Source organism: Pollicipes pollicipes, unplaced genomic scaffold, assembly GCF_011947565.3.
Source record: "Pollicipes pollicipes isolate AB1234 unplaced genomic scaffold, Ppol_2.1 Scaffold_6138;HRSCAF=7277_pilon_pilon_pilon, whole genome shotgun sequence".
Taxonomy (NCBI): domain Eukaryota; kingdom Metazoa; phylum Arthropoda; class Thecostraca; order Pollicipedomorpha; family Pollicipedidae; genus Pollicipes; species Pollicipes pollicipes.
The window spans coordinates 12,620,000-12,690,004 of record NW_023596818.1 but is presented as its reverse complement, the minus strand read 5'-3'; the positions used below and the strand labels follow the sequence as shown (position 1 = coordinate 12,690,004).

The window sequence follows — 70,005 nt, the reverse complement described above, 5'->3', positions numbered from 1 at the left end:
TTGTTCCCTTCACGACGCCCCCGGTACGACGCTGATAACCCCCTATCGTGCAAATGACAGCGATCATCCCGGAAGCCACGGACGGGCGAGTAAACCACCACCCTCCGTGCCGCAGCCCGGCACGCTACATCAACAACACACGCATGTTGTTCGGCCGCGTTCTACCAGTGCGGGCCGAGCGGCTGTACGTGCTCGCCCAGCGGCAGCCGCCGCCGACCATTACGGGCGATTCTGATTCGACAGGCACAGTGCCGTGCATCCGGCGCCAGGGTCGACCGGTAACGTTATCAGGTAAACTGGCCGCGGCAAGGCCGGTGAAACTGGAACAGACCCGATAGCAAACGGGCGGCTGTTGTGCTGTCCGGACCACACCGTGCCTGTATGCAGCTTTCATTACCGCAACTATCCAGCGAACTCCCATCGAGACCTTATGTTTCTATGGCGGTGAATACCAAGTGTTGCTGCTCGCGTGATTCTTGCTTATAGGAACAGTGGCATTTTTAAATTAAATTCGCGTGAAGATCATGCATCTTCGAATGGGTGAAGTGGGAAAAGGGTGTGCGCGTTGTGCATGATTGAAGCGGCGCCGACGTCCGCCACAGCCCGCTTGCTACTCACTCTTGAGCTGCTTCTTGATGCTCTTGTCGAGCTGGAGCCAGTTTCTGGGGTCGTGCGGGTCGGTGTAGAGCAGGCCGAAGTAGTCCCTCTCCAGCAGCTCCAGGTGGCCCGTCACCTTGTCGAACAGTTCCTGGCCGTTGCCCTTCTTCTGCAACACAAACGGAACCCCCGGTCAGCGTCAGACGCCGTCCGGCACGCCAGCATCCGCTCACCGCCCGCGTCGCTGGCTGTGGGCGGCTCGCGACTGGTCCCTGCCGGTAAGGGAACGCTGGGACCACAGGCGCAGGACACACCCCATAGTCGGCGCCCCAGTCAGCCGACCGAGTCCAGGTCATCACAGCCGAGCTCGTGATGACCTCGGCTCCCGAGCGGGCCCACCGCCCAGGTCATATGGCGCCAGAGCCAAGGTCAGCATCCCCAGCATCGCTGACCGGGCGCGAGCTCGACGTCCTCGGCATCCCGCACAGGACGGGGTCAGAGATCGGCATCCCCGGCATCGGCGGCGCGGCCGGTGACCGGGCATGGCGCGACACCTGGCGGCGGCCCGCGGACGGCGCCCGGCCGGCGGTACATCCTGCGGCGGGCCGGCCGCCAATTAGCGCCGGGCCACGCGTCGCTGGCATTGTCCGCCGCTCGGCGGGCCGGCACGGCCGCGACACCCGACGACTCCCGTCCTGCCCGGCTCGGCCCACACTCAGGCCCCGGCCCCGGCCCCGGCGCCAGCTCAGCACCAGTAGTAGCTCCAGGACTAGCTCCAGCCGTCACCCGATCTCCGGGCCGACCACGGCCACCGCCCAGCCGACAAAGGAGCTGAACGGTCAGACGCGCGGCCGCGGCCGACCGGAACCCCTTCCGGCGCCCTGAAACCGGCGCCGGCTCTGACGCCGCGGGTGTGACCGGGGTGTGAAGTTACATGCCCAGGTACCTGGTGACGGCACGGCCTAGAGAAGCACCTCACGTCAGGTTCGTGGAGACGGGTCTGGTGAGCTGGAGGGGGTAGAAGCGTTGTGGGTCAGTGACGTGGAGCTGACGCATAACCAATCCCCCATACGGCGATCCCAGCCCGGCCGTAAACACCAGACCGGTGTTTACGAGCGGGCCTCCAGGTGTGCGGGACGTCCGTCACGCCCGCTGCGGTCATATTTGCATGAGCCGTGTTAACCGTCGGCGCCAGACTGGGCGTCACGCCGCCATGTTGGCGTTAAGACCCGCAGCGCCAGCCTGACACGGCACGCGACGAGCGGCGGGGTCAGCACCGGTGGGCTGTGTAGCCCGTTCAGGACCGACGTCGTTCGCGGCCATTAACTCCCATCAGCGCTGCCGATCATTAGCAGGGGGCTGTGACTATGCCAAGTGACAAGGACTACCGGCTTACGGCTTATGACAACAAACAACAGTTTGTAGTCATTTATATAGGTTTAGTAGCAGTTGCGTGGCCAGCGGAAGCCTGCAACTGATACTAAACCCTTTAGAGACACGCTAACGGAACCTCACGAAATGACGCATGTGCTAAAACAGTCCGGACCATGGGCATTGCCCAGTTTCACGCATGATTCGCCAGCATCCATCCACGACGAGGAAACTTACACTGGCTCACAATTTGGTCGCATACTTGAGACATCAGATCAAAACTACGGGATTCGGGAAACTGGCGCAATCCCCTTTCCTCTCAGATTTCCCTCTCCGGCAAATACTCTGGGCCAGATTAACCTCCGCCAACATGCACGGGAAGGAAACTCGGGCAAATCCGTCCTGCATGAAAGGGCGGTCTGGCGGCGCACCACCGCAAACCACCAGACGTGAGTGCCGCTCCACGGGCCCGGACCGGCGTACCTCCGTACAGCGCCCGGTCCGCCCCCTCCCCCCCCCCCCCCCGGGAGTTCAGATAGCACGGCGGCCGGCCGACGCCCGCGGCAGCGTCGCGAAGAGCTCGGCTGGCTGGCAGCGATGGTGAGGTGCCAATACGGGACACAGGGACGGCTCTGCGGCCGACAAGAGGCTGCGGCGGTGCTCACCGGTTGGCCAACAAAAATATGTAAAAAAAATCAGCACGAAAACGCGGAATCCGCCCCGTTTGGGCTCCACGCGAGGGCCATCATAAATACCAAACGGGTGTCGCAAGAGCAAACCGTGCGCAACGCAACTGTCGCTTCAGTTTGGGGAGGACATCTCGCGCCAGTGAGAGATGGTTCATCCCCGCAGCGCCAGCACCCAATAGCGCCGGTTCGTGAACCACCCTCTGAGAAGCATTAGACAGCCCCCAGCACTGGGAGGGGGGGGGGGGGCTGAAGGGATCCGAGAGCAGCGACAGTGCGACACGACCGCGCATGGACACCGGGTCGGTGCGGCATCACCACCGCTGCTGCCGTCACGTTTGGCGCGCCCGTCCGTCCCGGCGCCAACGGCGACCGGACCGGGGTCTGCTCGGCGCCGCGCCGACAGCGGCGGCGTCGGCAGCACCTGAGCGCACGGCTGCGGCCGCCGGAGCACACGGGTAGCAGGCTGACGCGCTGACAACACGCGACGAAATCTCGGACGTCCGCCCAATGCAAACACCAGTTTTACTATCGTCGTCAGTGCGTTTAACTAGAACTTAGAGAGACCAGCATTTGATCCTAGATTCTGCATGATCACCAGAGCGTCGGACGGCAGGAGAGGTCATGAGAGGTCAGGACACTGATAAACGGAACGGCGCGCGTCCACACATCACCCGCATACACATGGTAGCATAAAGCCGTGCGCTGCCTGCAGCGTAGCTGCGCAGTTAACCCGCCCGGGCCGCACCCCCGCGCCGTCGACCCGCGCCGCAGCGCCACCGCCGCCCTGCCCGCCCGAGCCCCACCAGCCCCGACACATCCTCCCGCCCCGAGCGTGGCGAGCATGACACGGCGCGCGGCACCATTGATAATGGGCAGTCGACACCTGCCCGACGGCCTTGGCGGCAGTGTCGTGGCGGGCCTTGGCCACGCGCCGCCGGGTCGGCGCTCCTGCACGCCGCTTGGGCGACCAGCGTCTGACCCGCACGGCTGCACCCCTGTGTGTGCCGTGACTGCACCACCGCACAGCCAGCGTGTGCTTGGTGTAACGCGGCTACGGGGCAGTGGGCGGCGCGGGCCGACCCGCTGGGTCTGGCGGGGCGCCGTTCGGCAAACAGTGACCAGAGTGGCTTCCACCGCACAGGCAGCGCATGAAACAAGTCCGGCATCGAGCTGTCACTAAACCCCGACGGTCGGAAGGGTATCAGCCCCGCCTCGCCGACGCGCTGTGTGCGGATGCACCGGCGCAGCGTCGCCGACGCACGTCCCCGCCACCGCCGGTCCGCGTCAAAAGACGCACCTGTCACGGCCCGGCGGACGTTGGGCGGCGCGCTCTCGCCGCCGGGCGTCCACCGGCCGCACCCAACAGATGTCAGTGTGGGCGCTCTCGGCCGGGTGCCGCGGCACGCGAGCGTGGGCCGGCCGCGGCGCGACGGCGCGCAAAAACTCCCGCAGCGCGCCGCCGCCGTCCGTCTCCATCGGCGGTGGCCCTAGGCGACGCTGGGATGAGCCCACACAGCAGCGGCCGCCTTCGTGCTTCGGCGGGGGCGAGGGACACCGACCCGGAACACGGCCGGGGCGGCGCGGAGCGGGCTGAGCGCCAGACGCTGGTGCTGTGGCGTGCGACGCCCGGCGATGGAGGGGGCTTGGTAACGCCGGGGAGGGGCGATCATGCGCTGCGTTCGCGGGACAAAAGAGCCCGGGGAGGTCACAATGAACAATGCCAGCAACAAAGGCTGCCACGGGCTGGTGGACCACCAAGAATCGCGACAGATTATCACCGTGGGCTGGCGCTGCTGTGGGCGCGTGACAGTCGTGACTACCGAGGACGTCCAAAACGCGACTAGCACGACTCGAAGGCACGGAAACTCGACGGCAACCAGAACGGCAACCGCCACACAATGGCGACCAGAATCACGCGGAAAGCCCAGTTAAAGAGACAGAAGACGAGAGAAGTACAGCCACGGGGCCTCTGAGAGTTGACAGATCCTCGCCGGCAGGACCTCGGAGCGGCAGCCGAGCGGTGGCCGAGCGGTGGCCGAGCGGTGGCCGAGCGGTGGCCGAGCGGTGGCCGAGCGGTGGCCGAGCGGGCCGAGCGGTGGCCGAGCGGTGGCCGAGCGGTGGCCGAGCGGCGGCCGAGCGGTGGCCGAGCGGCCGCCGAGCGGTGGCCGAGCGGCGGCCGAGCGGCGGCCGGCCCGCGGCCGATGCCGGCACGCCTCATCGGTCCGTCGGCGGCCGACAGCGGCGTACTAATCTGCCTGGAGCGGACCGCCGCCAGACACTGCCGGCACAAAAGGCCCGCAGAGAGGCAGCGTGATGGATGGCGGTTGCTCCTCCCAGCGACGCCAGCCCGTCCTTCTCTCGACGATGACGTGTCCAATGGCCGGCGTCCGACGCGACGGATTTTTATGGAAGCTTGTCACAATGTAACAAACGTAAGCAATGATAACGTCCCAGTAAAGTTGCGTCTGGCTTGCCGAGAATGCAGAAAAACGTCGCAGGAACTGCCCCGTCGCCGGAGCCGGAACGGCCGCCTCCTCTGCCTGTAACGAATACAAAGGATCGGCTCCAAGCCCGCAAACAGCTGTTGAAAACAACACCCGCGTGCCTTGCGGAGGCAGTCGCCGGCCATCCGTCCCCGCCGCCCCCGCTCCGGGCCGGCCGCCCCCCCCCCCCCCCTCCCCCCGCCCCCCGCTCCTGACCGGCCGGCGGCGCCGGCGAGCGGCCTGAATGGACCGACGGTGACTCGGAACTGGCCGCTGAATGGCCGGCGCGCCGCGAGTAATCGGCCCATAATGCGGGCCAATGGGCGAATCACGACCGGCCGCGGACGTCGCCGGCGACGCCGGGCCGCGGCGGCGTCACGGGCGGGAGCGGCGACGTGGAATGATGGGGGCGATAATGAGGCGATCGCGATCAGACGGGGCGCGGAATGAGCTGTTAACCGCCGTTTCTTTGTGCTGGGGGGTAGAAAATGGGAGGGAATCAGTCAAATGATGCAGGTTTCGGAGCTGCGTTTGTCGGGTGGTTGCTCCCTGAACACGGCGCGTCTGCGGTTCGGCCGCAGACAGGCGGCAGTCGATGACGATGATGGTTGATGTCTATCAAGAGACGGCCACTCACGCCCCGTAATTCACATCGCCGTAGGCTGCCGCAGAGTTCCACTGAACGACTGCATTGTAGCAAAAACATCATAATTCACAACTTTGGAAGGACGTAACTTTCTCCTGCGCCGTGCCAACGTAGGCCTGATTTACACGCATAAAAGAAGACAGACGAAACGAAATTGCTTTAACAATTCCCTTGGTGGGGAAGCGCGGCTTTCATCCAGTGAGTCAAATGGTCCCACATTGACGGTCGATTTTCGTTTTGTGCTCCACTGCATGCTCGCACGCCACCATCGCTTACGGCGGCGCTCATTTCCAACTAACATTGGCTGCAATTTCCAGATCCAGCACATAGCTTTCTTCCTCCCCGGCTACACCAAGCATTACATCACAGTGGGTTCACCATTTCAAGTTTAACACCCCACGCAGGTAATTTCAGCCACCGGAGGAGAGCATCTCCTAATGGCCACCAGCCACCCGATAAGTGCGACAACACCCCGCCAGCGACAGCGCCGCTCCCAGTCGCCAACGACGGATCGGCTTTGATCGCCGACGGCGCCGTCTTCGCTCGTCGGACGCGCCTGTCACCCGGCTGTCAGCCGACGGCGTGCCGACGCGTCGATGGCGACGGGCCGCCAGCCGCCAGCCGGCCAGCGGCGGGCGGCTGGCGGCCCGTGCCCGGCCCGGGGCCGACCGGCAGACGATGCCACGGCGCTCGCAGCGGCAGAGGCCAGATTTGAAATACCGGTGGTGATAGCCGTAGAGGGGAAGGGAAGACATGCATTATGCTGATGAGTTTTGACAGAATCTACGCAGCACATAACTTATAATACAATGTCGCCAGCCGGCTGCACCAAAACAGCCGTTTCTCTCTCTCTGCCGGCCCTGCCTTGCCGACCGCACGGTACAGGCCGGAGAGAGCGACGGCCCGGCCCGCCGGACGTGGAGAGAGCGTGGGAAGGCCCGGTCGACCATCCCGCCGCGCCACGTGTCCGCGCCCACCCACGGGCGTCGCGTTACCGACACGCGGCGACAAACTTGGACGACGCAGCTGGACAGAAGACGACCGGAACGGCCGTGGGCGCTGACCGACCGCGCGGGTACGCATGACGGTCCGCCGCCGGCTGAGGGAGACGACCGAAGATGCAGAGGCGCAGCTAGCTACTGCTGTGGTAACACCCAATTACCGGCGGAGATTGTAGACCGTTGCGATTGCATCTCATCCCCATCCCCGCCATGACGAAGAGCGCGTGCAAAAAGACGCGTAAAAACGCCACCTAACCCCACACCGGGCTCCGGAGAGGGAGGAGCGCATAGTACTAGACACACCGTTACGGCGTGGTCACGCGACCCACCCGTGAGAGCGCTCCCACGGGAGCACGATCGCGCCAATTACGGCTTCCACACGCCGGTGGCCGTTATCGACCGCCTCCGGGGCCGTGGACTTCACCACCGTGTCCCAAGTGAACGGAGTGAAGCGGGGCGCTGTGTCCGAGGTCTCAACGGACCACCGTGTGCATGGTGACGTAACACGCGGTCCGCTGTGTCGCGCACGGGGTGAAGCGGGGCGCTGTGTCCGAGGCCTCAACGGACCGCCGTGTGCATGGTGACGGAGCACGCGGCCCGCTGTGTCACGCACGGAGTGAAGCTGTGTCCGAGGTTTCAATTGGCCGCCGTGTGCACGGTGACGGAGCGCGCCACAGCGCTGTGTCCGTGATGACGGAGTGGAGCCGGCCGCCGGGTGGGGAGTGACGCGGCGCGCACGTGGACCGTGTTCGAGGCGGCGGGGCGGATCCCACCGCTACGCCAGGCGTGCCGGAGTGGGCCTGAATGTTGTGTCAGCGCTCCCAGACTGCACGCCACCGCCGTATGTGCCACAGCGTTCCAAAATTCATCCCGTAGGTGTGCAGGATGTAAATATGAGTTCATGCTACAAGAATCCTGGCTATCCAGCGGCCCCCGCACGAGACTCGTCGGCACTAATCTGTTGCCCTATGACCTGGAGCCCAGATATTTGACCTACCCAGTCAGATTGTCCAGCCTGAGGAGCTTAGATACTGGGTTGAAAGCCGCCCGGTTCGATGCTGATTGGCCGATTTTGAGCAAGGTGAGAGGCAACAGGCAGTGAGCCACAAGCCGGGGTGTATGGCATGAAAAAATATCGACATCCCCGCCACCCAAGTGGCCAAATATTTGAACGCCGCTGCGCCAGGATTGGCGTGGCGTACTGGATCCCCGGGCCTGGACAGGACTCGCCAAGTGTGTCCGATCGTCGCGCCGGCACAGTCGCAGTGTCGGCCGCTGTGTCCCGCACCACAGCGGACCCGGCCTCTCAAACCGAAGCGACAGAAGAGCGGGACCAGGCCACTGTGCTCGGGGCTGAGTCGTGAATTCGGTCACGCTATACCGGGCCGCGCGCGAGCCCGATCACCGCGTCCGGGGCGCGCTAGTGAGGACGGTTCGACCGTGTTTAGCACATCCGGACGGTTGGACCAGCTGTTCCGAAAGCCAACGGGCGATCTCGCGGCCGTCGGCGGGCGCGTTTGACGAATGTCGCCGGTCAGAGCCCCACGTGCTGGCAGTGAATCGCATCGCGTCCGCGAATCCCGTGCCACACTGGACCACGCACAGGATTTCTTGTCTTTGGCAATCTCAGCCCACTATCGCATGTTCACCTGCAGGCTGATCGGGGGCGTGCTGACGTTGGTGTTGGCCTGAGTACATGATCTGGATCACTTGATCGGATTTATGAGGTCTCAGTGGAAGCGTGTTTCGAAGCCCGCCTTCCGCAGTAACCCCGCATATATCGGGATGAACAGCAGCCCGAGCAGCCATGGGACAGCCCGAGCGGCCATGGGACAGCCCGAGCAGCCGCGGGTCAGCCCGAGCACCCATGGGACAGCCCGAGCAGCCGCGGGTCAGCCCGAGCAGCCATGAAACAGCCCGAGCAGCCGCGGGTCAGCCCAAGCAGCCGCGGGTCAGCCCGAGCAGTCACGGGTCAGCTCGAGTAGGCACAGGTCGGCCAGCCACGGGTCAGCCCGACCAGCCACGGGTCAGCACGAGAAGCCACGGGTCAGTCCAAGCAGCCACGGGTCAGCCCAAGCAGACACGCGTGAACCTGGGCAGCCACGGGACCGTCCGAGTAGCCACGGGACAGCCAGAGCAGCCACGGGTCAGCCCAAGAAGCCAGGGGACAGTCACAGCAGCCACGGGTCAGCTGGCAGCGGCCGTGCTCTCGCCAGCCGCTCGGCCGCCAGCGGCGCCCAACGGGTGTACAGCAGGCGTGACCCCCCACCCCCTTTCCCCGCACACAGGGTAGCGGCCAGCGGCCGGCGGCGGTGGCGGGAGGTGTGTCATACAGCGGGCGATCACAGGGGGACTGGGAGCAGCCGGCCGTGGCGGGCGGGGCACGGACCGGTGCAGCGCCACTGTGCGGACACGCCAATTAAACAGCGGACGGCGGGTTGGAGGCAGTGCACCGCGGTGTGGCGGGAGGGCAGGACAAGAGACCGACAGGGCCGCTGACTCTGGCTCACGAAACGGCCGGCTATCACATCACCAGCGCGTGACGAGAGACAAAGAAACTCTGGAACATGGAAGTGTTAAGGCCAGAATGTGAAACAACGCCCGGGACGAAACGCCTCTAGCAGCGATCATCGAGATGCGTACCAAGCCACGGAATACAGACATCCTCCGCGTTCTTCTTTTTTCTCCGCTAGCCAACCGTAATGCATCCACCAGGCTGCCGAGATTGATGTGAATAGGAATCAAACGCCAACTCAGCGGCCATTGCGAGAGCTCGATCTCCACAGAACAGACAGCCCCAGCCTCAGCCAGCCAGCGGCCTCGCTTCCGTTCCCGGCGGACATCCTGGCCCACCCACACGACGGCAGCCGCGGCTCGTGGCTCACGCACGCAGCAGCAGCAGTCCCCAACCCGCCAGCAACAGCGGCCGCCTCCTCAGCTCCGCCACCCGGAGCGCGCCGGCAGCCGGCTGCGACGGACCGCCACCGAGAGTGGCGGGGGCGCGCCCGGCCCGCCGACGGGAAACAATTACCCCGCTCCAGGAGACGCGCTTCCTCCGCGGATTTAACGGGGCGCTCTCGGCGCGCCATTGTCGCGGCGGGACGCGCGGCGGGACGCGCGGCGGGCGGCGGCGGGAGACGGCGCGGCGCGCCACTGTGCGACGCCAGACGGCGGAACCGCGGCCGCGCGGTTAAATGCCCACGCGCCGCGGACTCCCTCGGCTGAGGATGGCTGCCTCCACCCGTCTGAGCGGCGCCACGGAGAGTAAGACGGCCGCGCAGTTAGAGGGCCGCGGCAAAGCTGCGTGCTGCGGCTGACGGCCACGGTAGCATTACGACTTGATGGGCAGCTGTATTTTTGCGGCTCGTTTAGTCCATCCTCACATGGAGCGCACAAACAAACAAGGCGGGAACAAGACACACAAGTGGCTTTGGCTTTGTGGCTTTGTGGAGCGGCCTTTAATGCGCCCAACTGGACAGAATGCAAGCCTCTGAGATTTGAGCAGCCATCAAGCGTGCCCAGTTTGACTTGTCAAGCACGGTCAGGCGCACAAATGACGACGCGAAAGGGGAGCACACTCCCCGTGGTCTCCGCCCGCGCTGGCTGAATACGGAGCGAGGGTGGGGACGCCACCTCATATTAGCATATACGTTAGATTGTAATAAAAAGGAAACGCATGCGCAACTGTATCATAAATAGCATAATGATGCAGCTACTGCCACCGAAATCCGACACAATCACCGAGTAGGCAATCCTACTATCTTGGCGCACAGACGCAACCGAGCGCGTCTGCCAACTCCGCACGTCGCCACCCCCGAGCACGCTCGACGAGCCTTCCCCGGCTGGCAGACGGCCACCGGCGTCCCGGACAACAGCCCCGGCCGCCAGACAACAGCTCGGGCCGCCCGTGCCGGAGCGGGCCGCGCTAAGTCAAGGCCGCGCCGACCGATCCCGGCGCAGTGCGGCGCCGTGCGGCGCCGTGCGGCCGCATACCATCATGGCGCGGCGCGGCGCCGCGCGGGCCGGCGTGCTGGGCCGCGGCGCGGCGCGAGCGGCGGCCGAGAGACCCTGCCCACGGCGCCCGTCTGGGGCCGGCCGGGCGTCGACGGAGTACGGGCTCAGTCCGACAGACGGTGCTGGAGTATCCGCTGAGCCTACCGTACCATGCACTTAGTTCACATCAGCAGACGCAGCTGAGAACAAATTCCGGTCCCCAGACCCCGCCAGAGTACCAGTTTACTCCTCCAAACGTTGCCGGCGCATCATCTCATCCCACCAGACTCCACCGGAGCACGAGCCCATCCCTGCACATCCCGTCGGGGCACCGACCAAGTCATCCAGACCCGGTGTACTCCATGCGCTGTCGGGCTCGCAGCACCCCCTGACCCTGTCACAGCCCGCTGGGGCGTCAGCTGGGCCTATCAGCTGGCGGCATCGCGCCAGTCCACCGCCGCCCGGCCCTGGCGTCACCGGACAGAGGAGGAGCCCTTCACGATCAACTGCGGGCGCCGGCATCGCTCGGCGCAGATGAACTGAGTGGCAAACATCAAAGCTGGGACTAAACCTGTCACTGAAATGCATACCCGTTGCACGTAGGTAATGTACGTGTCGGCCCATGGAGCAGACACTGATGCAATATGAGACCTCAGGCTACGTTACGGCAAACAATGGACAGCGGCCGATGTATCGCATTTATTCGCGGAGCAGTGAGCCCCGGCAGTATCCGCAACACACTCACGCTGCATAACTTAGCATCAACCTTGTAGCTTACGTGGATAGAGACTTAGCCCGTAATGTCGCTTCAATCTTAGAACCGGCCGAGGATCCACTGGCCAAATCGTGATCACACGATCCGTTTTCACGAACTGCATTCCACCGTGAATAGCGCACCAGACCATCGTGCACAGCCACATCCGCCGCAGCTGTTTGACGAGTCGTGGCGTTTTTCGTAACGGCTCGAGTCGCCCACCGGCGGCGGTTGGCTTTTGAAACGCGACCTTGAAGGCGGTCCGACCCACGGGCGGCTAGTCGCCGGTCGTCGCCCGCTCCCGGGACGGCGTTCGCCCGGTCGCGTGGCAGGCTCCCGACGGTGCCGACGGGGGTCTGCCCTCGGCACGGGCCGGCCGCCGCTGGCCGGCGCGGTCCAGGCCCGGCCGGCCGCTGGGGCTGCCCCGTTCACAGGCTGTTCACAGGCTGGCGGCACACACCGGCGGCGTGGAGTGCAGCAGCGCTGGGCTGGACATGTGCTAGCCTTCCTTTGGCTTGGCATCCCTTTGGCTTTTGGCTTTGGCTTTGGCATCCCTGTTCACAGCCATCAGTCTGCTACAGGAGCTTCAAGGACCAGCAGGGCACAAAGCAATTAAGTTGTCTGCAATGATCATACCTCACCTCATTTAGATAAGCCTGTCTCACAGATTCTGAGCCCACTGAGCCAAACAGACTTATACTTACATAACAACTGGGCTACACTTTGTGGTGCACCAGACAGCTGTGAGTGTCACATGCAATAACAAAAGCCTGGTGGTGACTGAATATGGGAGAGGATGGCCGGACCAGAATACTTTGACGCAGATGTAAGCATAATGGGGTGGGGGTAACACACTCAAGCTAGTGTGCTTCAGCACCTGAATTGGTTCTACATTAGTTGCAGACTTTGTTTTCAGGTGTCTATATCAAGCCAAAATGGCTATGCCATGCATCAAACATACTACAATATGTGTTTTGCATAGAAAGCATGTGCAACATATTTTTCAACAATGCTTTATTCAAAAAGCTGTTCTTTACTTACAGAAGACAAGTTCTCTCCTGCACACCAAAACATGCAAAGCATTGTTGGATAATACAAAATTGAAAATTGCTAGGGTTTAGGTTAATTGGCATAAATCAATGTTACAAATATATTTTAACACAGCTGCAACCTACAAAAATATCAAAGTAGGTGATGATACATAGCCAGCCCTAAACTACTGTTGGCAGAATTACAAACAATGTTGCTCACATGCAATTAACAAAAACAGAATATTTTTATGAAAAAAGGCTGGCAATCCCCTTGACCCAGTTTGGGAGCCTGACAAACAATGCCAGACAACATGAAGCATGACACCACATGATTACTGCTCTGTATATCCTGCAACAATGTTTTATCCATCAAAATGATGCCATGTAATTTGGTGCTATTGCTCATTGCCTCCTGGCCAAGGATGTGGTTTCCTATCCAGTTGGAGGGATCAAGTTCCCTAAACTTGGGCTTTAGTCCCCAAACTCAGAGAGGATGGTCAAGCCCAGGGAGAAACCTGTTTGTAAACACATTTGGGGGGCAGGTGGCATCATTTTTACAACTTGATACTGTCCTCTCATCTATGTACCCATATCTCTGCTCCTGTCACAGTAAGGCTACAACACCAACATGAATCTGGTTGTTTATCATGCTGTGTATATAGTTGTCAAATACAAACAGCCTTCTGTGACACTTCCTGCAACCTGCCATACAACAAAGAAAGCTGAAGTGCCTGTTAGCTAAGAAAACAAGACAGAAGACCCAGAAGTAAACTGAAAAGACAATGCATATTTTATTTTTCGATTTAAACAGGATTACCTAATCAGAAAATGGTTTGTATCTTAGGGAACAAGAGATGGTATCACACTAAGCAGGTACTTGCCTCCACTTGGCACTCAAGAAGAGTGCCATCCAATAGTGTCACCCTTGCCAGGCAATTCTTTCCTCTGAATGATGACTTGCTTTTCTCTGGTGTTCCTTTCTCATTTTCTTTGTTTGCTTGGGACGTGCCCATGGTTGTTTCCTATGCACCAGTCACGCTCCACAAAAGAAAAGGATGGCAAACGTAAACTCGCACGGAGTCCGCCCACAAACCGTCGCCAGCACTGTTCTACATTCAAAATGTCAGAGAACCGGTTCCCAGCCGAAGCCCACACGACGCACTGGCATACGAACTAGTGGCAACAACCGGTGAACGAGTCGTGCTCTTATGCGCACAGTTATGAATAGCAAAAAGAATCGAGTAAAGCACTACGACAGCACGGACTGCTGCGCCATTGTTGCACACTTCGCGACACTGACATATCCAAACAATCCGACCTCCTCAGCCAATCACGAATCAGCATGGGAAACGCCCGTCACCACTGCGCTGCTATTTCTGCCATCTAGTAGTAGCCTGCTAAAGTATAAATGCATGATTCGCTCTCTGCAATCAGGGACGACTGGCTGCTGTTGTACCTGGGTCTGGCAGCACTGCTCTGCTCGTTTCTTGAACCTGACGTGGTTTCGGCGGTCAGTGAATGAAAAAAATGGCAGGTTGTAAGGCCTTAAACTTGACTACTGGTATGCACTACCATAGACTATTTCCGTTGAACAACCTGCATGGAAAAAACGACCAGTTGTGGTCGGTGGGATATATGAACCCTAAAGCCTTTGAGCTTAGGACTTGTCTTTTTACGCTGTATAAAGTGTAACCAGAGCAAATAAATTGGTCACGTGAATATTTTAGGTGCGTTTAGGTGCATGCTCACCGGCTCCCTCGCCCGTGATCATCCCCACCTCTTGGCATTGCACTAATCTACTCGTAGGTCAGAGTAACTCGCTTCGCTTCCCCCCGTCACGCCCTTACAGATTTTGGTGATTCCACAGCACGCATGTCATTATGCGCCCGGCTCGCCAGCTTACCGGAGCGGGTGGGCGCCTAAGGATGGGAGAACGTGTGGAAACACCCCACCACGGCCGTTATCGCACGACTTATAACCCAACCGTCTTCGAGAAGAACACCTACGCCCATGGTTTAAATTTGGGCATCTAGCGCCGCCTATCACTCAATGCATGGATGTCTGGATGCTTTTATAAACTGAGCAAGGCAAGACAGATAAAAATGAATGTATTTAAAGAACCACGTCGCAACTTAACTATTCCGAATGAATGGCATTAAAATTAACACGCGCTCGGGTGGGGGGAGGGGTCAAGTTGACCCCGCCCCCAAAAAAAAATTCCCACGGTGGTTTCCAAACGGCGTGGCGTGGCCGCGCTAAATTTTGCATTTCTGTAGACAATTGAATAGCAGATCGTTTGGCATCAAAAATTTAGCTTTAGCTGTACCTTGTAAGATCGCTGATCTATATGTCGGTCAGGTCATGGTTTCAGCGAAAGCAATGTCCAGGGAATAGTTCAATCCGATCAAACAACGGAGGGCTAGACGAAGCCATACGTCTCTAAAATACTGTCTTAGGCAACACAGCAAGTGAAGAAACAAATAGCATTGACCTAGAGTCAGGTATGAAAGACCAAGGTCAAGGCTAACCTGTTTTATTACTGTCGGGTTTGCTATATAGGCCGGTTTCTGGTATTCATTACGAATATATTGATAGCAGAAACCGCATTCTACACCTTCCATTGACTTCTTATCGGTCAGAATGGGTCATTGACCTAGAACGACCCAGGTCAACATTTTGTTTTTAGGAGCATACTGCCTAGCGTAATTTTTATCGCTTTTCCAAACGCAAAACTTAAAGCAGTCTTACATCATTTTGGTCACCGTGGCCTCTAAAGGTCAAATAAGGCCACTGACCTTAACCGAGTGTGACATTTTGCTTAGAGCAGTTGCCTAGGTTCTAGGGGCCCTTTGGAGACTAATCTGGAATTTAACCTTAGTTGACCTTATTTGACCCGAAGATGACCTGGGAACCTCAAAATTTGACCTAAGTGAGTTTTTGTACAAGTCAACACACCCCGTAAATTTGGTGTCCCTAGCTCTTTTAGTTCTCGAGGTTCTTGGGGGGAGGGGGGTCGAATTGACTCCCTTCACACGAGCGAAAGGTGTCCAACCGGCCACCCTGGCGCCCGTTAAAAAGACAAACAAGGTCATTGACCTCAATTGAGCGCGTGAAATTTTGCTTAGAACAGTTGCCTGGGTTCTAGGGGCCCTTTGGAGACCAATCTGGAATTTGACCTCGTTTGACCTTATTCGTCCCGAAGGTCATGACCTAGGAACCTGAAAGTTTGACCTAAGAGGGTTCACGTACAGGTCAACACACCCTGTGAATTTGGTGTCTCTAGCTCTCTTAGTTCACGAGATCTCAGGGGGTAAATTGACCTCCACCCGAGCGAAGGGTATCCAACCGGCCACCCGTGCGCGTGCTAACGTCCCAATTCAGCCTTTATAGCCGATTCGTCGTGCCACCCGGTGTGTATTGAATGCAAGCAAACCTACTCTCCGCATCAACAACCGCAACACACTTCGCGAACAAAATCATCGAGCGAACGCGATCGGCTCGCCGCAAGGACGCCGCGTGAGCGTCCAGGCGGTGGATGGAATGGGCGATGAGTGGCGAGAGACTGGTGAATCTCGATCATTTCAATTGGGCCAAATGTGCAGCAGGAAGAAGCAGGAGTCGAAACAATAACTCACAGCACACGTAACGAATTCTAAGCGTGATGTCTACTTCAAATGGACAACCATGATCTCAACGCATACGCTTCGTTGCACCGCAGGTGCCGAAATAGAGCAGACGTGCGCGCTGATGCAGTTTCAGTTCTCCGTAGCCGGCAACTCAATCTGAGGTTGCATAGAGCAACAAGGAGTCTCACGGGCACATTTCATATGCAGGCCACGACTGTACTATACTATTTCTGTTCGAATTCGGGTGTTTGAAAAGTGCGGTGTCTGCACGACAGCAACAACCATGTCAATACTGGACATTGGATCGCGGGGCATGGACTGAGGCGACATACTGCCCACCCAACACAGCACGTTCAGCTCTGCCCTATGTTGCTCAGTGCTGCTTCCGTGTTCGTCTGCAGCAGCGTCAAACCTTTGATTTCATCCTTTAAAAGAACTGAGCCAAAACTGCAATTTCGGACACTCGACACCTGTGACGAAACTGGCCACGGAGGATAAACATGAGGCCTCTGACACCAGCAAGACAGCGTGTCGCGGCAGTCGCAACGAGCAAGTGCATCACAGCAGAAACAACTCATCAATGTACGCGATGCATAGAATGCTGAGTGCAAAACCAATGAACAGCGGGCCCACACCACCTGTTCACAACCGTTCCACGCGAGTCACATTGTCATCTTCCCCAATCCGTCAACTGATTCCCAGCATACACGGGGTCGGACCGGGCGCGGAGGCACCGCGGTATCTGGCGGGAGGCGAGTCTCCCGCGCGGAGCGCATTGCGCACACAAGGCACCACGGCGACGGACAGCGTCCCGCGCTTTCCCGGAGGAGACGCAAAGACGCCCTCCGTCCGCCGCCGGCACCGCTGCGCGGCCTCCTCAGCGGACTCCGCGGACTGCGAGCTCGCTCGGCGCTGCGCCGGCACCGGGCGGCTTCCGGTATGGGGCGGGGGACAGCGCGTGGCCGCCGGGCGACGCGTCCCAGCGTGAGTCCCGGCCGCCCCGTCCATCACAGACGGTCGTATCACACTCGGCAGCCCAGCGCCGCCAGCCATCGTCGCCACCACGTCCCTTCCCCGCAGCAGGCCGCCGGTCGCGGCATCCGAACGGCTGATCGGTCCCCCTTGTCGGCGTCGGGTCAGGTGCGCGCGCGGCGACAGGCCAGCTGGTCGCCCTCCCCCACCACCGACGCCACGTTCCCAGCGATGCGGCCGAGCAGCGCGTTGAAAATGTCCTCGCCGAGCACGTCGCCCCAGGCCAGCCAGAGCCGTCGCTCAAGCGCCTCCTCCAGCTGCGCCTCGGCTGCCGGCGGCGGCTGGGCCGTCGTTACCGACAGCAGGAACACGGCGTTCTTACGCGGCGCGTTATCGTTGTCGCAGAAGCCGTGCAGTAGCATGGCGACACGCGGCTGCAGCAGCTGCAGCTCCTCGAGCAGCACGACGGCCACGCCGTCGCCGGCGCGCAGCGCGTCCAGCCGCGCGCCCAGCCGGCCCTTGGCCTCGCGCTCGTCCAGCGGCGCCAGCGCGGCGCCGTCCACATGCAGCGGCTGGTCGTGAGGAGCGCCGGTGGCGTTGAGCGCGGCGGCGGCGACGGCGCGCAGCAGGCAGGCGGCCTCGGCACGGTGCCGCTCCCCCGACACCAGCAGGAACACGGCCGGCTGGCTCGTCAGCAGCAGCATGCGGTTGACGGCGGCACGCAGCACCTTCCACAGCTGCACCCGCTGGAACGGGAACTGGGTACTCAGCTCGGTCACCTTGTCTACCCAGCGGTGCACGTCGGCTGTCTGGCGCGGCACGTCGACGAAGCCTACGCGCGGCGGCGGCGGCACGCCCGTCGTCCAGCTCCAGTAGGCGACGACCAGCAGCAGGACCAGCAGAGCCGCGACGGTGTACAGCAGCGGCAACGGCGCACTGCGGGCCGACGCCGCCGCCCTGCGCGGGAGAGCAGCGCAGGGGGACTGCCCCTCGGCCCGCCCCCGCTTGGGAGGAGGTGCCGGCGAGGGAGTGGCAGGGTTCTCGCGTGCCTGCCTCTGGCGGAGGGTGGGCCCCGTCGGCGTGTCCCGCTCCGCTGACAACTTCCAGTACTGCACGCAGCGGTGCCCGTCGTGGCACCAGACCGTGTGCGTCCACGGGGTGTCCAGCTCCTCCGCGCACGTCGGCTCCGGGTGCGTGGGCTTCTTGGCGAAGCGCCAGCCGGGCGGGCACGGCGGTGTGCGTCGGCCGGGCCGCGCCGACTTTGGCCGTGGCGCGCACTGCCGAGCCCCTGCCCCAGGAAAGGAGCGCACACTCCGGGCCGGCAGCTCTAGCTCGGCATGGTCAGCTGTGTTGAGGGCGGCCAGCCCCTCTGTGGAACGGGTCCACCGGGGGCTGGGCACGCCTAGACTCTCCTGCTCATGTGAGCTGTGGATGCTACGTCTCCCCCTGGATAGCAGAAGGTGTTTGCTCAGATTTGTATGAACATGGTATCATTGTATGTTGCATGTTGATCACAGAAGAGTTCATTTGCAATGAATGGAAGACCAATGCACATGCTTTCAGGCAAGTAGGCTTTGCACGTAAGATGCAGATATCGGACTTGGATATGGAGATTATGTAAATGTAGCTTAAACCATAAAGAAAATTAATGCCAAGATATGTGACACAAAAGCACAAATACATTGAAGCTCTAGTTGGCCAAAGTGAAAAGTACCATACACATTCTGACTGTAAATTGTTGCCATATATGCACAGATGCCTGCTCCAGTCATCAGGCACAAAAAAAACACACTTCTCCAATGTGTAAAAGTGCAGCTCAATAAATCTGCTCCATGTGCACTTTCAAGCATGTTCAGATGTTCATCATCGGTTCTTTTATCATATCTGTACAGATCAACATTATGGTAACTAGCAATAGATGCACCATACAGCATGCAAATACCTTAGATTGTAGGCACCAGTGGTGTCCTCTTCATCCTGTGCATCTTGAGCATTCATGCTTTCTGTAAAACATTTTGTATGAAGAAGTGACACTAGCCATATCAATTGAAATACAGTGTTGATAACAGCTAAGCTCTTGTAAAAGGCTAAGAGGGCTATTCTCATATACAATCAATGTGTGGTAATGAGCAAGTCAACCATAAGGTTACTAATAGGTGATAACAATTCAGTATGACAGTTACCAGCATTAATGGGGTAATGCCACATTAAGATTGACATCCAATTACATACTTAGATATCAACATCATCAGACCACCAATATCCAGGAAGTGACTAGTTCCTGTACCATAGCAATGGTCCAAACATTTCACCACAACATTGAGCACACACTGATCACTTCTGTCAGTTTTCACATGTTTGTTTGTGTCTGTATTGTGTCTGTGTCTGTATGTTTTCACAAATTATGATGTTGCTAGGGTATTTGCAGTGAAGCATAATTTGGTCTGGCATAATATGACCTGGCATCATTTGACCTAGAATTACTTGCAAGCATGTTCCATGTGCAGCACACTTACATCATTTGATCATATAGCAGTGGCTAGATTTTTCAGACTGTTACTGGCCTGCCATAGCAAGCAGAAGGTAAACCCTTGAATATTTATAGTGCATGCCTGACAATTTTCAAAACATGGCATCACCCAAACATCATGCAAAATGAACTTAATGTGTCACAACCGCAGTGAATGCGAGGCCCTGTATAGAGTGAATGGTCCGTCCAAGTCAGTTTCCAATACTGCACATGGTCCTCAGACTGAAGCCCCACACATTTGGTGAGATGCAAAAACTGCAAAAAAAACACATGTTGTGCTGAATATTTCAAGCTAAGCAGCAACACCAGAAAACAAAAATTTCAGCACATGCACGCAGCACATCTGAGAGCTGACTCTGGCACGGTCGCCACTAATTTCTGCACATACAGTATTTGAGGATTCTTGAAGCACTTCACCTTTTTTAGAAGAAGAAAAACCCCCACCGCGAGCGTTTTATGCACGGCTGTGCGTAAAATCATACAATCCAAACGACATCTTTAGCACCAAAAATAATGAGCAGGCAATTAACATTATTCACTACGTCGTTTCGACCGCTGCTACTCACAATGCTCGCATGCTTGCCTATCATCTTCAAGAAATCACCATCTGATAATATAATAATTTCGGCCACAAACAGGTCATATGATTTTTAACACGCAGACAGCCGACGATTTATAGCATGTACTAAAAGGGCAGCATAAGCACCAAATTACGTACATTCGAGCAATCAAGAAAAGTATCCCAGTTCTTCACATTCGTGTCTCGAATTGATATTTCCAAACAGACAGCACAGAGAAAAACCCAACAATGTCAACGGAACTGAAGCATTTCCAGCAGTCTTAAAAAACGGACCAAGCCACGGGAACCAAACACCGAAGCCAAGCCAACGTTTTCGGTACGGTACATTGACGTCTATTAACGCAGTGCATCTCATACATGAGTTCGGATAATGTGATTCACACTTATTAGGACCAAACACGTCGTGACGGCATTGTCGCTTAAACTACAACACTTGGGTTCAATTAATATGACTACTCCGTTGCCGTGACATGCTGCCATCATGTCGTGCAGAGGGACTGTCGTAGTACCCTCTTAAAGTAGTGCACCTCTTGTACAATTCCAACGAGCAAGGCTTGAAATCGCTCTGACATCCAGAGACATACTCTGCCGAGATATTATGCCAACAGCCACCCTAAGGAAACGGATCAACCTCGGGAAACGAAGACTGAAGCAAGGCCAGCGTTTTCGGTACGGTACATATACGTCTGTCAGCGTAGTGCACCTCACACACGAGTCCGGATAATGCGATTCACACCCTTAGAACTGAACACGTCGTGCTGACAATGTCGATGGAACTGCAAGACTTCGGTCCGATGAATAAGACTCATGCATTGCCGTGAGATGCTGCAATCATGTCGTGCAGAGGGACTGTCGTAGCACCCTCTTAAAGTAGTGCACCTATTGTACAATTCCAACGAGCAAGGCTTGAAATTGCTCTGACATCAAGAGACATACTCTGCCGAGATATTATGCCAACAGCCACCCTAAGCAAACGGATCAAGCCCCGGGAAACGAAGACTGAAGCAAGGCCAGCGTTTTCGGTACGGTACATATACGTCTATTAGCGTAGTGCACCTTACACACGAGTCCGGATCATGCGATTCACACTTATTAGGACCAAACACATCTTGCTGATGATGTCGGTGGATATGCCAGACCACGGTCCGATGAATAAGACTCATGCATTGCCGTCAGATGTTGCCATCATTGGCGGACGGACTGCAGTAGCACCCTCTTCAAGTAGTACACCTCTGGTATAATTCCAATTGGCGGGACCTAAAAACCGCTCTGACATCCAAAGACATACTCTACCGAGATAATATGCCAATAAAAATCCTAAGGATACGGACCAAGCCTTGGAACCGAAGACTGAAGCTAGGCCAGCGTTTTCGGTACGGCACATATGCGTCTATTAGCGCAGTGCACCTCATGCACGAGTTCGGATCAGGCGATTCACACTTATGGAAAATAAAACACATCGTGCTGACAATGACGGCGGAACTGCGAGACTTCGGTTCGATGAATAAGACTGATACATTGCCGTGAGATGCTGCCATCATGTGCGGACAGGCTGTAGTAGCACCCTCTTAAAGTAGTACACCTCTTGTATAATTCCGATTGGCGAGACCTAAAAACCACTCTGATAGGCAAAGACACCCCCCGCCGAGATAACATCCCGACACGAACCCTGAGGAACGAAGCCAAGCCCCGGGAACCGAGGACCGAAGCAAAGGCAGCGGTTTAGGTACGGTACATATACGTTTAGTCGTGCGGAGCACCTGAAACAAGAGCCCTTATAACGCGATTCACACTAAGTAGAAATAAACACATTGTGCCGACAATGTCGGTTGAGCTGCAATACTTTGATTCAATGAATAAGACTTATGCACTGTCGTGGGATGTCACCATCATGTGCGGACAGACTGTAGTAGCACCTTCTGAAAGTAGTGCGCCTCTTGCATAATTCGTTGGCGAGACCTAAAAACCGCTTTGTCATCCAAAGACACACTGTACCGAAATAATGTGTCAACAGCAATTCTAAGGGAACGGACCAAGCCCCGGAAACCGAAGACCGAAGCGAGGCCAACGTTTTCGGTACGGTACATATATATTTATAGGCGCAGCGTACCTTATACACGAGAGTACTTCCTCGGTAGAAAATGTTATTGGATGCCGCAGCCGTACTGAGGTCTCGACAGCTGGAATAATGCAAGAGGTACACAACTTTAAGGGCTGCTTCTACGGCCAGTCCGCGCAACGTGATGGTGATATCTCACGGCAATGCATGGGTGTTGTTCATTGAACCGAAGTGTTGTAACTCAACCGACATTGTCCGCACGACGGCTGGCTGGCTGGCTGTTGGCATATCATCTCGGCAGAGTACGTCTTTGGATTCAGAGCGGTTTCTAAGTCTCGTCAATTGGAATTATACAAGAGGTGTACTACTTGAAGTGGGTGCTACTGCAGTCCGTCCGCCAATGATGGCAACATCTGACGGCAATACATGAGTCTTATTCATCGGACCGAAGTCTTGCATATCTACCGACATCGTCAGCAAGATGTGTTTGGTCCTAATAAGTGTGATTCGCATGATCCGGACTCGTGTGTGAGGTGCACTACGCTAATAGACGTATATGTACCGTACCGAAAACGCTGGCCTTGCTTCAGTCTTCGTTTCCCGGTGCTTGGTCCGTTGTCTTAGGGTGGCTGTCGGCATAATATCTCGGCAGAGTATGTCTCTGGATGTCAGAGCGATTTCAGGCCTTGCTCATTGGAATTGTACAAGAGGTGCACTTCTTTAAGAGGGTGCTACGACAGTCCCTCTGCACGACATGATGGCGGCATCTCACGGCAATGTATGAGTCTAATTCATCGGACCGACGTCTTGCATTTCCATCGACATTGTCAGCACGACGTGTTTAGCTCTAATAAGTGTGAATCGCATTATCCGGACTCGTGTGTAAGGTGCACTACGCTAATAGACGTATATGTACCGTACCGAAAACGCTGGCCTTGCTTCAGTCTTCGTTTCCCGGGGCTTGATCCGTTCCCTTAGGGTGGCTGTTGGCATAATATCTCGGCAAAGTATGTCTCTTGATGTCAGAGCGATTTCAAGCCTTGCTCGTTAGAATTGTGCAAGAGGTGCACTACTTTAAGAGGGTGCTATGACAGTCCCTCTGCACATGATGGCGGCATGTCACGGCAACGGAGTAGTCATGTTAATTGAACCCAAGTGTTGTAGTTTAAGCGACAGTGTCGTCACGATTGTTTGGTCCTAATAAGTGTGAATCACATTATCCGGACTCGTGTATGAGATGCACTGCGCTAATCGACGTCAATGTACCGTACCGAAAACGTTGGCTTGGCTTCGGTGTTTGGTTCCCGTGGCTTGGTCCGTTTTTTAAGACTGCTGGAAATGCTTCAGTTCCGTTGACATTGTTGGGTTTTTCTCTGTGCTGTCTGTTTGGAAATATCAATTCGAGACACGAATGTGAAGAACTGGGATACTTTTCTTGATTGCTCGAATGTACGTAATTTGGTGCTTATGCTGCCCTTTTAGTACATGCTATAAATCGTCGGCTGTCTGCGTGTTAAAAATCATATGACCTGTTTGTGGCCGAAATTATTATATTATCAGATGGTTATTTCTTGAAGATGATAGGCAAGCATGCGAGCATTGTGAGTAGCAGCGGTCGAAACGACGTAGTGAATAATGTTAATTGCCTGCTCATTATTTTTGGTGCTAAAGATGTCGTTTGGATTGTATGATTTCAAAGTTGGGCAATCCTGCTAACGCGAGCTGGTTGAGCCCGTGCCGCACTGCGCGTAAAACGCTCGCGGTGGAGATTTTTCTTCTTCTAAAAAAGGTGAAGTACTTGAAGGATACTGATCCTGCCTGGAAAAACGCTACTTGCTCCATTTTGCTGGCCCTGCAGTGTTTGATCAACAAGAAACACTGCCACAGCCCCCACCTGTTGCGGGAGAGGCTGCAGATGTCCACAAAAAGATGTGCAGGCAGGTTGGGTCTTATTTTGTTCCACAGAAAAATATGGATGACGAGTGTGATGTGTTCCACCAAACGATGCAGATGGAGAGTGAGTCCACTGACGCATTGGCTGGCGTCGGGCACCTTGCCAGTACTTGTGATTTCACTGATTCTGCCTGGGAAATCTGCCAGCAGGTGATCACGGGAGTCAGAGATTCCAGGGTGACAGAAAAGGCGCTGCAACAGAAAATGAGACTCAAGGAATTGCACTCATTTGCAAGAGGCTTGGAGAAAGCCGGAGCCCATGCATGTGCCATTGAAGCATGCCATTCAGACAGATTTGCTGTGCCACAGGCAAATGTCCAGGCACAAAACATAGTGCAAAAACAAGAGCCCACCCCAAACCTGATGCAAAACAAAATGCACCAAAGCAACCAGCCTAGTCACAGTGTTTCAAATGCAGAAGACGTGCAAGATGCTACGGCCCAAAACATGGCCAGTGGGAGTGCTCCTTTAAAAAGCAGGACTGCTTTCATTGTGGAAAACATAATGTGGTCACACTCAAACAGCATGTTGCAACAAAGGTCAGCATGGTTTTACCATAGTAGAACAGATGGACCAACCACACCATCTGCAAGCCCAGCATGAAGGCCCACCTGAGCAGTACCTCCTGAGGATCAACAAGTCTATACAGGAGACAACAGCAAGTGAAAACCATCTGGTCAAGATAACAGTGCAAGTGGATGGAAAGCCAGTGCAGTGGGAAGTCAATACTGTTGCAGCAGTGTCATTGATGTGGGAACAGCTGTTTTGCAAGCTGTGGCCAAAAAGTGCTACCCCTGATCATAGTGTGTGGATCCAGCAAGTCCCTACTGGGTATAAATTGGCTCTCCAAGGTGAAACTCAATTGGCATGCAATCTTCCATGTGAAGGCCTCACTGGAGGAAACAGCACAAGAGATACTGAAAAAGTTCCCAAATCTGACAAAGCCTGAGTTGGGGAAAGTCAACACTGAGGCCCACCTGGAGACAAATTTGAATGTCAAACCAGTGTTCTGCAAACTGTGATCAGTGCCCCTGGCTCTGCAACCATTGGTGAAAGAGGAGCTAGATCATCAAATCAAAGCCAGAATCCTGAAGCCCTGCAAGTCAGCACAGTGGGCTGCACCCCTGGTGACAGTGTTGAAGCCAGATGGCAAAGTAAGACTGCGGTAGCTACAACCTAACTGTAAGCAGAGCCAGTCACTTGGAGCAATATCCACTGCCCAATGTGGAGGAGCTTCTCACCCAACTTGCTGGAGGTCAAAAGTTCACAATAATCGACCTGGAATAGGCCTACTTGCAGATTCCATTGTCAGAGTCAAGCCAAGTCTGCACAGTGGTCAACACGCACAAAGGTCTTTTTTAAAGCGACCAGACCGGTGTATGGAGTTAGCGTTGGTCCTGCTATTTTCCAGCGTCACATCGAAACCCTGCTAGCTGCCATCCCAAACACCATGATGTTTCTTGATGACATTTGTGTCGCAGGTCCGAACGACGCTGCACATCTCGCTAACCTGGAGGAAGTACTGAGACGACCGGATTAGGAGAACCTGAGAATTGACCCAAGAAAGTGCCGGTGGTTCCTGCCAGAGGTCTCCTACCTCGGGGTGCAGATCGACAAGGTCTGCACGCAACAGAACAGAAGGTAGCAGCTGTGCGAGACGCCCCACGTCCTGAAAACGTCGGACAACTGATGACGTATTTCGGCATGCTGAACGACTACAGCCGCTTCTGCCCGAAGCTGAGTGCGGTTGCTGCACCATTGTATGCACTCCTGAGGAAAGACGTGGAGTGTCGATGGGGCGCAGAGCAGCGGGACGCCTTCAGGGCAACGAAGGTTCTTCTCTCAGAGGCTCCCTGTCTCGCACACTTCGACAGTAATGCACCAGTCATCGTGTCAGCAGATGCCAGCTCCTATGGCCTAGGAGCTGTGTCGTCTCAGATGACACCAGAAGGAGAACGCCCAATCGCCTTCGCCTTCCGCACTCTGAACCAAGCTGAAACGGACTAAAGTCAGATCGACCGTGAAGGTCTGCCTCTGGTCTTCGCCGTCAAGCGGTTCCACAGTTTCATGTATGGAAGACCCTTCATGCTCAGAACCGACCACAAGCCGCTCCTGGGGCTCCTCGGGAAAATCAAGAACCTGCCAGAAGCCGTCTTACCACATATGGTGAGATGGAAGGTCACGCTGGACGTCTACCAGTACCAGCTGGTACATGTCCCCGGCAATGCAGAACAGCATGCAGCAGCAGACGCCCTCAGCCACCTGCCAACCTCTGAAACGGTGGCAGAGGCTGCAGTAGCTCCGCTCATGGAAGTCATCCAGATGCTTGAAGCTGTTGATGGACTGGTAACTGTGGACGTTGTTCGAGAATGGACCAGAAGGGATGCCGTTTTCTTTGAAGTTCTGCACTTCACCCGGTACGGATGAAGTCGTCAGAGGTGTCGCCAGCTCTCCTGCCGTACCAGTGCCGAAATGCCGAACTGAGTATCCAGGGCGGTTGCTTGCTCCGGGGATGCCGAGTGGTGATGCCACCACGGTGCCGCCAAAAGGCACTCAAGCTCCTTCGTGAAGGACATCCCAGCATTTGCTCTATGAAATGTCGTGCCCGCAGTCAGGTCTGGTGGCCTGGGATGGACTCAGACATGGCCGAGCTCACCAAAGTATGTGATGCATGCCAGCTACACCAAAAAGCAGCGCCTAAAGTTCCCTCTCAACCATGGAGGTACCCAGACGCTCCGTGGGACAGAGTACATGTTGACTACGCTGGCCCTGTAGAAGGCAAGATGCTCCTGATCGTGGTGGATGCGTATAGCAAATGGTCAGACGTCTAGATTACCAACGACGTCAGCACAAGAACGACCGTAGACCACCTACCGATTACCTTCGCCACACATGGGATCCCCGTAGTAATCGTGAGCGACAACGGTGGTTGCTTCACCAGTAAAGAGTTTAGAGACTTCACAAGCGCCAACGGCATCCGCCATGTCTTCGCCCCTCCGCTTCACCCTGAATCTAATGGTCAAGCGGAAAACATTGTGAAGCTCGTGAAAACCGGAATCAGGAAGCAGCGCCTCGCTCCTCTGCTCACGAAGCTCCAGAGGTGGATGTTCCAGTACAGGAATACGCCACGCACAGCAACAGGGAAAGGCCGAGCAGAGATGCTGTTCAAGCGCGCTCCAAGAACGCGCCTGACGCAGCTTCACCCGTCGGAGGAAAGGCAGTACCGCAGCAGCACAGCGAGTGGTTCTGTCAACAGATCGTTCCGTACGGGAGACCCAGCCTTCATCACAGAAGTGACTGGTTCGGCCTATAAGTGGCTTCCAGGAACCGTGCTGGATGTCTGCGGGCCGTCTCGCCAGGTTCTGTTGCAAGATGACCATCAGTACCGTCGTCACTTCGATCACATCCGTCCCCGTTATACGTCTGGGGAGGATGGACTGTTCGAAACAGAGAAGCACTTTGCACCCGGTAGCCTAACCTCACAGCCGTTCGTGGCTGCGGCCAGGAATGTGACGGCACCACAGCCGACTGACAGCAAGCCAGCGACGTTCGCTCCGTCCGCGGAAGCTGTCAACCAGCCAGCGACGTCCGCTTCATCCGCGGAAGCTGAAACCAGCCTCCCGCAGCCCAGTGGCGCGCGAACGACGGAAACAGATGATCACGTCCCGCCGCCTGCTCGTCCGGTACGCAACCAGAGCACGCCAGAGTGCCTGGACTTATAGTATGTACCGTTAAGCTAGTTTTTGCCAAGAAGGGAGGAGTTCTGGTACTGTAGCGCAGCGAATTACGGCAGTGTTTCAACATGTTCCGCTGCGCCGTTTGGAAATATAGCCTATTCACGAGTGGATTGCGACGCGCCAAGCCACGTGTATCGCATTGTGCCTGAAAGCCTGCCCAGCCAATAAACTCCCGTTATTCTGCACTGAGCGTGTACGCAACAATCGCGAAATCCATCAACTCACTCTGAACCATTTCTATTCTCATCACGAATTTTCGGCCGCCGGACCCGCATCTCCAGTGGATGGATGGTTGGAGTGCTGGTCTCTCGCACGGTAAGCCCGGGTTGGAATCTCGACGACGCCCGCTGTTAAGTGGGTGGCTTCATGGTCTATCGGCGCGGCGTGATGATGCCAACTCGCTTCACTTCTAAGCGGAATGACTTATAAGTGGGGCTTTTCATATCGGACAGCACCGTAGTTTCTAATGCTAGGGGGAGGAAGTCCACACCCTGCAGAGATATTGAGGATCCCGCGAGGGTTCACCGTAAATCTAACTTGAGTGTGACACACTGAATAGCCAGTGGAAATGACGCAAACGACGGCAGAGGCATGTATAATTACGTTCGGCAATTGCGCATAAAAATTCATCGGCGCGTATTCGACTGCTGCTCAAAGGCGAAGGCACAAAGGCCAATGGGGAGGGAACCTGAGCAGTCATGGGTGCCGCAGGAGACCAACGCAGTGGCTCCCGTCAACAAGTATAGGGTCCTCAGAGCAAGCAAAAACTGAACTCAAGACCAGGGTGGTGGGCACCTAAGCAATCTGCAGTACCTCTTCAGGCTGACCTGTGAATACCCGGTCATAGCACAGGACCCTCCGAGGAAAGGGAAATCGCTCAGGACTATAAATTGATACCCCTGTGCAATCAAGAATGCACGGGCAGATTAACGACACGAGTCTCGATGGGAGTGAAAAGTCAGCCGCAAATGAGGCGACAGGAAAAGACCTCTCGAACAAAGTAGAGGGCCCTTGAGCATCGAGCGTCTCCGTGCCTTACCTTATAAGAGCCCTAGCAACGGCACAAGGCCCTTCAAGCAAGTAGAAAGTACCTGAGATTTATATGAAGGACCCCTGAGCAACTGAATGTACTCTGGAATATGGGGCCCCGGAAAAGTATATGTAGCCTTTCGGGTGAATGGGCAGAATCCGTGGAGGAAAACCCGATTGATCAACAGTGCTCAAGCATGGAGGCAGGTAGCGTCCCAACAGCACATTGGGCCCTACGAAAAAAATGGGAAGAGATTAAGGGTAACGTGGAAAGCTCCTTAGCAATCAGATTGACGCAGCAAGTGGGCATATAGAGACAGGCAGCCAACAGTGTAATGCATCTAGACAGCGTAATGAGTCCCAAAATTCCCCCAGCAACACTCTCAATCAGCGAGGAATGAACTTCATTTACTTATGAACTTTTTACTTTTGCTAGCAATGGTTCTTGGTCATCTGTAGGCCCAAATGTATCCAATTTTGTTGTGCGTTTGTTGTAAGGAAACTGCGTCCGTCTAGGCGGTTATGGGCCCCTTCGGAGCCTTTAGGTTCCCTCGGCGTGGTCCATGGGACATGGTCCTGTGCCTCCCCCCTCCCGCCCCCCCCCCCCGTCCTCCCCCTTCTCCCCCCCCCCTCACCCTCTGCATCCGCCACCGGCCCGAGCAGCTGAACAAATAGGGCCCGCTAAGAACATAGGGCCATCCATTCAAATAATGAATACTCAGGACGCAAGGGCTCTGTAGGGCTCTGAACGATCGAGTGTGTCAGAACAGGTTAATATATAGGGCCCCCGTCAAGAGCTTGGGGCCCTCCATTCAAATAGGAAGTATTCAAGATTTAATGTAGAGGGCCCCTGAAGGAGCGAGTGTGCCCGAGCAGGTGAACAGATAGGGCTACCAAAAAGAGCGTAGGACCCTCCATTCAAATAGGACGTATTCAAGACCCAATGCAGAGGACCCTTGAATGATCCAGTCTATCAGAGCAAGCAAACATATAGGGCCCAGTCAAAAGCGTAGCGCCCTCCATTCAAAAAGGAAACACCCGAGACCCAATGTAGAGGGCCCCCGAATGCTCGAGTGTGCCCGAACAGATTAACAAATAGGGCTTCCAACAAAAGCGTAAGGCCCTCCATTCGAATGGGAAGGACTGAAGATCTTAAGTAAGTGGCCCCAGAATGATGCAATGTGCCAGAGTAGCGTATCAGAAAGAGCCCGACAAGAGCGCAGGGCACTTCATTCAAATAAGAAGTACTCAAAACCCAGTGCGGAGGGCCCCCGAAAAATGGAGTATACCCGAGCAGATTATCAAATGACCCGGACAGGAGTGTAGGGCCCTAAATTCAAACACCAAGACCCAATATTTAGGACCCTCGAACAACCCAATGTGGCCAAACCGGCGAACAGATGGGGTCCCCGACAAGTGCGTAGGTCCCTCCATTCAGATAGGAAGTACCCAAGACACAATGTGGAGGGCCCCCGGATATTCGAGTGTGCCCGAGCAGGTTAACAGATGGGGCTCCGGCAAAGAGCGTAGGGCCTTCCGTTCAAATGTGAATTACCCACGGCACGATGTAGAAGGCCCCGAATAACCGAGTGCGCTAGAGCAGGTTAACAGATAGGGCCCCCCAAAAGAGCGGAGGGCACTCCATTAGAAAAGGAAGTACCCAAAACCAGACGTAGAGGTCCGCTACGATCGAATGGGCCCGAGCATCTTATCATATTGGGGCCCCGACAGGAGCTTAAGGCCCTCCATTCAAATAAGAAATACCTAAAACTCCATTCGGAGGGCCCCGAAAGATGAGTGTACCTGAACAGGTTATCAGATAACCCCGATGCGGGCAGAGGGCCCTAAATTCAAACACTGAGAACCAATGTGCAGGGCCCACCAGCAATCCAGTGTGGGCGAGGAGGCGAACAGAGGGGGCCCCCGACAGTTGCGTAGGGTCCCATTCAAATAGCATGCGCCTCGGGCCCAATATAGAGGCTCCCCCTCGGACGATCGAATGTGCCCGAGCAGGTTACCAGATAGCCCTTCCCCCCCCCCCCCCCCACAGAAGCGTAGGCCCCCATTCAGAAAAGAAGCACCAAAAACCAGGTGTAGACGGTCCCCAAACGACTGAGTGTGACCAAGCAGGCCATTAGATGGGTCCCCGATAAGAGTGTGGGGCCCATGCAAGAGACAGAGAATTGGAAACACCATAGACCAATGTAGAGGACCCATGGATATATCGCACGTGTGTCGGCAGGTTAACCGATACCCACGTCAAGGGCCCCTGATCAGCCGAGAATACCCCGGCAGGTTAAGGTATGGGACTCTGGCTACCGCTCACAGAGCCTTTCTGGCGAATGGAAATAATCCGCGGAAGGGCACGCGATTGACAAGAGTTCCCCGGCACGTTAACAGGAAGGGCCCCAACAACAGCGCAGGGCCCCCGGAGCAAACGCAAGGAAATGAAGGACAATGTGGAATGCTCCTAAACGACCGAAATGAACCTGCAAGTGACATATAGTTTCCCGGAAACAGCATGGGGCCCTAGCCGGTGTAATGGGGCTTAAAATTTCCAGTTCACAACTTTTCCAATCATCGAGTAATTTTTGCGACTTCTCAAAGGCCCTTCACTTTCGCTTACAACTGTTCTTGGTCGCCTGAAAGTCCAGAGATACCGAGTTTTGTTGCGTTTTGTGTTAAAAAACTGCACCTGTTCGGCCGGTTGTCGGCCCCCCCGCAGCCAATGGGCCCTTTCGTGGCCCAGGGGGGGGGGGGGGCATGCTCCGTGGCAACGCTCTCTGGACCCGCCCCTGCTTGTTACCGTATGTTTTGGGGGATACTTTTGTTATTTTCCACTTTATGGCCCCTCCCCGAACTCAGTTTACCCTTGATGTCGGACTGTCGTGATGTCGGACTGTCTTGGAGTCACAGCCTTCAAACTCTGCTCCAGATCAAGGCGTGGCTGGAGATGCTCCTCAGGACCTTCTAGCCAGAGCGCAGCTGGAGATACCCGCCCCGTCTCCTCCGCAGACAGCTCCAGGCAGTGTGTGGCTACAGAGGCGCGCTCCATTTTCTCCTCAGGAAGTTCCAGCCAGGGTGAGACCGAGGAGGGCCGCCAGGTCCCTTTCGCAGGCAGTTCCGAACAGGTCTCTTTTGGTGCTGGTTCTGTCTATGTCACAGATCGAGGCATGCGGAGGCGACTGGGGCAGGTCGCCGAACTGGAACATCTGAAGAAACCCGCCAAGATCACCAAAAACCAGGGTCGACCGCGCGGAAGTACGGCGTCATCGGACTGCCCGAACTAAAACAGAGAACTCTGAAGACCTTCCCAGATCCGCTTTTCCACGAAAAGCAGAATGGTAAGTTACGCAGTTTCGCTGTTGATGGCTCATCGCACTTGCGAAAGCTGCGATGCGACGACTCACAACTGGGATATTACATGTCAAGTGATGGTTTACACCTCTCTTTCGCTCTCTCGCTCTCTCGCCCTCGCTCTATCGCTCTCTATCGCTCTCTATCGCTTTATCGCTCTCTATCGCGTTATCGCTCTATTGCTCTCTATCGCTCTATTGCTCTCTCGCCTTCTCTCTCTCTCTCTCGGCACTCGCCTGCGAGCTTAAAACATAGCTGCGCCTTCTTCAGCGTATAAGGATTTATTCTCCGGGACCTCCAGCGGACAGAAAAGTGCGACGAAGCACCTGGTGAAGGCGTTGGCAAATTGTCATGTCATCCCGACACCGTCCGGCACGAAGGCCCATTAATTCGACGGGAAACGGCCCATGACACGATTCCTATGTATGCGATACGCTTAGGCTTTAAACGAGAAAGAATGAGCCGTGAAGGGCACAGAGGTTGCAACATAGTGCATTGTAACCGGCGTTGAGATGAAACACAGTCGCACTTTTCGTGACACTTTGGGCACCATGTACTAAAAGTATGCACAGGTCCGAGGTCCCACATGTCGTCGATGATAATTCTCCCGTTTCATTCCCGATGGCAGCCCATTTTGAGGTGAAAGCTATTAAAACAGAAGCCCGCGCACGCTGCATGTCAGTGCATTGCTGCCTGCAAGGAATCAGAAACTAATGCTGCAACGCAGCGAGGAAATCTAGTTTCACAGTTTTACATGGGTTACTGCATTCGTATGTTTTAATCTTGGGTCATCTCCTCCACCGCAACGTTCACTTCTGCTATCATCTCGCGCGTTCCAAAAGGCAAAATACATCTTTCTGGCCCTTGTTGCAGCCATGCTACGCTGGATTCTCAAGAACTCGTCGAATGAAGGCCCGTTCGGTGAAGGGGACGTACGGGCCTGGGACATCATCCACCTCGGCAGGCTGAAAGCGAATCCAGATGTACTGCTTTCTCTGGGACATTGCTTCACCCGATCTGCGTGGAAGATGCTCCTGGCTTGGGTGGACCAGTTCGATGAAGAACGTGATTGGTCGTGTGGTTGTGGGGAGGACCACCTGATTGGTGCCTCCGTGAAATGTGGTGTGTGTGTTTGTGTGTGTGTGAAATGTGGTTCAGCACGCGCTGCTCTGTTGGTTGTGTTATCGGTACGGGTGCATGTATATGTTCACTGTGCAAGTAGCGGTAGTTTCCCCCAGAGCATAGGCTGCCTTGAGTGGCAAGTAGTTCAGCCGTCTTCTTTTGGACTTAAGAGAATTGCTACATTGTTTGGGTCGATGAAGTTACTTTCTTTTGGCGCCAAACATGATGTCGTTACGTTCGGATGTGGTGTCATGTCGTTGTCCCTGACTTGCTGTGACACGCTTGACCACCGACGGTGGACGCGTGGCTTTAGCTGTCATTTCCGTTTATTATGCATATGCGTTTTATACATTATGCTTTACATATGCGTTTTATAGATTATAATTTACATACGCCTTTTATGTATTACATTTTGTACACATATGCAATATATGATATGAACAGAATATGACATTTATATACAATAGATGTCTACTGTGTCCAGATTGTCACCCTACGATGGAGCACAGTCGTTTTCTGGTAACCACAACATTGGCACCCAGATAGACGCGATGCATTCAGACGACAGATGATTTGGCTAGCTGTTGTGGCTGCAAGCCTAAGAGCAGCTACTGTTGGGCACTGTGGGACACTGACCGCCACAAGGACTTATCGTTGTCGCAGGTGTCCAGACCAATGCAATCCTCGGGCTCGGCTTCGTCCATGCTTGGGAAGCGGGCTCTCAGGGCTCGAAACAACACCAGCACGAAAACAACTGTTCGGTGTTGGTGATATCTTGCTGAAATAGGGGCCCACATTGCTCTAGGGGTCCCCAATCGGTGGAAGAGACGTTCTGACCGATATTTGAGGCTACGGCGCTACCAGCGGAGAGTCGTAACCTACAGCCAGCACTTCGGCCCTTCTGTCTTCCGCCCAGGCCCTTGAGCTTTGGTCCCAAGGTCTTCGGATCCCCTCGAACACGGCTCTTGACGGCCTCGGGGCACCTTCGCAACGCGGGGACCTTATGTCGGGCACTTCGGGACCCTGGGCGACATGGGAATCCCGGCTGCCGTTGCTTTAGAAATGGGTCTTCAGACCTAGACTGCCGAGGAGCCGGATGTTTGGTTCTGGTAGTGCCCAACCGACCGATCGGCTCTTATCGACGCAGGAGTCCCCTGCAATCGATACAAAGAGCCCTCTGACTGGTATTCGTAAGCCCAGCCAGCAGCGTCAGGCACCTTAATGCGACCCCCAGTCAGACCCTTGGGCGCTCAAAACGGCCCTCAATCGTCGATACCAAGGGCTCTGAGCGAGCCCTTGGGGATCCTAAGTGAGGGGGGGGGGGGGGCGTGCTATCCGTGCCGCCGCTGTCTGTGCCACGGGGTATCATTGTGTGAGATTATTCAAGTGGTATGCAGGTTTTACAATTATGATATTAAAAACTGCAGGGCTAGTCAATCCTCGGACTCGGCCTCTGATGCCGCTGATTCCCTTTTGTCTAGTTCCCACGCAACCTATAGTGGGTTTCCCGTTGCGACGACGATGCGAGACTGTGCAGCATGGGGAAAAAGCGCATCAGAACCTGTCGACGTGCTGCGACATATACCAATGCATGAACTGTAAACGATTTGATGACGTGGTGTTCATCTGTGGTTTACATGACACCGAAAATACTGCGCCGAATCGCGCCTGCTTGCCGCCAGAGATGAAGGAGGACGTAGGCAACATGATTTCTACGTCACCGCCACAGATTCAGCGATAAGAAACTGTCCTTGTTTCTTTCACCGGCTACGCTTTGGTGTCAGCAGCCATTGGCTGAGAAAAGGCAAAATTTGGAAGGTACTAACCTGCGCTTCATGGCACAGGTGCGGCTCTTGTACTTTCGGTGCGGAGCTGGCGTCGAGACGCTGCTATGTTGCATAACGGGTGACTGAAATGGGCCATTCTCTACCGATTTCGGGTCCCGACATGCATCTGCTCGTCAGTTTGCTGGGAGAAACGAAATAGCCCTGCTTTGTTTCAGTCGCGTCATACCTAAGTTGGGTGATGCGAAATCAAGAACTTTTTCATTTTCATTTTTTCATGTTTCATGTTAGCATTTTCTCAAGATGCAAGCAATATACACAAAAGAACACATTAGAGGTGACAGCCTTGGTTTAATCATACACCTTCCCATCCAACAAGACTATGACAAGACTATTTCTTCTCCAAATAGGCCATAATATCAGCTGCAAGGTTTGCATCTTAAAGAAACAACAATTAGAAATCATGCTGACATGAAAGGTCAAGGTCAGGGCAAAGGCCTGCAGACCCCCATTAAATGTTTGCAGGGGCTGGGTCAATTGGAGTGTTTCATTTCCTCAAAAAGTATATGCTCTTTGGGTAAATGAGGATGCTGTGTCACGAACATGTAGATGCCACAATGGGTCAGGTCAAGGTTATTCCAAATGTTACTGTGATAATTTGCTGTATTCATGCAGTCTGATTCAAAATATTTTCATGTTCATTTTGATTGTGTTATGCAGCCTACATGTCAGCTACCATTTTTTCTGGTCATTACATAGTCAAGATGTAGGTAGGATGTCAAGACAGGGTCATATGAGGCCAACATGGCACGCAGTATGCCAGTCATGTCACACATGTTTCCAGATTGCTCATCCCACAGGAATCCAATATAATCACTTATAATCTTGCATCAGGTCATCTTAGTGCCTGAAGAGATCAAAACCTGTCGTTTGATACAACTTACTATGACCTTTGAAAAACATTCAAGAGCCATGTGCACATAAGGAAATCAATTTTGAAGCTGCTGCATAAAAGCTACCGCTCTGCTCATGTCTCGTTTGAAATGCAGATTTCATCATTTTCAGAGGTAGAAATTTTAATTTGTCTGCAAAAGAGGAAAGCAAACTTTATTGTAACAATTAGACAATGCCTATTGCACAGCCTGCCTGTATCTGTCCATGCATAACACACTCTGGCATGATTTTCCAAGTACCAGGAGCAGCCATACAGTGTCCTTATTCTAAACATCAATGACAATGGGACATATGTAAAAGACCTGGTCACAACATTTTTCTATATGGCATATACAGTTCTCACTCCTGGTGGCTTAGGGCACCAATGCATGGCCAATGTCTATTCACAGCAGCACAGTCTTGTGACAGTTCTTCTCACTGTAAGGGCTGCAGACACCCCTCTTTCCACACCTCCCTCTTGGGTACCTGTCTCTGACAATTTCATTGCAGGTCCCTGGTATATCTAAGCAAAAAAGTGGAGTGCTATAGTTATCATCAGGTTTCAAGGGAAGAACTAGCCTTTATGATACCCTTGATATAATTAGACTCACACAGCAAGTTATGAAGCTTGGACCACCAAACATGCAATGGAACAGCTACAAAAAATGTCATACCTCATCACTTTCATGGAAATTATATATCCATCACATAATGTGCTTACATGCACTCATATACCTAAGGATGACAATGTGATGATGAAAAATTGATGTGACATGGAATTCAGCCCCAAAACAACCATAATATGTGATCAGATGAGATTGCAACCTAATCCTATACATAAATATTCACAGCATGAGCATTATGTTTGCTAGCTGTCATTTGTACTGCTCACATCTCATACCTCAAAATTATTTCAAACAAAAAGTCAAAAAAGAGGCTAGTTATCTGAGCAGTGTCTGGATTAATTGAAGAGATGCATTACCTTTACAACACATAACAACAATGCAGTATATTTTGTACCACCAGGTTCATACGTCCTCAAAAATGCAGCTATAGAAACACAACACACACAATCAAGCATAGTGCAAGACAGCAAGCAAAACACTCAACTCCCTGTGATGATTTGGGCTTTGGGGCGCACCGACTATGTTGCTCATATGGCATACTCAACTCCCCGCAACTAGCGGCCCAATGCTGCCTTACACTAAAATCATGGAGAAAAACCTGTGCCTTTAACATTACCATCAAGTTAACAAATGGCTACCGCACACACAAACAGCACCGTGTACAATACACTTCTTCACCTTTCGTGCATACCGCACAAAAGCCTCAAACACACCATAATTTCAGGCACAATCCCATAAACGCGGTTTGACGCGTTGCAATCAACTTGAGTTGGTTATATTTCCAAACGGCGCAGCGGAACATGTTGAAACACTGCCGTAATTCGCTGCGCTACAATACCACAGTGATCGTCTGATGTTTATCCCGCATGGAACCGACTCCTCGCACAGGATTCTGCATTTTTGCACTTCCTTGCCTCCAAGGCTGCCAATGCACGTATGTCTGACATGTACAACCATCTGAAAGATTTTTGGAGGGTGCATAAGCCCGGTGCGTAACCGCCCTACGTTTTGGAGGGTGAATACGCACAGCCATAAGCCCGCTTATGAAATTGCCATCTGGCAATATTATACTTTCAGCAAGAGACCAGTTGTGATTTTTAACACGAAGGCGGCAGACCATTTATAGCTTGTCCTAAAATGGCAATATACGCACCAAATCACGGACATACGAGAAACCAAGAAAAGTGTCCCAGTTCTGCACATTCGTGTCTCAAATGGTCTGTTGGTGCACTGAGCCTTCAAACGTGACATGATTTTGATCATTTGTATCAAATATTTGATAACCGTCCGTCCCGGTGGCTCAGTTGGTTAGAGCGCCTGCATTCCGACCCACCCATCCGTGGCTGGATGGGTTCGAGTCGCTTTAGGGCGCTCGCTATTTGCCCTTGGCAGGCATGGCCTGCGGCCGGTGGCAGCGGTCGCGCTAAAGGTCAGTTGACGTCAGAGGGCAGGACGGACCGTGCCGAGCGTTGCGGCACGTAAAACTTTCACCACTAAATTCTGCCGTTGCCTGGAACTGCGCGATCGGATGGTGGGGGTCAGGGCTCATACAACAAGCACTGCTTAGCGTGAGCGCTGATCCCAGAAATCCACCCATTCAAAGGATTCGGACCAAATTTATAAAAAAATAATAACTTACGGCCAATCACGCGCAGACCAGAAAGACTCCTACATTCTTGCCTTATCATCGCACTTCTTTCTACTTCTTGCCTTATTATTGCACTCCTAATTTCAATGTCGGTTGAACTGGAGCATTTCCAGTAATCTTAAAAACAAGAACCAAGCCACGGGAACCCAACACCGAAGCCGAGCCAACGTTTTCTATTTAACGTCTATATAAACGTCTACTAGAGACTCAATGTTCCTTGCAGACATTGTCTTGAGAGGGTAATTACAATATTCTTAAGACTATGCCTTCTTTGCCTGAGCTTGCCGGCCTGAGTTCTACGCAGGCGGGCGCGATTGGCTTAGAACAGGGACGTCGCGTGGGCGTCCAGGGCAATGGATAGAACTTGTGCAGACTGGTGAGTCTGCGGCTTCCGATTGAACACTCATCACCAGACAGATGCTTTTAAGGTGTTCAGCCAATTGCTTGACATCCTCTAGCGTGCTTAGCATCTGAGTACCCTTACTTCAAGGTTTTGCACCTTCCGCACCATTGCACAATAACACAACACCGCCCCCACGCGGCATAACACCACTGTCCCCTGCTGTAGCCTCTGCGCGGTGTCGGCATCCGCCGTTTTGTTTCAAGTGATTTTTTCTGTACCTATTTTTAACTGTTTACGTGTTGAAAATACCTCGTTTTCACCACTTTTCTTATTACGTACCATTTCCGTTCACTTACTTCTTTGCCATCCACGTGCTATTTCTTCTATTTCAGTACTATTTTCGAACTAGGAAGGCTGCTAAATCTGGTTGGGTCATAGCCTCAGGCGCAGCAACTGTTTTCATACTACTTTCCTATAGGTGAGCGCATAGACGTCTTGTCACTTACGGGCGAGCTATACTATTTCGAGAAAAAAGCATTGGTCATATACACACACGGCACACGGTGATGATAACGGCAGGCCAAAGAATAACGAAGGGAATACGCGATGGACATTTTATTTTCCACAAAAAACGGTTTGCTTGCGCCACTATCTCGCGAAACTTCGCTCCAGTTTGGCGTTCATGCTGTGTGAACTGGCTCCTGAGCGCCAGTTTTCCCCTCCCCACCCCATATGTGTAAATTGGTTTGCCCTCCCTGAGTGAAATAATGGCGAACGCTTTCATGTCGGTCCCCCACTGTGGTCGAGTAAAGTTTTGTCCCCTAAATGAGTTTTAGGAGCACGAGGACTGGAACGTGGTTAGATATGAAAGGGAACCAGGGATATCCAGCTTAAAGGTTAAAAAAAATGAAAAGAACTAAACACGAGTAATTGCTAAGCACGAATGTCACGTCACACTGTCCGCCCCCCCCCCCCCCCCCTCCTTCTTGTTACGCTTTGGTTATGATCCACGAAGCCCTCCCCCCCCCCCCCCCTCTGTGCATAGCGTAGTACGTCGAGAAGCCCCAGCCTTCGTACTTACTATGCAGCAGCGACGTCAACTTCTGTGAAAATTAACGTAATGTTGCTATCTTGGTGATAAAGGAACGCCCGGCTCAGCAGCTTTGTCACACCAGCTTTTTCCCCTCACCCTTCACACACTATTGAAGGCGGTGGAATGGCCGTAGTTTCCTGTCGAATCGGAGAGTCGAACTGGGAGTCCGAGAGCACAAACGCGTCACGGCTTCGATGCTTCACAATCCGTAGTTGAAATACGACGGGGTCCAATGTATATACCGCGTTGAATCACACCCGCTGCGGAGGAATCCCGTTATCTGAACAAAATGAAACAAACAACCCGGTATTTTCTCACTTTCTTCAATATCAGGAAACGTGCAATGGAGACAGGATACCACCATCACTGATAGGTAGCTGGTGTGTCAAATTGCTCTTACCACTCTTTAAACTGGGGTGTGCCGGGCGCTCTTGACAATGCACAACACAATCAGTGCGGCAGAAACACTGTGCCTCCAAAACAAGCGCAAACTGATACCGGCCGGAGCCGCAATGAAACTCGTGTCTACGTTAGTGTGACACTGATTTATTACGCACATCAAGAACAAAAAGCACTCGACCGACACGACCTCGCTCCCTGTGCTGATGCGTTCCAGCCTGTTGTACAAAAGACATGAAGCAAGCATGGTGGTAAGGAAGTACCGCACGGACAACCGGGAGCGTTTCAGAAACATAGAAACGGCAAGACACAACACAAATCATCCGACTGAGTAACAGAACAACCACGTTTGTTCCACGGAGGTATTTTTACGCACCGGATGGTAGGTGCTTCAAAAGAGTCGCATCCAACCCTAGGCCTTCGAGGCTGCAGTAACGAAATCCAAGACGGCTGAAAGTTAGTCCAAGCATCGGCGGTTGAGCGCTGGCCGCTGCTCCGCCCGCCTCTCACGTCCACAACCTGTCAACAGCAGGCGCGCGTCCCCGCTGGGCGGCCTCCACGCGGGAGCCGTGTGCCGGGATGGCCTGTGCCGCCAGCGGCCGGTTCACCGGGACGCGCCGACCCGGGGCCGACGACAGCTGGGACGAGCCCGGCCGCCGGCGCGCAGCGGACCGGGTGTCAGACTTTGGCACATACATGAACGCCCTGGCGTCGGAGCGGGGGCCCGACCGCACCGATGAGCTTGCTGGGCACGAGAGCGCGGCACCCCAGCCGCACGCGACAGCACAGGGATCGCGGACAGCGCAGACACCAGGCCGCGGACCGCGCAGACACCAGGCCGCGCCGCCCTGGGCCCTAACATCCATCGACAGAGTCACGACACTCCAATGGCTACAACCTTGATTAGTAACTGCAGTCCTCCTGGAGCACTGCATGGCTACCCGCCGCTTGAGCGTATCTACATTCCACAACCGGCAAGCAGATCTACCAAGCAGAAAATCTCATGGGCGCAGTTCTGCCGGACACAAATAAACACAACCATTGCAGCCTTGAAAAATATCGTAACTATGAGGCATTTATCTTCGTTGAGTCAAGAGCCGGCCACTCATTAATACACCCCCGATACGCCCGCTTCATCTTTGATCGGAGCTTTGTGGCAGGCGAGCATAACGCACGTCATTTCGTAGTGGAATGGCTGATCCGGCCGACCAGGCGTCGCTGAAGGGAACTGACGATAGACTGCCGTGACACCGGCCGCCCACTTCCTTACCAGCCTAAAGTCTCAGACTACCATCCAACCACAACTATCCTACGGCCGTTTCTTCACACGCCCACGCAACAAAAACCTCAAAAGACGTAGAAATAAATCGGTCGCCACGGCGCCATTTTGATTTCTCTCCTGACCAGACTGCACGGGCGCCGCCGTCAGCTCGGCGCCAGCGCCATGCGCCGCGCGTGCGCCGACTTTGTACTGGGCCGGCCGGCCGCCGTGGTCACGGTATTATGGCACAACCCACCCCCGGGGCGCGTCCGTAGCTGCCTCCGTCCAGACACCCACCGACAGCTGCTGGTACCGTCAGCACCGGTGTCGGACGTCACCGTGGGTCGGTGACGTCACTGCGAGTCGATGACGCACCAACGGGCGATAACGCCATCAGCGGACGGCAGCATCGTCCTATCCGACACCGGCGCCATCAGAGGCTACACATGACATCACCTGGTGATGTCACCGATCGCCAGCGAAGTCACCACTAGCCCATGACGTCACCACCAGCATGTGACATCACCATCAGCCCGCGGCGTCACCACCGGACCGTGACGTCACCGCCGGCCTGTGACGTCACCATCAGCCCGTGGCGTCACCACCAGCCGGTGCCGCCAGCGTCGGTGGCGGGGAGTCGGCCGTGGACCGTAGCGCGTCACAGCTGCACGGTCAGCTGCTCGCGCCGCGGCGAGCCACCCAGCAGTGCCTCGTACAGCTTCTTGAGCTTCTTGCGCTCGCGGTAGCGACGGGCGCGCTCGGCGCCGGTCAGTGGCCGCCGGGAGCCTGCCGGCGGAGGCCGAGGTCAGCCGGCCTCCAGTGCGCGCTGCGCAGGTTGCGCACCGCAGACAAATCGGCGCGCCCCTCAGGCACGAGACGAGCGGCACACGGCCACGCTAGTCAGTCGATCTGCCGCCCGCCACCACGAAATTCAGGCGTGCAAATTGTGGAAAGTGGTGTCTGGAAGGATGGTATCAAGAACTATTTCTTTGTTATGTGCACGAGTCAAATGAAGTGTGCAGAAGCCTCACGAAAATGTTTCACTGCATGAATTATAGGCACGTTTCCGGGCGACACTACCTTGGAGACAGAAATTTGCGTACGTACTTCTAAACTGCATATCCAGCGTGAAGCATTTCCTACTAATCCTGTACAACGAGAGAGGTTTCTGTAGATCATCACAACACGGATCAGAATGGAATGTGGGCTTCAAATCTTAGCATGATCATAATAGGAAACAGTACAGGAGTTGATAGAAACAGAACTACAAGTACAAGCTGTACCTGAAACATCAAAAGGAGTACGCAATGCGAAAACACACGTACCTATGCCCCCGCTAAAGATGCCACCAGAGTATTGGGACACGTCAAGGCCAGGTTGCTCTGAAACAAAAGACGCACAAGTTAATATTTCAGAGTTTACACAATCCACAACATTTAAAATGCTGGTAAAAATGAATACTGATATATTCCAAGCCTCGCTATTGGACGGCATTATTCCGTCTAGCTTTTGCACAGGATCGCAACTTTCGAGGGCTAAAATGGCCAGTTGACGGTCCACAAAGAGATGTTCAAGACAAAATTGCATTGAGACTTAAATCCCTGTGGTCACTGAGCTAAAGTGATCAGCTCACGACTCAGCTCAAATAGTGGACCGTGTCACGTGACCGGAAGGTGTCACGCGACCACGGATGAAAACATCATCGGCAATTGACTGGCCGGCTACCGTAGATGCCAGTTGATGATGGTCGCCGTATGAAGGAGTGTGAAGGTGGAGTGTGCAAGGTTGTGAACATGGAGTGTGAAGGAATGTAAAGGTGGCAGTGGCGTGAGGAGTGTGAAGGTGATGATAAGGATGATGATTTGGGCTTTGGGGCGCACCGACGACGTTCGTCATATGGCGCCCATAACCCACTTTTTATTTAACAGATGCGTGAAAAAGCGAGGAGGTAAGGCTACGTCCGATATCTTGCAAGGAATTGTTTGTCCTCAAGATAACTAAAAATGTGGCCGTCATTTACTAAACTCGAGTCGTCTCCCAACATAGCGTAGAGCGTTTGGCGCACGGACCCCGATCCAAGATGGCGCATGCGTTCCGATGCGAGGTGGGCACAATCTGTTAGGACATGTTATACGGTATAAAGATCTCCGCAGCGAGGACATCGCGGTTGGTCTTCCCCACATAACAGGCATCGGTGAGTTGCGTATGTGTGTCCTATTCTTGGGCGGCATAACGTCACTTCAGCCCGCCTCACCTTACAACTGGACGCCCATGGTACCAACCGCGGCTTTATCTCTTTTAGTTTATTAGCAGCACGCGCATCCCAGTTCGCTTGTCACTGCTTCGAACATGAATGTAGATACTACTGTACATAGGTCGTTAACTGGGACTGTCACAGTAGGGATGCTAGTTGCATATGTGGCACGCCTTGCTGCGGCATCAGCTACTTCATTGCCCGATATGCCAGCGCGGCTCGGTATCCAGCAGAACACCACCTGCTTCCCGGATTGGGGCAGTGTAGTAAGAGGAGTTAAAATGTTCTGAACGATGGGATGTGATAAATCCAAATCCTGCAGTGTCATAAGGCTACTAACAGAGTCCGATAAAACTAGGTGTTGATCGTAACTGTCAACTTCTATGAAATGGAGTGTTTTGAAAATGGCTATTAGCTCGGATGTAAAGACCGATGCGTGACCAGGCAAAGCAAAAGACCGTGTGACAGGACCATGTACAAAAACACATCCAACACTGGCATCCGCTTTCGAACCGTCCGTGTAGGTCTTCTTGTGATCCGGATGCGACGCGATCAGCCCCAAAGACCTCAGCCGAAACTCATCCGGAGACATCCGCCCCTTCGCGAAATGGGAAAGTGAGACATCCACCGCTGATGGGTAGAGCTTCCAAGGAGGGGTCTCAGGAATTTCCCAAAGGATCACATGCCGTGTGCGAATACCACATTCTTGTAAAAGTATGAACATCCTGACACAGAAAGGTGCGATCCGATGTACTGTCCCAGTCAGAAACATGCGTATTGTGCGGCGAGAGAAGACCCATTTGTATGGTGGGTGAACGGGGAACTGTGTCAACTTACAGACTTATCTCATGCCTAATATCTTTCTCCTAGTGGACAAAGGGGGCTCGTGGGCGTCAACAAGGAGGCTCGCTGTCGGAGAGGTGCTGAATGCGCCTGTTGCGATACATAAGGCAGTATGATGTATCGTGTCCAATGGGCGCTTTACTGATTCCCGAACGCCGTCATAAACAAAGGAAGCATAGTCGAGCTTGGATCTGATAAGAGAGCGATAGAAGAGCAAGAGCGTTTTCCTGTCCGCACCATATAACGTGCGTGCAATGCACTTCAGGACATTCAGGGTTTTAAAACACTTGGCTCGCAACGCCTTTACAAGGTCTTTGTAAGTAAGGCGGCGATCCAATTGCACGCCTAGGCAACGGACCACGGGCTCAAATGGGATAGCTTCGCCATACAGTCGGATCGCTACATCCTGGCAGTGACCACGACGGCGAGAAAAAAGCACACCCGCCGTTTTCAACGTGGAGAAACGAAAAACATTCAGCGTAGCCTACCTCTCCAGACGTGCTACAGCTAGTTGCAACTGACGTTCCATCGCTGAGGTCAGAGAAGAGCTGCACCAGATTGCAAGACCGTCGACGAACAATGAGCGACCAATAGACTGAGGCAATGCATTTCCGACGTCATTGATCATGAGCGCGAAAAGCGCGACACTTAAAACGCCACCCTGGGCCACACCGCTCCGTTGTAAGAAACAATCAGAAGACCGATAACCAACACGGACGCAGAAAAAAACGTTCCGCTAAGAAGTTCTGTAAAAAATAGCCCATGTCACCACAAGTACCGTGCTAAAAAAAGCCTTTATAAGTATACCATGTCGCCATATGGCATCGTAACCGCCCTCTATGTCAAAGAAGACAGCTCCCATATGGCGACGCTGTTTAAAAGCAGCACGGACAACAGTGTCCAAGGTAAGAAGATGGTCCAGCGTGCTACGGGGTTTCCTAAAACCACACTGGGAATCAGTCAAAATGGCATGTTTCTCTGAAAAAAAACATGAAAGACGGCCATTGACAAGTCTCTCTAACAGCTTGCACAGTGAAGGTGTAAGAGAGATGGGCCTGTAGTGAAGCGGATCTTTGCCGCTCTTACCTAGCTTTAAAAGAGGGTACAACAGCTTTTCGCCAAAGGTTCGGAAATTCGCCTAGTTCCCAAAGACGATTAAAATGGCCAAAAGAACGTCCAGTACGCAGATGCAGATGCAGGTGGGAAGATGTCGAATCATGCCGTTATGCATCTCGTCAGGACCCTCTGATACGCTCCAAAGCCTGCTAACAGTAGCCTTCAGTTCCACCACTGTAAATGGTTCGCTGCAGGCAAGGTGCACAAAGGTGAAAAAGTCCACTGGACTGGCCTCACAAAGCGCCTTATCAAACTGTCACCTGCGGTACCTTTTGACAGAATAAATGGCCTGAGCCCGTCCAGTGCATGCTGCCTCATCTACGAAACCGAGGAATCACGGAGTAGACGGTCGAACAACTGAGCATTGTATGTAGAGGTTAAAAGAACAAGGCAGACACGGGGTAGGAAAGGCAGGTCAGCGCCGAGCCCGGCCGGTCGCTCACCGCTCTCGTCCAACAGCAGCAGCTTGGCGTCGGTCGGCTCGGCCGGGGCCGTCTCCGGCTCCGTCTCCTCCAGCCGTTCCGTCTTCACGACGGCGGCTGGCCGGCTCCTGGCGCCGCTCGCCGCGGCCGGCAGCGGTGGCGCGGCGGCGGCGGCCAGGTCGCTGGGGTCGCCTGGCGCCGCCGCGGCCGGTGGGCAGGCCGCCGGCGCGTGAGAAGCGGGCGGCGGCGGGCCGCGCCCGCCGTCCGCCGGTGCCAGCGCCGCGCACGGCGACACGTGCCCCGGAGGCGGCCCGTGCCGGCGGCGGCGGCAGCCTGGCTGGTGTGAGCGCGTGCGCGGCGGGCGGCGACACGCGCGCGCCGCCGCCGTCGCGGGGTCGCGAGCGTCGGCGGCGCTTGCGCAGGGCGACGGTGGCGCCGCGGCCGGCCGGCTCCGCAATCACGCACTCGGGCGCCAGCGGCGGCTCGGCGTCCGGAGGCTCGGTGTCAGGCGGCTCGGCGTCCGGCGGTGCCGCGCCGCCCAACAGCTCGTCCGACGTGACGCCCTGAGAATGGAGCACAGATGATGGTGTACGGAAAGGAAACGTTTTGAAACTCGCACTGCAGCGTCTGGAGGCCGAGCCCACAGCAGCTACATAACCAAGACATGTCTCTCTGCGCGATGAGTCAAATCAAGTGCTGCAAATGGCCGCAAAAGGAGCTTCCTGTCTGTAATTTGAACAATGTGAGATACAAATTAAAGCTCGGTGACTTTTATTTGCCTTCTGCTTTATATCTTCTTTTAAATTGGCTTCAATGCAGCTGTTGCCAGCTCTTAGAGGACGGGGGCCATGTTCACGAAATTGCCTGCAGTCTTGTAAATAACTGGTGGCATAACTGAAGGCAGCTAGTGGGATTTCTTTGAAAAGAGATCTATCGTTGGTGCAAAACTGCACACATGGAAGCTATCAGAAAACAGTGTATAGATCTACGCAATGAGAAGTGGTGTACATGTACGTCACTATCTTATTGTCCTAGATTTATTCTGTATGGGTACATACAGAACGCCTTGTTCCACACATGCATTGGCTTGAAATTTGCTTGTTATGGGCCACACCATTTTTCCTGAGCATTCAACGGCAGGATTTTGAAAACCAGACAATAAGAAACACCAAAATAATCCAGTTTTGAGTAATGTTGTCCAAAAAAAGAAGTGTGGGAATAGGGTTGATAATTTGGATCACTAGCTCACCGTTGGTTTTTTATATTCAATGAATTAAGCGACGTGTACTGTTGATGTAACTTGCCTCCAATGCCGTCCTTGCTGGTGCTGACCTTATCAGCGTTTATGTGCCACTAACCAGGTTAAAACACAATGCAATTTCGGTTAAGTCCATTCAAGAGGCGATTGGTCGGTTACATTCCGGGAATATTTACCGTCCGACAATATGAGCCTGAGGGATTGGAGGCAAACACGACCTTTGCCTCGATTCCCTCCATACACCAACATAGTTGTCGGTTATTTTTCATAAATGAGGCAGCAACCTCCGACCAATTTCGCCCTTAATTTGGCAGCCAGTCTTCAACGAAGGTAAAAGTTACGATTCACCTTCCATTACGCCACAACCACGTGACAGTGCATGACAATGCACACTGGCAGACATTAAATGATGGTAAAGAATATACACGAGCATACATTTACCTCACTTCAATGCCTCACCGCGGATACCAGCGTCTCGACAGTCCGCGAACGTCACCACCGCGGCCGGACCGCCAGCACGCGACGACACTCACGCGCCTGCCACTCACCTTGTAGGAGCTGATGCCCTGCACCTGGAGCATCTCGCCCAGTCGCAGCAGCTCGTCCAGCATGGCCGGCGGCACCTCGATCTCGCCGTGGTACATGAAGTCGACCAGCGTGCGCATGCTCATGTAGTCCACCTCGCACAAGATCACCACCGGGTGCGAGCTGGGGTTCGACTGGAGACGGAGGCACGCGGGCTGGTTATGACCAAATGGGGGCCGGGCTTCCCAATTGTGGTAACGAGTGTGAAATGCTGGTGCAGTGGCGGAGTGTGAGCTGGATTTGTCTCCTTCCAGCATGGCACGTCAGCGAAATGCACCTTGTGGCGGCGCACATGCGAAAGACGTCACTATACGTAAGATACTGCACCGAACAGGCGTTTTTGTCACTAGGAGGCAATAACTGAAGTCGGATCATTTCGAACGCACTGGTAACTTTTCAACCTGAGCAGCACAGATTCAAGCGTCTGTGAGTGTTACTGGGGCTTCACGACGCACTCAGCTGCTGAAGCTGTATGACATCGCCTGCCTCTCATCCTGGCAGGAAGGACGGGCACCGCGGGGAATTGAAACCCTGCACCCCTGGTTTCCCAGTCGCCCAGCGGTTAACGCAGGACGCGTTAAACACTACACTACCGGCACGACAGCACAGATTCAAGGTGCACCACCCACTGACCTTGAATATCTCCTTAAAGTAGGCGCTGCTGGCTGACAGGACGTTGCGGTGCGCCTTAATGAGCCTGCGGCCGCAGTAGATGGAGACGTCCACGAAATCTTCGTCCAGCCGAAGGTTGTCCAGGGCTGAGAGCATGTGCGATGGAAACCGGTTCCAGCTGACCCGGAAACTGGAGGCGGCCATGGTGCGACGGTTACGTGGTCCTGGTCCACCTCAGGCTGAGACGAGCTGCATCTGCTTCATGGGTGGGGGGCCTAGAAGCGAGGGCAGAACAGCTGTGAGTTCAGGATGGCAACACAAGCATGGCAAGAGAGGCAGGCTGACAGACTGGGTTCATGGCCCTGCTCTGTGGATTATGACAGGCCAAGCAATAGTCTGCAAGCAGTAAGTCAGGTGGCAACAGGAAAGCCATGTCATGTACAGCATGAGCAATTATTGGGAAATTTGGGGAGGGCAACCACACATGTTAGTTTGCTTCTTTTCCTGAAGTGGCACAGGACTAATGTTGAGTTTACCTGCAGATGCACAGGCTTCACTCCCCATCCTCTATCAGTTGTGACTAGTCACATGACATGGGGTGGTGGCAATCACAGGATGAGGAACATCAACCATTGGGCCTATTCATACCTCAGGTTTGGTCTGGCCATTCAAGTGCATTATCAACAGGATCAACTAGCTGTTAACATAACTATAACCTGGATGGCAGTAACAAAGATAAGCAGTACTAACTTCCACTGTCTACAAGATCATTCATAGGTTATGGAACACACACTTCCTCACCACAGCAATGGTTTTCACATCTGCATTCAGGCACCATTGACAGTGTGATGAATATGAGAGGGAGGCTATTGTTGAGACCCTGATGATGAGAGCTAAACAGTCTGGCAAAAAAGCCGTAATGGTGCATATCCCTTGATGGTGAGAGCCTACAATGTTTGGCAAAAGCTGCTAAAGCTGCTGCCTTATCTATAAATAACCTATCTTCAGCATTTCAATATTTGACTGCTTGAGCAGCATGGATGGCAATGTGTTTCCACGCTTTTACACTCCCAAGCTTGGAGTTCACTGCTTGTTTCCCCCTCCCCTTGCTCAAGATCTGTCAGCCAGCATCAAACAAGGCTGCGGTCAGCTCAGCATCCAAGTGCCCTCAAGCTTGACAAATGGGCCAGGCAGGCCAGATATCTGAGTTTAAGGTCAAAAGGCATCAGATTGCCACAAACTAACTGCATGCAGAGGCTGCCAGAGTGACCAAGTTCTGGTAGCAATTAATATCTGCATCCTGGATACCCTACAGGATGACTTTAGGAATAATGCTTATCCTAAACATCAATGACACACCATCACACATCTTAAGGAAGTGGGTGGAGCTCAGTAAAAAAGCATGACACCATTTTTTCCTGCCTGTAGGGACACTTCAGTGACAAAAATACAAAGGGTAAGGACCCTAAGGAGCCTGTCCCCCCCCCCTCTACACCCACCCCCACTCCACCTGGGAGAATATTTCAACATATCCTTTGGTGATATGAAGTTACAACAGGCAAACCCTCAGGTGCATATCTTGCCTGGTTGCAAAGTAGATGATGATCAGCATTGGAAACCAGGGTTTGCTAATCTGGACTTGACATGGCACAATAGAGAAGTTGATACATTCAGTCCAGTAGTTAGAAGCCTAAATACCAACACCCAAGTCAAAGCATTTCATCCTGATTATTTTTTAATAGAGCAATACAAATGGCATGACTATCTATCAGCCAAAAATGCATTGCAGCAAGCCACTGAGCAGTTGCGACTGCAGCTGCCTTAATGATTCACATTAACAATGTTGTGTAATTCCCAGGTGCTTACTTCATTGCTTTTCTCCAGAATTTGTGAAATATTCTTTATTTTGTCTTGGATGAAAATTTATGAACTGCTCAATAACACCATATCTTTTGGATGGTATAGGACTAAATAATAGGACTAATAAAACTTGATAAAATAATATAATACTGGAAAGCATTACACTTCATGGTGAAATCCAAAACTATACCATTGAGCATGCCCATATTGCGAGGAACTTGATACAAAAAATGTAAGACCCAAACAGAGGATACTAGCCCAAATAACCTACCTAATGGGCATCACTGGTTAAAACATCAAGCCAAGGTATGCCATAACTTATAAAATAAGCATTTCATTCAGGACCATAGCAAATAACTTATTAATCATTGGCATGTAGAGCTTAAGATGAGACAACAAAGAAGTTATGAGGTGCAACTATACACAAGATCTTATGAAAGGCTAACTGTGAATTCAGAGCAGCAGCAGGATGAGAAAAATTAACAGGCTGGCAGCCACACTGTGAGCTGGCAGACCAAGTAGGCACTGATGCACTACACTGAATGAAAGCCAAATATGTGCAACACTTTGCTAACACTTAGGAGAAAAAAGATGCACACAAATTTTCACCAGGCCTCTAAGCAGCTTGAAGCCAACCAAAAGGCCTTCCAAAATTTGTCCTGGCACACAACAAATACACATATCATTCCTAAGCCAAACTGTCCAACAACCAACATTTTCTTCTCATACATCTTAGCCCAAAAATCGCAATCTTGCCCTCAAAGCATTACCTAACCGGGCGCGAGGTATACTGCAAAATGAGTCTTCGCTGCACACGGTATGAATTTGTAAAATTGTACACACTACTGTTACACCTGAGTAACCAGTAAGAAAGGGTGATAACATTAAAAATATGTGCATTACGCAAAACTGGAAGTACCATATCAAAAATGAAGCGTGGGAAGCATCAAATAACTACATATGGACCCACCTATCACACGCGACCTGCTCCCATCGCATCAATCTCAGCAAACGCAATAGACATGTCAATCCCAGGCAGCGACAAGCATTCAGCTGACTTTCAAGTATTCGTCCATCACATGTTAACAAACTGCATATTGTGATGAAGGTAGTATAAAATTACTTAATATATTTATCCAACAAATCCTAATATTTAATAAAAGTTTACATATTTTCATAAACCAAAATTTATTTCGTTGGGGCTATTTTGTCAATAACGGTGGTGGCCTTGCGCTCAAATGGATCTTAAGTCACGTGATATTTGCCCTTTGCAGGGAGAAAGATGGTGCTTCTGTTACATTTATAACGCAGCCATATATTGCTTCGTTGCTGTGATATTATCCCCGTGATATGGTTTTGCGGCAGGATGCGGTGCGGGGGTTTCGGCCATCAGTGACCATACCGGTAAAGATGCTTGCAATAATTTTTGTAAAACCAGGTGTCATAAACATTTTGATGCGGTTTGAAAAAACTGCTCATGAGTGAATTGTGACAGCGATCAAGCGCTGGAAAGCAGTTCACTGTAAACAAGGTCGACTAATCAAGCAGGGTCGGTTAGAGGATATTTGCAACTTATTTAATATCTACCATAAGGAGAAACAGGCTTTACGCTTTCGCCATTTCGGCTAACCGTAACCCAGCTGCTCACCAAACGATTCTTCAGCCTGGCTGTCTGACCACCAGCCATATTCAGTCTCCATTGTAGGGTGCTTCTGCACAAAGTGGCTGAGTACTGATCTGGCTAGTTTACACCAGGCTTGAGGTATTCAGTGAGGAAAAATTACAGTTATTAAGAGGCATGAATTGTTGAGAGCATGCAGATGTCTATGCAGAGCATGCACCTTACCTTACCTTACCTTATGGTGGTCAGTAATTGTAGAAGGCTACTATGCCTGTATGTCCTGGTCTCATCAGGCTCCCAGTCCAGTAGCCAGACAGTCTCAAATTATGGGAAGTTTTGGCACCTAGAAGATATTGGAAGATAAGGGAATATGGGACATCGGATATATGGGAAGATAAGCACATCTCAGCTTATTGACCAGCTACTGGCCCATAGGCTTAGCAATATTGCCATCACCCTCTGCTTGTTTAGACATTAGCCTCATGGTGATACATGGGAAGGATCAGCTATAAACCAAATATCTGAGACAATATCAGCTATATCAGCTATAAACCAGCTATCTGAGAGTTGGTATCTGATATCTGATATATGATGTCTGATATCTGAGTTTCTGGTATTCACGTTGCCATGCCTGTGGCATTGACAATGTGACACAGGTCAGTTTTAGATAAATCAGCCCAAAGCCATATAAGCAGGCTACAGATGCACTATGCTCTTAGTTGCATCAGTCATTATTGGTACTATACCATATCTTGGGTCACTCAGGTAGCCTGTGACTTGTGGTGCATGCTGAGCCTTGATCATTAGGCAAGTGCATTAAAAGATATACAAACTGCCAGCTGAGATGGTCTATGGAGGCTGTGTATAATGGTGTGTTTTGAACTGTCATTGACCTAACATCCTACCTTAAGTGGGGTTATAAGAAATTTTTAATGTTATTTGTGGATGTACTGTGTTTCAATACCTTTCACATGAGCCAACATCTCTGGTGTCGGTGATGACCAGACGATCTCAGGTTGTGCACCTTTCCAGTACCATCACTATTGGTACATTACCAGCTGCTGACATACCAAAATAATGTAGGTGTCATTGGGGAATGATGTAAAATTGTGCATGATCATTATTGCCTTGTAGATGTGAGCTGAACATCAGCACATAGGGTCTTGTTACCTTGGGGGACTGGGGTGTGCAGGTATGTTTTAGTCATCAGAATATGTCATTTGCATCACCATAGCAGGCAAAGGCACACTGATTAGTAGTGTCACACACAACCTCTAATTTTTTGCCTGGCATGTTGCTGGCCTCTGACCTGCCAAGGCATGGAGACCGCAATTAATAAGTGGGTGATTGGAATACTTATGGTGCTGGTGATTGGAATACTTAGGGTGCTGGTGGCCATGACAAAGGTGTGTAGGGAACACAGCGATTTTTGAAAGGATATTGGTCAAAGTCAACTGGACTATGTGCACTTGTAGTTTTCATCATATGCTCTCTCTCCCTCTCCCACTTGGCCCACAGCATGTTGTGCTTGACTCAATGGCAGAAAAGTTGACATTGGCTGTGCACTGAATTTTTGCTGGCAGGCCTGTAGGTCATGCTGTTGAAATCATCATATGATTTCAATGTCATGCTTGCTGTATACATACAACCAGTAGTACATGTTTGCCTGATGACAAGATTGGATATGTCCAAAGAATCTAAGAAGTGACCAGATCTGTGGTTTATGCATAATAACACATTATGTTTTTTATATCATCCAACCCTTGCTAGTCTGCTTGTCCTTTTTCTCCTCTGTTATTCTTAGTCTGTTACTGATGTGCCTAGTTGTCGGGATCTGGACTTGTTTCTCACATTTGTCCCCAAATGTAGTTGTGATTTGGTAACTTAATGTCTGCAATTGGATTGAATGGTGAGGTAAAATGTGGTGATATTGCACTGTTACAGAAATCCACTGCCTGATTAGATAAATCAATGGTGCTGCTTGTCACTGAAAACTTCATTGCAGTATGATCAATAGGTAGGAAGATAGGACCCTGTCATAGGCTGTACTGACTGGGCTGGGTCGCTTTAACTGCAAAATGTTTGGGTAGTCAACATTACGACCTGCTTGCGCTGCGGCCCGGTTCGCACTAAGGGGGCATAAATCCGCCGAGAAACCGGAGATGGGAGGTGGGCTGTCTTTGGCAGCTGTTTGCCTCAGGCTGACTGATCACGTGGGTGGCGCTCATCAGGCATGTTCCATGGGGAGGTTTGGCCCCAATTTCAGGCTCACTGGTGATGAGATTACACAGATTGTTCTCAATATGGCACTGTCTGCCATGTGCGGCCGGTGAACGTTTCATGAACCCCACCCTTATATTTAAGGTGACCGTCGAAGGCATTGATCGGTGTGGTTGGTGACGTCAGCAGTATCGTGCGACCAGGGGACCCGACCGTGAATGACAACGTAATCTGTGATGATGAAATGGAAGTCCCAGTTATAAAAGGATTAGGCACGGTCGGTGGCGATTGCGGTGCATGAGCCGTCGGTGTCGTGGATCAGGGGAAGCCTTGTCAGGAAGACCTGAAGTGTCTGAGAGCCAGGATCTGGCGGAAGGTGTGATGGCCAGGAGTGATGAAACGGCCCGCAGGCGTGTAGGCAAGGCAGCTGACCCGAGCCCAGTAGGAGAAGATGTGTGGCCATATGGGTGGGCTGGATGGTATCAATCCACTCTGTAATGGAACACTACCATTCTGACTCAGGGGCGTGCCATGAGCAAAGGAGAGGCCCCAGTTGCATATGAATCTCATTTGATGGAGAGCCAAGATGTGATGGGAGGTGGTTGTCAAGACTGATGGAAGACTCCCACCATGTACTGGGCAAATCTTGGATGGTTGAAGTCTGTGGTATGGGCCTTGTCTTGACGGATACGATCGCAGTGCAGTGAGCCAGGCGGTCCCCTCACGACGACCAATCAGAAGACTTTCATAACCAGAAGCTGGCTTCTGGTGTGGCTGAGAGGAGGCCCAAGTGATGTAGGCATCAGTGATGTAGGCATATCAGGTGGTGCTATGGGATGGTGTTAGTCCTGGCATTTCACAGAAACATCTAAAAAGGGCTTGCTTCGTTTCTGGATGAATTTCTAACAGGGATATTCCACTTGTGCCTAAGGGAAGTGAGAGATGATGTTGAGATAAAGAAGGCACAACACATGTCATCATTGTTATTGGTGCTAGGATATACAAAAGCAAAATATGGCATGCTGCATAGTGTGCCTGATGCATGAGGGGACACTTGATTCTAGCAATGGTGGCAGTGCACTGCCTACTGGGCGTAGGCCTTCGGTCTGATGTGCATGACGTGTGGATAGGGTTTTGGGAAGCTTTGAGCATTCTGTATCGTTAGCTGAAACCGTATTCTTTCTTTCGGTGTCCTTTTGTAGAAAAGATGCCATGGATAAGGAAAGCGTTGCTTAAATGCAATCTCAGGACTTGTTATTTTCAGCAGCATTGGGTCAAAGTCTTTGGCAAGCATAGTTTGTTACATAGACACTGACACTCGCTCTCCAGGTGGTCTGTGCCGTGCGATGACATCATCACGGCCCGGAATTTGAACCATGCGATGTTGTGGTGCAGCTGCTTGTTAGCTAAGCCCCCCCCCCCCCCTTGCAGGGAAATGTGCGGTAATTATTCACGTATCTGCTTAACTGTCCGTTACAGAGCCCTCACAAAAGAAAAGGGAGAGAGGGAGGACATGGCCGCTGGCGAGTCATTTAGGATGCGATGTTGCATCCAACGTCCCCGTTTAATTGTTTATTGCTACGGTGTAGTGCTGACCGTGTTGTGACCTTGTTACAGCCCGCAAATATTAGTAGAGCTGATTGAACAAGGCATGATGGAATGGACTCCCGGGCAAAGGCTGCTGCTTGGCGTTATGGTTCTTGGACTTGTGGACATCTTGTGGGTGACTTCATCGGAGCTTACAGAGGTACTGACTTTGTTCCTTGGAAGAAATGATTGTTCTGGTGCGTGTGATGTACCAAACATTTGCGCCCCGACTCCTGCCACTTCACTTATGTTCTGAGTATGTAAATAAACAACATTGGATAAAGTGGAGGAAAATCGGTCATTCATTTGCCAAGATGTAAAGTCCGGGGATTGGGCAAATGCTGATGTTCATATGACCAGAAAAATAGATGCGTAAATCGGTGTTTTTGTGTGTACTCAGTTTATGACATGTAATGGTGTGAAAGCCTGCCTTAAATTCGATGAGAGCTGCATATTATCCTGTCATACTCGTTTTATGCATAATCATTCCATATCTTTCATGATACACATATGCATATGTGTTAACATAAGAAATTTAGCATACCTTTGCATTCTCCACCCTCCTAGCTTGCACCGCACGCTAGTTGTCACGAGTCACAACCCCAACCCTTCTCCCCCAGTACCTCTTCAAGGAGGACGGCTTCAGCAAGCCATTCTTCTCCACCTACCTGAAGAACGCGCTGTTCTCCGTCTTCCTGCTGGGGTTCCTGGTGTGGCCGCCGTGGCGCGCCGGCTGCAGCCAGCGACACGAGTTCCTAGTCGTGAGTGACCCGGTCCGTCTGTCTTCTCTCTCCGCATGCGTGTGGTGCTGGGTCTGCCGCCCAGCCCGGCTCGCTTGCAGACGCTGGGCTTTGGCGCCGTGGCGTGCGGCGGTGGACTAGACGTGTTTGGGTGCTGGTCGGAGATGGTGGGGAGTAGTTTCACGGCAATCTGCTGTGCTGATTGACATAGGCTTTGTTAACCGGGCCAGACTTGGCAACCGTAGGTGCGCAACGGAAAAGTTTTATGAGCGACATTTTGGATACATGTGTAAAGTTTTGGTTCGTAATGAAAAACAATGTTTAGTAACTTTATAGGCAATGGTGTTCGAGATCAAGCTCGTCACCTAAAAGGTTGTAGCTTCTTGTCACAACATCGTTCATGTGAACAATGTTATAACTTGATTCACCTTCTGCTGGGTAAACATTTACCGATGCAAACCGTTCACATGGAAAACAGCTGATCATACCATACAAGCCTTTCTTGAACTGCACCTCTGCCAGCATAAACCGGTACTTATGAGCATTGGTGCACATACTTGATGCTGAGAACCTTGGCCTGGTAATCATAGCTGGTGTCATTGTGTGAACTTCAACGTAACTCGTTTCGATTTGATGTCCTACTGCCTTTAATTGACTGGCAAAAGTGGGCTCTTATTCATTTTATCAATGCCGATCGAAAGTTCACGGATTGCGAAGGTAACCAAAAGGTATCGCCTGAACAATTGCAGCGTTCCTCAATCCTATTCGTACGACACTGATATAAGTTGATAACAGTTTTGAAACACGTTCTAATCCGTGCTAACTGCGTAGTTAACCAATCGTGCCGTTTAGGCAGCATGGCCGGTACGCTGCTAACTAATGGCATCGGCAGATCACGCTGCTCAGGAGACAGGGAGTGCTTCGATATAACGACGTGCATGGCTGCTTTCCAATGTGCATTGCATTCGCTGTGGAGAATAGCGAACACATGTGCTCATTTTCTTGAGCCAGTATGTGTGCCGGTGGACAGTCGCATTCTGACCCGTGCGTCTGGCGATCATGTGTGGGATGCAAAATTGATCTGGAATGTAACGACTTTGCCACCTGAAAGCTATTCGGTGAAACGAGACGACTTCTCTGCCAGGATATTCAGAGGCCCGTTATTTTTTATATTCACCATCCCTCTTCCTCACTGGAGGCACCTTTGTCTCCTCTCTCCTGTCGCCGCCTCTACTGCCCGGACCAGATGCGCGTATAGGGGAGGCGCTCCTCCCTTAAGCCCATGTTTTGTTTTTACTTAAGCACCATCGGCGGTTTTTTCGGTTCTGTCATGATGAGGGCTGACTAACTTCCCTTAACCTTCACCTTAAATGCTGTCTGCGTTCCTGGTGCCGGCCGGCCGTTGCGGGGGCTGCCCCGTGCCGTGCTGTGCCGCCGCCGCCGCCGCCGTCGCGGCCCTGCGCCGGCTGTATGGCCGCCGACCCGCCGCCGCCGCTGCGGCCCTGCGCCGGCTGTCTGGCCGCTGACCTGCCGCCGCCGCTGCGGCCCTGCGCCGGCTGTATGGCCGCTGACCCGCCGCCGCCGCTGCGGCCCTGCGCCGGCTGTCTGGCCGCTGACCCGCCGCCGCCGCTGCGGCCCTGCGCCGGCTGTCTAGCCGCTGACCTGCCGCCGCCGCCCCCGCAGCCGATGGAGTCGCTGTCGGAGGACGGCGCCAGCTCGGCCGGCAGCCCCGCGCCCGGAAGTCCGGCGCTGGGCGGACGCCGCGGACTGGTCAGTCGCGAGCCTCGAGCGCTGCCCGGTCCGCCTCTGGGCGGGCCGCGGCCGGTCGGCGGCAGCGCACGCTGTGGGACGTGCGCGGACCTGTCGCCTGGTCGGTCGCGGAGTGCGCTCGGTAGAGAGGCCGGCCGCTGAAGGTCGTCTGTTGCGTCGCTGCGTGTATGTTGAGGTGGTTGAGCTCGTAACGCTTCTGTGTGCATGAAAGTAAGCTGTGGTTCGTTCGGTTGTGTTTAGTGCGACGTGTACACCATCTTGAAGCCTGATCCGTTCGTGACACTCCCCCCCCGCGATGCGTGCTCAGCCATCGGCCCCTCCTAGCGCGACCTCTGCCGCCGCCGGACGCGCCTTACCCCGGCCCGGACCGCCGCCAGAGCGAGCCCGAGTTCGTGCCGGTGCTCACCCATCGGCCCCTCCTAGCGCGACCTCTGCCGCCGCCGGACGCGTCTCACACCGGCCCTGGCCGCCGCCAGAGCGAGCCCGAGTTCGTGCCGGTGCTGTTCGACGAGGACAAGTCGTCGGGCACGGACAGCGAGGACCAGGCGGGCGGCGAGCGGGCCGGCCGGCGCGCCGTCCGCTTCAGTCGCCTCATGGAGGTGCGCCAGCTGTCGGAGCGCGACGCCGGCCAGGCGCTGTTCGCGCGCCTCTCGTACCGCGCCAGCCTGCAGCTACGCCGCCAGGCGCTGATGCGCGCCGCCCGCCTGCCGCCCGCTCAGGTGGCGCTGTTGGCGCTGCAGTTTACGCTTCCGGTGAGTGATGTTAGATGGCGGGAGGTGTGCTGGGCGTTAGCGATTGTGATTGGCCGGCGGGGGTGTCAGGCGGTGTGGTGATGTAGCTTGTGAGTGCGACTAGGCAGGTGGCGTAGATTCAGTTTGTTTGTCGTGTTGTGGGTCAAGCGGATCTCCTTCATCGGACGAGCTCTGAAGCGCAAATGATCGAAATAGTGGAAGCATTCAGTAAATGGGTGATCTCAGGCCTGTAATTTTGTTATTTGGGGTGACCATTTTGCCTGTGTATTACAGTGTGTTTTTTTTTTTTGCATTCGTGTATTACCTGCTCACTCTCCCTCTCCATGCCATGTTATCACACGCTATCTGTTCCATCGCTGGAATGGCCAGAGAGCCTGTGATCCCCGAGATTTCTGCAAGTCGGACGCTACACTACACACCATATGCTACATTAACACATTCATGGCCGACGTCCTCACATTGTCACTGTTCCTGCAGTTTGTGCTGGGCCAGTACAGCTACCAGCTGGCGCTCAGCTACTCAGAGGCGGCCTACGTCAACATCCTGAGCTCGTCGTCGGGCTTGTTCACGCTGCTGCTGGCCGCCACCTTCCCCTCCACGCCCGGCGACAAGTTCACCGTCTCCAAACTGCTCGCCACGGCCGTCAACATCGCGGGCGTGGTACGGCTGCTGGCGACGGAGGCGGCGAGGAGTGAGCGCGGACTAGCCGTGGGATGTAGATGGCGCACTGGGGAGCTCCTGGCGTCAGCGGGCCGAGCGAGCGGAACGGGCGGGCCGGGCGGGCCGGGCGGGCCGGGCGGGCCGGGCGGGTCAGCAGGGAGGCCGTCAGCGGGGGCGGGAGGTGGGAAAGCTCGGGCGACGTGACGGAAGAGGACGCCGTTTTCAGGTTTTGACTAAGGCGGTGATCGTTGCAGGTTGTGGCTCGGTGTTTTGGGAGCATTTCATGTCGTTGGCCGGATATCGCTCGCTTGCGTCAGTCACTGCGACTTGTCCTCTCCGACTTTCACGTGTGCACTTTTGACTTGCTGATGTTCATGTCCATTCCGGGCGGACCATTATCCTGGTGACTCGTCTGTTTCGCTCCTGCATTGCCAGTCTTGACCGTTCCCGTGTTACCGTACTGACCGTTCCCGGGCCGTGTTCGCTGACCGCTCCTTAGTTGTTCCGACTGTTTTCGTGTGCCCATGCTGACTGCTTCCGCTGTGCCACTGGTGGTGGCGGTGGTCAGTCTGTCCCTCTTCATTCCTCCTGTGCCGCAAGTGGTGGTCAGTTTGTTTCTCCTCATCCCTCCCGCTGTGCCGCAGGTGGTGGTCAGCCTGTCCCTCCTCATCCCTCCCGCTGTGCCACAGGTGGTGATCAGTCTGTCCCTCCTCATCCTTCCCGCTGTGCCGCAGGTGGTGATCAGTTTGTCCCTCCTTATCCCTCCCGCTGTGCCGCAGGTGGTGATCAGTCTGTCCCTCCTTATCCCTCCCGCTGTGCCGCAGGTGGTGGTCAGTCTGTCCCTCCTCATTGTTCCCGCTGTGCCGCAGGTGGTGATCAGTCTGTCCCTCCTCATCCCTCCCACTGTGCCGCAGGTGGTGATCAGCCTGTCCCTCCTCATCCCTCCCGCTGTGCCGCAGGTGGTGATCAGTCTGTCCCTCCTCATTTTCCCCACTGTGCCGCAGGTGGTGATCAGGCTGTCCCTCCTCATCCCTCCCGCTGTGCCGCAGGTGGTGATCAGTCTGTCCTTCCTCATCCCTCCTGCTGTGCCGTAGGTGGTGATCAGTCTGTCCCTCCTCATCCCTCCCACTGTGCCGCAGGTGGTGATCAGCCTGTCCCTCCTCATCCCTCCCACTGTGCCGCAGGTGGTGATCAGCCTGTCCCTCCTCATCCCTCCCGCTGTGCCGCAGGTGGTGATCAGTCTGTCCCTCCTCATCCCTCCCGCTGTGCCGCAGGTGGTGATCAGTCTGTCCCTCCTCATCCCTCCCGCTGTGCCGCAGGTGGTGATCAGTCTGTCCCTCCTCATTGTTCCCGCTGTGCCGCAGGTGGTGGTCAGTCTGTCCCCCCTCATTGTTCCCGCTGTGCCGCAGGTGGTGGTCAGTCTGTCTGAGCTCAGCGGTGAGTTCCGGATCCCTGCCGGCGCGCTGTGGGCGCTAGCCGGCGCGCTGCTGTACGCCGCCTACATCGTGCTGCTGCGCGCACGTGTCGACCACGAGGACAAGCTCGACCTGCCCATGTTCTTCGGTGAGCCGTCCTTACCACCGCTGGGGGTCGGATGTTCTGTGAAGAGGCCGTGCGCCGACGCTCGAACCGTGGCCTGCAAAGAAGCCGCCCGTGGGAAAGAGGCTGGGATTGGCTGGTGCTGAAGCCCTGTAACTGCACAGCAGGGGAGCGCTCACAAGGCTTGGTGGCGCTGGTCGTGGTGAGAAGGGGTTCCATCTAACGACATCGATGTGCCTCGTCGACTGATTATGTCCCCACCGGCCGCTCCACCAGCGTGCGTGTATTAGCTGTGCCGTCTTGCTGACCTGCTCTGGACCTGCTCACGCCATCTGGTGGTGCTGGACTGAGACGCTGGTCGGTTTCGTCGCTCCTGTCGGACGGCTCGCGCGCACTCCCTGTGCTGCCCCATAACACAACCTCCCCAGTTACCTAGCCCTGACCGTTGTCGCCGGCGAGTTCGTGGGCATAGTCCTGGGTGTTTCCCTGTGACGGGGCGTGACGGCTTGCGACGCGTTTCCTTCAGCAAGACCTCCACAGCTGCACTGACCTGGCCTCCGCCGCCGGCAGGGTTCGTGGGCGTGTTCACGGTCCTGATGTTCTGGCCCGGCTTCCTGGTGGCGCACTACGTGGGCTACGAGCCGTTCCAGCTGCCCAACGCCCAGCAGTGGCTGTTCCTGGTCACCAACGGTGTGATCGGCACGGTGCTCTCCGAGCTGCTCTGGATGTGGTCAGTGCAGCTGCCGAGGCTGCTTGCCGGGCTGGTCCACCTCTCCCGCGCGCACGTCTTGCCGGCCTCCTGCTCAGCGGACGTCCTGTCGGGCTCTCGCGCACGTCTTATTTTCTCTTGTGCGCACGTCTTGTCGGTTTCTCCCGCTCGCCGGCCTCACCCGTGCGCATGTCTTGGCCTCTGTCACGTGCATGTCTTGTCGGCCTCTCCCGCGCACGGTTTGTCGGAATTTCCCGCGCGCACGTTTTGTCGGACTCTCCCTCGCACACGTTTTGTCGGACTCTCCCTCGCGCACGTTTTGTCGGACTCTCCCTTGCGCAGATCTTGTCGGGTGCGGTGCCGGCAGGAGGCCGTTATAAGTCGGGGTGTGAGACCGTTGCACGTTTGTTGTGGTGGTCGCGTCGGTGTCGGTGGTTTTGCGTCCTTGGTGGCCGGTCAAAGGGCAGCTGTGTTGTGGTCTTGCGGGGCACGAACATAATCCCTCCGCGGTTTTGTGGGCAAAATGTCCGAAGCAATGTATTGCCCGCAGCGGGATTGTTATCATCTGGGCGACAGCTTGGGAATGCACGCATCAAGCTTCGCGTAGAATGTTTTTGAAGTCCAAGGCCGCGCAAGCAAAGCCTATGGATTACGTCCCTGAGGAAAATGTCACGGATTTGAACGTGCTGCTCTTCGTTCGGTTTTCAACTTGTTTGTTTGACGTTGGTGTCACTGTTCTTAGTGGCTTATTGTAGCATCGGGTTGTAGAACACCATCTCCTAGCTCGTACTTGGACTTAAAGATTGCTTCATCCCGACATGAGGATGCTACCAGTGGGCCTAAGTATCCTAGGGGATATTTGTTCTGCTTATTTGCGGACTTCTAAGTACGGTTTCTGTCTCCTGACCTTATGCCTTCGACCCGCTTACCGTTGCCCTCCATCTGCCGACCCATGCACGTCGGCAGGAGCCGTCTGCTGACCTCTGCCCTCCTTCGGTAAAGGCTGTCTGCTGACGTCTTCCCTCCCTCAGCAGGGTTGTGCTGACCTCTGCCCTCCCACGGTAGAGGCTGTCTGATGATCTCTGCCCTTCCTTCGGTACTAGCTGTCTTCTGACCTCTGCCCTCCCTTGACAGGGACTGTCCGCTGACCTGTGCCCTCTGTCGGCAGGGCTGTTTGCTGACCTCTGTCATCCCTCGACAGGGGCTGTCTGCTGACCTCGTCGCTGATCGCCACGCTCTCGCTCTCCCTCACCATCCCGCTGACCATGCTGGCGGACGTGGCGCTGCGCGGCGTGAAGTACCGGCTGTCGTTCTACCTGGGCAGCGTGCCCATCTTCGCCGCCTCGCTGTGCGTCACGCTGCTGGCGCACTACGACAACTGGGACCCGGTGATGGACTGGCTGCGGCGGCTGGCGGCCCTCTGCTGCCCCGGCTGCTGCCGCACGCAGCGCAGGTCAGTGGGCCGCAGCAGGGCGGCAGAGGCGGGGAGCGGTGGGCGGGGTGTGGGGTGATGTGGCATCTAAGCTGAGGGGTGACGTGGCATCCAAGCTGAGAACGGAACTGTGGCGATGGAGTCGCGCTCTGTATTTCGTGCTGAAAGGAGCGATGCCAGTTGTGGAGGGCAGCTATTGAAGGAACATAAGTGGAAAGCTCAGCGCGTTTTTCACCGTCAACTGACGCTGGGAAGTGTTTGGTAGGGATAGGGTACGCAGTAGCGGTTACTTTAAAACAAAGCGGGAGTCAGCCTTGTTTCGTCTATCGTGCAGTTGTGTTCACATTAGTTAGGGGTCACTTATACACTAAGTTACGCTTGGAGTGAGGGAGGGAGTAATGGAGCGTAGCTGAAACGTAACAGGGGCGAAGGGGAGGTTGTAGGCTGCCAAAGGTTACGTTCAGTATTTGTTCAACATCATGCTGAAAATCTTTGAAAGCGTATTAAAGCCTTAAAGCTGGGCGTCGTTCGTTTCCTACCGTCACAAGCAGCACGCCCGTTTTCTCGAATACCTGGCTCGGTGAGCGGTCAAACGGACGTTACTTTTGGGAGGGGCATGCGCCTGATGCAGCGTTATTAGGAGAGGGGGTTTCGCCTAGCGTAGCCAATGGGTAACCAGGAGAAGGGCTGAAAATGACCAGAAACGTAATTATGTGGACGTATTTATGTAGTTGTAGTAATTTGTGACGTAATTTATAGACACCCCTTAATGTTAACAGCGTAGGCCCCATTGTTCATGTAGCCGTGCACGAGAGTCGTAGTGAGGTGGGAGAATTCGGGTGCTGCAACGTGCTATGGTTTTTATCGAGGATAGCCGCGATGTACCGCTGGTTAGATGTCTGAGGAGCCGGCTGATCAGCGACGGCAGGACACCGTCAGATGTCGAGTGCCGGCGGCTCGGTGACGGCCGGCTCACTCGCTGCTCCGTGTCTGAGGAGCCGGCTGATCAGCGACGGCCGGACACCGTGAGATGACGAGTGCCGGCGGCTCGGTGACGGCCGGCTCACTCGCTGCCCCGTGTGAAGTCAACTGAGCTCTGCGCTGCTGTATGGAGAGCCGATCTCGCCACTGAACTGGCAGTTACCGGCGTCGCCGTCCTGTGTGTGTAAGCGCTGCTCTGTGCCCGTCCGGCGTGCTGCTGCCGTCGCCCCCGCGGCGCCCCGGTGACGTCAGCGCCCTGCCGCCAGGACGGACCCGTCCACAGACGAGCAGTCGGCCTCGCTCATTTCGGGCTCGGAGGACGAGGACGAGGACGAGCCGAGTCGGACGAGCACGTGATGCCCCGCCGGCCCGCACGCTGCACATCCTGGTACCTGACGCCGGCTCCTGGCGTCTGGCAGCGCCCCCGGCGGCGCCGACTCCATTCCACTTGTACCCCGACTCCACTCGGCTGCGGCCGCCCGTCTCCCTGGGGCGATCCTCGGACGGTGCGCCGCTCCCACAGGGATCCCAAGGTCAGACTGGACGGTCACGCCAATGAAGTGGGTGTGCAGAGCGGGGAGAAGTTATTCGCACATCATGGGTACATGTTGAGGGCCTGACAGCGTTACATTAGGTGGGACGCCAGGTGGGCATATACTGATGCCAGGAAGGCGGCGGGTGGGTGGTTGGGTCCGGGCGTTGTATGGGTGCACGCGTGTTACGTCAGAGCCTGGTTCTCGCGGTTTCCGTTGCCGATCACCGCAGTGTGGCGCCACGTGTACAGGGTTTGGCAGTGGGTGGCATATCGCTTGTTCCTGGTCGCGTGGATATCGTCCATCGCTCTGGACGATGTTGCGGACGATGCCGCTGTCGGGCCGGTGAGGGGGCCGCCAGGCATCCAGGTCGTGAAAACGCCGCCGCAACTGCAGCTGCAAGAGGCGGGAGCTTAGAGCCCGTTGTTGTTACCAAAGCTGTGCCATGGCCCGCCGGGCGCGCGCGGGGCGTTAGCGCTGTACGCCACGCCGGGCGCGCTCGCGCTGGACTTGTGGGACGTTCGGGTACCGTTTACGCCCCGCTGTACAGGACGCTGATTGGGGTGGTTATCCAGCTGTCCCCGTGTTTGGGTTGTGACCGCGCAGATCTCTCTCCCTCTCTCCCGCCGGCCGACTCGGCGCGGCTCCGAGTCGGCCGGCGTCCCGTCCTTCCGTCGTGCCGGCGCCGACGGACGCCGGTGCTGGCCGCCAAACAGGCGGTGGGAAGCAGCACTTTTGTAGTGGGAGCGCTGGCTGTCGTCGGCCATTCCTTGCCTACGTTGTTTCTCGTTTTGCCGTGCTGCTTTGTGTTTGACCGGACCGTCGGCACGAAGCAAGTCCGGATTTTTGTTCATTTTATCGAGGAATGCACAACTCTTTCTCCATACTTTTTTTTCCTACTTTCCCGTATGTCGCACTGTTCCGCGTGGCCTTCCGGCCCCTTGTGCGCCATGAATGATATTAGTTTGACGTGTCTTATTCGACTGTAAGTATCTATCGTATGCAAATTGTTCCTTTTTGTCTGCCCTGTTATTTAGTTGCTTTATCTCCCTAGCGTTTGACGCTCAAATCGTAAGAACTGACAAAACTATCTTAGAAATGTCGGGAATCGCTTCTGTCTTTGTCCGCTGCTACGTTCGCCAACATTGGCTCATTCGTATACCTGGCACATTCAACACATGGCGTACATTGGCGTATTCATATCTAGTCTAGTACTTGTGCATGCATCGCCGTGATTCGAAGCATTCTATTCGAGCATTCGTTCGTGGCGTAGCGCAGTCTATCGTGCTACGTTGGCGGGCACACAAACCCTCGGCCGTCTTGCCATCTGTGGAGGCCGCCGCGTCTTCGCACCTCTCCCAAGCATGCGTCGCTGGGCAGGATACGACGGAGCCGCCGATGATGGCGACTTCAGTTTGCGCATGCGCGCGGTCCACCCGCTTCTGCGGAGCGTGGCTGACGTTCTCGCCCACGCAGTCTCGCACCGCGGCCCTTGCCAAAGCCTCCGAACTGTCCACGTGATAGTGGGATCGCTGATTCCGCGGCAAACCCGGCGAGCCAGCCGGGTGTGGCAGAGCTGGGCCGTTCCCAGGCGGTCGTGTCTGCGCTCAGGCGGCGGGGCTCGCCCATGTCGCCAGCATTCGCTTGCGGTCGAATCTGTACCATCGTCTGGCAGTAGTTGACTTCTGCCAAACAGAGGGATGCGGCGAAGTAGGTAGGAGTCGATGCCTCTGGCTGTTCGCGTGCCCTGGACGGATTTTGTCGACGTGCTGTCCGCGCGCCATTTTACAGTATCGTTGGCTCACAGCACATCAGTCCTCAGAGACGCTAGCTCACTGCACATCAGTCCTCAGAGACGCTGGCTGACTGCACACGTCCTCAGAGATGCTGGCTCACTGCACACCAGTCCTCGGAGTCGCTGGCTCACTGCACATCAGTGTCGCTGGTTCACTTCACATCAGCCCTCGGAGACGCTGGCTCACTGCACACCAGTCTCCAGTCACCGGCTCACTGCACACCAGTTCGTAGAGTCGCCGGCTCACTGCATATCAGTCCTCAGAGTCGCTTGCTCACTGCACACCAGCCTCCTAGTCGCCGGTTCACTGCACACCAGTCCTCAGAGTCGCTGGCTCACTGCACACCAGCTCTGCTGGCACACTGCAACAGACGTGATATCCAGCTGCCGACCTCGGCCAGGGCATCACCCGCCGATCTCTGGCATCGCGCTGGTCAGACCCATGCGGGGCGGGCGGGGGGAAGGTGGGGGGTCGTGCGGCCGCTCGCGGTTGTTACTCGACATCGCCAGGGGCTGGCTGCTGCCGGTCGGGTCAAACAGGCGGCGCGCAGCGCGGGATGCCGGACGATGAGGCGGCGGTTCGCTGGAGGAAACCGCTTCTTAACGTTGAGGCTGTGTGCCGAGTCGTGTCTGTAGCTGCTGTGCCGCCGAGCCGAGACGGACATTTGGGTGTGTGCCGTGCATCGGCGTGTCGGCGTGGGGATGCGGCGCGGTCTCCGGTCAGGACTAGGTCTTTATCAGCCGTTTCCGGTCCGCCGGGTTGCTGGAGCTCTCACTGGGAAGGCTCTTTAGGTAATCGCGTTTTAGGAATGGTGATCCCTAGACCAGTGACAGAGGTGGGTCATATCGGGCTTTTGAAGAGGGCTGGGTCGGCTTCCTGTCGGTGAGGGTCTGTTTTGTGCAACGTCACCGTTGTTGGCGCGCGTTCTACCAGGGTAGTACAGGTAGACGCAGCTGCCGTGCGCTTTCCAGTTGCCCACACATGCGTTTCAGAGTGTGTCGCTGTTTTCTAGCCGTCAGCCTGCTGCATTCCTCGCGGACCACACGCAAGACTGGCGCCGCTTCGCAGTGTTGTTTCAAAGTGTGGCAGTAAATTGGTTGGAGGTGTGTAGTTTTACTTAATCGCATTGCTGATGGGCATGCCCTGCGATGAGGCTGGTTATCCAATGCTGATGATGTTATGTGATTAGGGGTTGATCGGGGCCCTTTGTGTCAGACGATGGGAAGACAGCTGTACTGTAGCCGTGGATTTGACTGAATGCCATGCTGAAAATGGCTTGATTAAAAAGACGTTATGCCATGACGGCAATCAAATGTTGTCAATGACGTCGGAGAGGAATGCAGCGTTGTCGGCTCATAGTCTTTGACAGAGGCCATACGTTCCTCATCGTCGCATTGCAACGGACTACCCCCGTGGCGAGGACAGACCATTTGTCGACAGATGACGTCACTGACCCTGACGTCACCGAGACCGGGACGTTAGGGTCACACCACGGCCGCGCTGTCCCAGATGACCAGGCTGTTCCCCAGGCACGGGGATCCACCGCGTTGCCGCCTGAATCGTTATGTATTTTTCAGGGATGTTGAGTGATTATTGCCGACTTGATTTGTGCAATAGCGACGTAATAAATTATTTTTGCATGTACTCTGGACTTTGTCGCCCGATTTGTTTGGAGACCGTGAAAAGGCTGGAGGAATGCCGCAGTGTCGTAGAGAGTAACCCGGCCAGCACTGACACGCAGCACATGCCGTCAGGAGCGTCGCCCACGAACTGAGTCGTCCGAGCGGGCTGTTGATAAACGAATGCGTCATACATCACCAGTGAGGACTGCTGGAGCTGCGGCGCTCCCGGCCGCAACGCGAGAGCGCGCCGATCAGCTGACGTGGTGCTACTTGGTGGTGGTGGTGGTGCGTTGGTGCGAGGATGACCGCGGATCATGATGAACAGCCCGAGCCGTCGGAGAATCCTCCTCTCTGCTCTCCTGCGGGCTCTCCAGATCGCCCGCTTCTTGATCAGTGCGCTAGTGGCGCCGCGGCTGGAGGCGTCTCAGCGATTCTGGCCACCATCCTGCGTGGGTCGGGAGGGACGTCGGCGACGCCTGGCTCCGAGCGTGGAGCACATCGCTGACAGGTGCACGCTGCCAGCGTGTCAACTCCACCGCTGACGTCGCGAGCCGGGGCGTGCCCGCCAGCCGGGCGTCGTTCGTCTTTCAAAAGCCGCTCCGCCGCGGCTGGCGCCTCCAGCGCTTCTCGCGCCGGCAGCAGAAACCTGTCCTCTCGCTGCACTCTGTTCAATGGCCTTGCGCTGCACATCGACACGGTCCACGAGCGGCCGGCGTGCCGGTGGCCAGCGTCGCGCTGACGGCGCGCCTCCGTCTCGGCTACCGGAACGGGCGACGCGGGCTGGAGCCGGCTGACGGCTGAGGAACACCGCCCCGGCTGATGTCGGCAGCCGCGAGTCGGGCTACCATGACAGCTACAGCTGCCGGCTGGTGCCGCTGCTCCGGCTGCACCCGCTCCACCACGGGTTCTACCTGCTCAATGCGCGGATGGCCGCTGTGCCTGTCGCTCATGAGCTGGTCGTCACGGGCCTGTACGTCGTGGTCGAGTTCCAGCCCGGCGGCTCCAACAAGCTCTGGCGGCGCGTGGTGCTGTAGGCGCGGCCGGCCTCGCCGCTGCAGTGCGCGCTGCTCGCGCTCGCCGTCGCCGTCAGCGTGGCCAAGCTGACGCTGGCGTCCGACCTGCCGCTGCTGGGCGCCGTCCGCGGGGACGCGCCGCTCGCCCCGCTCTCCCCCCTGCCCGTCCTTCGCCGTCCAGATGGGCGCGCCGTCTCCGCCATTACGCAATCACCCTCCTCACTGGCGCCGTTGGCTACGCGCTCCTCACCGCGCTAGACGCCCGCCAGTACGCCGGTCCACCGCGTTCGTGGAGCCTGCAGCTGGCCGCGGCCGGCGCCGGCTGGCGCGCTCGGTCTGCTGACGCTTGGCGGAACCCTGCGACGGCCGGTGGCGTCCCGGCTCCTGCCGGCGGCGAGCGCTGTTGGCTGCTGCGCTAGCTTGCGCCGCCCTGACCGCCGTCGACGCCGTGCTCTGTCGGCTG

General features: G+C 54.6%; 4 protein-coding genes and 1 long non-coding RNA gene across 5 annotated transcripts in view; 1 reads left to right on the top strand and 4 right to left on the bottom strand.

Moving 5' to 3' along the window:
• Positions 1–13,875, bottom strand: part of LOC119105261 (protein 4.1 homolog) — a 44,732-nt gene extending 30,857 nt beyond the window's left edge. The window contains 2 exon segments of the mRNA XM_037228725.1: positions 619–766; positions 13,447–13,875. Coding sequence (XP_037084620.1) covers positions 619–766; positions 13,447–13,578 — 280 coding nt within the window. The 5' untranslated portion in view covers positions 13,579–13,875.
• A 2,093-nt stretch (positions 13,876–15,968) lies between these two features.
• TORIP (Torsin interacting protein) lies at positions 15,969–20,145 on the bottom strand. Its single transcript, XM_037228784.1, has 3 exons — positions 20,111–20,145; positions 19,106–19,166; positions 15,969–18,609 (listed from the first exon to the last, which is right to left on the bottom strand). Exons 2-3 carry the CDS (start codon positions 19,159–19,161, stop codon positions 17,328–17,330), a joined length of 1,338 nt encoding a protein of 445 aa, XP_037084679.1. The 5' UTR covers positions 19,162–19,166; positions 20,111–20,145; the 3' UTR covers positions 15,969–17,327.
• A 20,338-nt stretch (positions 20,146–40,483) lies between these two features.
• On the bottom strand, positions 40,484–43,279 carry LOC119106453 (uncharacterized). Its single transcript, XR_005095144.1, has 2 exons — positions 42,943–43,279; positions 40,484–42,403 (listed from the first exon to the last, which is right to left on the bottom strand). It is a non-coding gene; the product is annotated as an uncharacterized LOC119106453 (long non-coding RNA).
• Positions 43,280–46,144: 2,865 nt separating this feature from the next.
• LOC119105315 (broad-complex core protein isoforms 1/2/3/4/5) lies at positions 46,145–51,596 on the bottom strand. The gene is made up of 5 exons (XM_037228783.1): positions 51,538–51,596; positions 48,729–48,982; positions 48,059–48,229; positions 46,718–46,815; positions 46,145–46,148 (listed from the first exon to the last, which is right to left on the bottom strand). Exons 2-5 carry the CDS (start codon positions 48,909–48,911, stop codon positions 46,145–46,147), a joined length of 456 nt encoding a protein of 151 aa, XP_037084678.1. The 5' UTR covers positions 48,912–48,982; positions 51,538–51,596.
• Positions 51,597–51,909: 313 nt separating this feature from the next.
• On the top strand, positions 51,910–69,205 carry LOC119105939 (solute carrier family 35 member F5). The gene is made up of 9 exons (XM_037229508.1): positions 51,910–51,971; positions 56,026–56,155; positions 56,616–56,768; positions 58,982–59,257; positions 59,735–59,917; positions 61,327–61,480; positions 62,027–62,186; positions 63,367–63,618; positions 64,845–69,205. Exons 2-9 carry the CDS (start codon positions 56,060–56,062, stop codon positions 64,933–64,935), a joined length of 1,365 nt encoding a protein of 454 aa, XP_037085403.1. The 5' UTR covers positions 51,910–51,971; positions 56,026–56,059; the 3' UTR covers positions 64,936–69,205.
• The last annotated feature ends 800 nt before the right edge of the window (positions 69,206–70,005 follow it).

What these genes read in the sequence shown, in the direction of transcription:
- TORIP (XM_037228784.1), bottom strand. Translation starts at nt 19,161, where the DNA reads ATGAATGCTCAAGATGCACAGGATGAAGAGGACACCACTGGTGCCTAC. An exon ending in ACTGGTGCCTACAATCTAAG is followed by an intron (nt 18,610 to 19,105) that starts GTATTTGCATGC and finishes TCTGCTATCCAG; the next exon opens with GGGGAGACGTAGCATCCACA.
- LOC119105315 (XM_037228783.1), bottom strand. Translation starts at nt 48,911, where the DNA reads ATGGCCGCCTCCAGTTTCCGGGTCAGCTGGAACCGGTTTCCATCGCAC. An exon ending in ACTTTAAGGAGATATTCAAG is followed by an intron (nt 48,230 to 48,728) that starts GTCAGTGGGTGG and finishes CTCCGTCTCCAG; the next exon opens with TCGAACCCCAGCTCGCACCC. An exon ending in AGGGCATCAGCTCCTACAAG is followed by an intron (nt 46,816 to 48,058) that starts GTGAGTGGCAGG and finishes CTCCATTCTCAG; the next exon opens with GGCGTCACGTCGGACGAGCT.
- LOC119105939 (XM_037229508.1), top strand. Translation starts at nt 56,060, where the DNA reads ATGATGGAATGGACTCCCGGGCAAAGGCTGCTGCTTGGCGTTATGGTT. An exon ending in CCGTCAACATCGCGGGCGTG is followed by an intron (nt 59,918 to 61,326) that starts GTACGGCTGCTG and finishes GCTGTGCCGCAG; the next exon opens with GTGGTGGTCAGTCTGTCTGA. An exon ending in TGCTGCCGCACGCAGCGCAG is followed by an intron (nt 63,619 to 64,844) that starts GTCAGTGGGCCG and finishes CCCTGCCGCCAG; the next exon opens with GACGGACCCGTCCACAGACG.